The sequence below is a fragment of the Corylus avellana genome, chromosome ca1, assembly GCF_901000735.1.
Source record: "Corylus avellana chromosome ca1, CavTom2PMs-1.0".
Classification (NCBI taxonomy): domain Eukaryota; kingdom Viridiplantae; phylum Streptophyta; class Magnoliopsida; order Fagales; family Betulaceae; genus Corylus; species Corylus avellana.
The window spans coordinates 18521685-18573338 of NC_081541.1; the positions used below are offsets into that span (position 1 = coordinate 18521685).

Genomic DNA, 51654 nt, shown 5'->3' on the forward strand with positions numbered 1-51654 from the left:
CCCTTATCATACCCCCAAACTTACATATTGGTAATCTCTTAGCAATACTAAACTAAAAATAAAAAGAAAGTAAAACAGAAACTACTCTACCTCCACTGTCGTAGGAAACATGATTGTATTTAGTATATGCAACAAGCCTTTTAAACCCATAGGCATGCTTAGTAGGACGAGTGAAGTCCCGTGAAGGTTTAATAGAAATGTTACTGTTAAGTACTAAAATATTCATATTTTTAGCCCTTAACTTACATGTGTTAATCCTTTAGTTTTTGTTAATTCATGCTATTTTATTTCCTTTTTGTATTTTCTTTGTTTTATAGGTTTTTGGAAGAAAAGAAAGCGTTTCCGGAAAAGTTCCAAACTTAAAGGGCAAATTGGGGAGACCTAGAAGATATGGTCAATCTTAACCAATCATGGTTAAGTTTAATCAAATAAAAGAAAGGATTAAATAAGAATTTCTCAAATTGGAGTCAAAATCAGATTGGATTCAAATTTGGATTCCGCACATGTCTCAGTATTTTGACCATAACTTTCAGCTCAAATATCCTATTGAGGTGATTCAAGCAGCATTGAAAAGCCAACTCAAAATTATACAAATCGTTGTGAAATAGAATTTTCCTAATTTGGAGCACCGCCACAAGTCTCGTATAAGATAACTGCCACAAGCACCGCCAAAAGTGGCTAAGGAATCGCGTGTCGCGATCAGAAACTATGGACAATGGAAGGCCGTGGAGACGGTATACTTCTCGAAAATACAATTGCACCAAGTTCACGGCATCGGCAGTGTTTTTACACGCAATAAAATGAACCATCTTAGAGAATCGATCAACTACAACAAAGATAGAATCAATACCTTTTGGGTCCGAGGTAAACCCAACACAAAGTCCATGCTCACATTAGTCCATGGACCCTTAGGAATAGGTAGTGGCATATATAAACCGGCATTTGTAGCCGCTCCTTTTGAAACTTGGCACACCCTATAGCAGCGTACCAACTTCTCCACCTCCTTTCTCATGCTTGGCCAATAAAACTTCTCCGCCACCAACTGGAAAGTTTTGTCCCACCCCATGTGCCATTCATTACGGCGCTCTTGAATAATCCGCAACCGGAGACTACCCTCGGGGATGCATAGCTGTGTGCCCTTGAAGAGGAACCCATTATGCAGCCCAAAATCATTCCGATTTCCCAACAACACTTCATCAACAATTGGGCTAAAAAGATGGTCAGTTGATAAAGCATCCTTCAAAAGGTCAAAACCAATTACCTCATTTGGCATGGTGGTCAAGAGAGTCAACTTCCAGTTAAGGGCGTCGGCCACTTTGTTCAAAGCTCCCGACTTGTGTTTGATGGTGAAGGAGAATTGTTGTACATATGCAGTCCACTTCGCATGCCGGGAGGAGAGTTTATCTTGACTATTGAGGTGCTTCAACGCCTCATGATCCAAGTACAAGATAAAATCATTGTAGGCAAGGTAGGAACTCCAATGCCTCAATGATTGCACTAGCGCATAAAATTCTACGTCATATGTGCTATAGTTGAGTCTTGAACCACTCAACTTTTTACTAAAGAATGCCACCGGTCTCCCACCTTGACTCAAAATTGCTCCAATGCCGACTTTGGAAGTGTCACAATGCAATTCAAATGGTAATTCAAAATCCCGAAGGACAAGTAGTGGGGCCATCGTCAACTTGAGCTTAATCAACTCAAATGCTTTGGTAGCCGCCTCACTCTAAGAGAATTTTCCCGCCTTCATGCACTCCGTGATAGGTGCCATGATGGTGCTAAAATTATGAATGAAACGCCTATAAAAGGACACTAATCTATGGAAACTTCTTACCTCGTGTAATGTCGTAGGAATGGGCCAATCCCAAACAGCCGCCACTTTTGCTTCGTCCACCGCCAACCCGTCTTTAGACACCACATAGCCAAGAAAAGCACCGAATCTGTCATGAATGAGCACTTGGCCAGTGATGCGTAGAACTTCTCTTGTAGGAGTACTTGAAGTACTTCCCTCATATGTTGAAAGTGTGTTTCTCTATTGGGGCTGTAAATGAGTATGTCATCAAAGTATACTACGACAAACCTCCCTATAAAAGGCCGAAAAGCTTGGTTCATCACTCTTATGAATGTGCTAGGTGCATTAGATAATCCGAACAGCATCACCAACCATTCAAAGAGTCCTTCCCGCGTCTTAAACATTGTTTTCCACTCATCACTTGGTCGCACCCAAATTTGATGATACCCACTCCCTAGGTCCAACTTGGTGAGTATCGTTGCCCCACTCAATTGATCTAACAAGTCATCCAACCGGGGAATAGGGAACCGACATCTCACGGTGATCTTGTTGATGGCCCTACTACCCACGCACATCCTCCATGAACCATCCTTCTTAAGGGTGAGTAAAGCTGGTACCGCACATGGGCTCAAGCTCTCTCGAATGTGTCCTTTGGCTAATAATCCCTCCACTTGTCGCCTCAACTCTTCATGCTCATTGGGGCTCATGCGGTAATGTGGTCGGTTAGGTAGACTCGATCCCGGTGCCAAATCAATTTGGTGTTGTATGTCCCAAACAGGGGGTAACTCATCGGGTAAGTCAACCGGAAATACGTCTGCAAATTCTTCGACTAACCCCTTGGCTTCTTCCGGTGCCTCTTCTATCTTCTTGCCTTCTTTACCCACTAGTAAGTACCCACAATTCGCTTTTAGCTAGGGGTGTCAATGCGGGCGGTTAAAAACTGTTCGCTAACCGCTAATCGCTTAACTGTATTAACCGCTAACCGCCTAGCGGTTATTGGGTTTACTAACCGTAACCGCTAACCGCTAACCGCCTTTTTATATAATATATTTTTATAATTATAATTATAAAAATATTTATACATATAACATAATCACTTTATCATTAAATCACAATTTTTTTTAAAAAATAATTAAATCACAATTTGAGTATTAATATATTATCACTATAATTTATATGATTATATCATATAATCACTTGATCATTAAATCACAATTTTTTTTTAAAAAATAATTAAATCACAATTTGAGTATTAATATATTATCACTATAATTTATATGATTATATCACATGATCAATTGATCATTAAATCATTTGATTATATAATAACAAATTATACATATATAATATGACATAACTCATAAGTATACCAATTCATATTAATACAATAATTAAATATCTAGAGACTTATTTCCAATGTATGTTATAAACTTATAAGTCTATATAAGTCTACATATGCATATGAATAATATAAATGTATAATATCAATACTTAATCATATGATTGAATGACAATTCAAATACTTTATTCAAGACTTCAAATGAATCATATTATTAATGTACAATGATGATATGATTCGTATAATATCAAATTAAGTAATTGATATTGGATTAAACAATTACCAATGTGTTACTTATAAACACAATTTAAGTATTAATGTATTATCATTATAATTTTAGTAATTTATATATTATCACTATGATTGATATGATTATATCACATGATGACTTGATCATTAAATCATATGATTATATAATAATAAATAATACATATATAATATGACATAACTCATAAGTCATAAGTCTACAAGTTAATCTTATGATTCATGTACAATGAGAGTCACAATTGATTCAATTGAATTAAACAATATATTACTTATAACTACAATTTAATTAAAGCATTATTAGATACTTTAGGAATTTAGGATTTAGGAGTTTGAACATTACCATTTACCATTAGATATTAAGTTCAATTCAAAGAAAAAATATTATACGTAAATATGATAATAATTTAAATAATTAATCATATGATATAATTTAATGAGATTATGTGATTATATAATATCAAATTAAGTAATTGACATTAAATATTCAACAATGTGTTACTTATAATCACAATTGAATTTTTTTTTTTTTTTTTATGTTGTTTTAAAAAAAAAAAAAAAGTTAACCGGTTATGATTTAATATTTAAGGAAATTTTTTTAAAGTACAAGTAAATGTAAATTTTGGGTCAAATATTTTTGATTTTTCAATATGGGCTCTTTTTATAGCAATTGGGCCCAAGAAGACACTAAAAATACAAAAAAAAAAAAAAAGGTAAAAAAAAAGCCCAAAAAGGCCTAGAAAGCCCAAAAAAGGAAGCCAAAAAACGCCAAAAAGCCCTAAAGAAAGCGAAAAAAAGGCCCAATTTTGAAAAAGCGGTTAGCGAGCGGTTATCTATTTCACTAACCGCTAAGCGGTTAGCGGTTGCGGTTAGTGAAATCTACTAACTGCTAAGGTGGTTACGGTTAGCGGTTATTGCCAATAACCGCTAACCGTAACCGCCTTGACACCCCTACTTCTAGCATCTCCTTAATGAACTCATGTCTGGCCAACAATGTTTGACCCGTTCCAGTTGAAGGCTTGAGCCCTTCTCCCGGATCAGGTAGGAGAGTGAGCTTCACATTGTCCACCAAGAAACTGTATGTGTTCTTCCTTCCGTCATAATGCGCATTCCTATCATATTGCCATGGCCTCCCGAGTAGTATATGGCATGCATCCATCGCCACCACGTCACACCACACCGTATCCTTATATCTTTTCCCAATTGAAAAATTCACAAGACAACGTTTAGATACAATTACCTCATCCCCTTCTTGAGCCACTCCAAGCGATATGGCATAGGGTGCTTCTCCGTTGCCAGGCCCAACTTCCGAACCGCTTCTTCAGCCACGACGTTCTCACAGCTCCCCCCATCAATAACAAGTTTGCACCCCTTGCCTCCAACCGTGCAAATTGTGTGGAAAAGATTATGTCGCTGCCTGTCGTCTCCCTCCACCTTCCGAGGTGTATAACATATCCTTCTCACCATCACTAAAGGAGTGTCATCCCAAGTGGCAAATTCTTCATCAGCCCCATCGAAGTCGTCAAAATTTGCTTCTTACTCTTCTCCATCGCCTTACTCATCGAAGGTTTCTCTCGAATCGACGAGTATGACCTTCCCATACTTCTCTCCCTTGCGACAATCCGCCATCCGGTGGCCCATCTCTCCACAACAAAAACACCTGGGCCAGTTGCAACCCGGGGTCAGCTTGGCTGCCCCATGGGTGTGGGGTTTTTACTTGGGCCTGTCAATTGGGGAGGGGTCTCCCGAGCTGTGAACGAAACCCTTGACCGGTTGTAGCCTCCATCGCCGCCACACCCAAATGAGTTTAAGGAACCTCGTGCCGACACCTTCTCAATTAGCAACGCCCTTTGGTGAGCCTCCAACACCTTGGCGGGGTCAAAGAGGTTCAATGTGTCTTGAATTTGTGGCTACAAACCCCCAATATACCGGGACACTAATTGTTCCTCCGATTCAGACAAATCAACTCGTGTCAACAATTTGTAAAACTTCTCCGTGTATTCATCCTCAAAGTTCAAACCTTGACTCCAATTTTGCAGTCGTTGCTACATGGTTCGTAGGTAATTGTGGGGCAAAAAGGTGAGTCATATCTTTCCCGACAACCAATTGTCGAGCTTTCTCTTTCCCTTTCGTGCCCTAGTTTGCTTCAATTGCTGCCACCACGCCGCAGCCCTTCCTCGAAATTTGGTTGCAACCAAAGAAACTTGCCGATCTTCCGGTACCCCCTTGAAGTCAAGAATCTCTTCAACTACCGCCACCCAATCTAGGAATTCTTCGGGTTGAAGACCCCCGTGGAATTCTGGAATCTCAAGTTTGAACCCACTCTCCCACCGATTAGCATGAGCTTGCGTAGGGGGTCGACGGCCCTGCATTTGGCACTGCGCAAAAGGGTTTACAGATCCATACCCGTCGTCGTCTTCGTCTTCCTCCTTTGGCACACATGGTGGGGGTCGACGTAGATGCCAGCCATGGAGGCATGCGTCGGCCAGTTGGGTGGTGAGGTCTTCAATTTGATCCCTTATAGCCGCAAACTGCCCTTCCTTGCGCCTTCCCGGTGTCACCTCATGCTCTTCATGAATTGAATCATCGCGTTCATACACGTCGTGTAAGCTTGCAAAGCGGTTGCCCTTCTTCCGTCTTGTGTTTGGAGCCATGGAAAGTGACTGAGCTCTAATACCAATTGATGCAGCCTGACTAAGTGGAAGCGAGTAAAACAATACAAGAAAAATGATAAATAATTCTTAGATCTTGAGTCTATCAAAGATCTGATAATTCTTCTCAAAACTATAGAGTCTATTTAAGGTTTTAAGGGAATATGAAGAAAACTCCTCTGAGTAATTCTTATTGAAAGAAAATTGATCAAATAACATAAACTGTCTTTTCAAGATGCTATAATCATGTATTTATAGCCCCAAGACTCTCTGTACTAGTAAATAACGAAATTATGGCTCCTACAACCATAATCCTAGTAAAATAAGTAAACTAAGTCGGTTTAAAACAAATAACAGCAGAAAAATAACATAGAATTCCCCGAATGCGCTCAATCGCAGGTATAGTGCGATTGATCGCACTACCAGGGACTTGTGCGCTCATTCGTAGGCTCAGTCACAGTTCCAAGGGTTTTGTGCGCTCGATCATGCGGTCGATTGCAGAAGCAGGGAGGTATCGGTCTCAGTTCCAAGGACTACCTTCTCCAAATCAGGTGCACTGTGCTCGATCGCAGTCAAGGTGCGATCGTTTGCAGTTCCAGGGACTACCTCTTTTGCTGCGCGAGTCTGGGATTGTGTCACCATCTTTCGGGGCGTCTTCACACATTTATTCATTCAGGCCTTCCTCATATATTCCTAGGCATTGTAGTTTACATCAATAAGGCCCTTCTAGCTAAGCAAGGGTGGAGGATTATCCAAAATCCAGATAGCTTGGTGGGAAGCATTTTAAAAGCAAAATATTTCAGCCGAAGTTCTTTGTTAGAAGCAAAAATTGGTAGCAGGCTGTCCTTCCCGTGGAGGAGTTTATTGGCTGCCACTGATCTGTTGAGGGAAGGGACGGTTTAGCGGATAGGGAATGGGCAAAGTGCAAAAATCTGGGGGTCCAAATGGCTTCCTAAGCCAATGTCCTTTTCAGTTCAGTCTCCCTACTCTCTTTTAGCAAGTGATGAAACAGTAGCAGCCTTTATAGACCTACATCTAAGGGGTTGGAATGTCCCATTGATACAATCTATTTTTGAGAGAGAAGAAGCAGAACTTATTTGCAATATCCCTCTGAGCAGCTTTGACCACCCAGATAAAATGGTCTGGAAAGCAACGCCATCTGGTACATTCACAGTTAGAAGTGCCTATTTTTTGGAGCAAGAAAGAAACTAACGTGAGAAGGTGCGAGCTCAAAAGGAAAAGGTTGGGAATCTTTCTGGAAATTGATCTGGGGTCTTCAAATCCCAAATTCCACGAAAGTATTCCTCTGGAGGGCATGTAGTAACCTATTGCCGACCAGAGATAATCTTCTATGGAGGGGTATGGATCTGGAGGTGAGGTGTTTTATATGTAGCCAAGAGACTGAAACAATACATCACGTGTTGTGGGAGTGTCCAACTGCACGGGATGTATGGGGGGTATGTTATCAAAAAATTCAAAAAATGGGGGTCGTGGGCACAGATTTCAGAAAGGTTTTGGTGACGCTATCAGAAAAATGCAGTTTTGAAGAGATGGGATTAATTGTGACCATTTCTCGAAGCCTTTGGAAAAGGAGAAATACAGTCTTGCATGGAGGTCTCTTTACATGTCCAAACCGCTTGGCCCATGAAGCAAAGTAGTCCCTAGCACTTTTCCTGGAAGCAAATGAGAAATATGAGTTGGCGAATGAAATTTCAAGTGCAGCAGGTGAGGAGTCGGAAGTTTGGAGGAGACCACCACCTGGGGTCTACAAAATTAATTGGGACGTTGGCATGGTGGACCTGGTTGGGTGTGGGTGTGATTATCAGGGAGTCACTTGGAGAGGTTATAGCAGCAAGGAGTCTGACAATTCAGACCAAACAACAACTGGTTATCGAGGAAGCCATGGGAGCTATTTATGCAGCAGAGTTTGGACGTGATATAGGTGTTCAAGATGTAATCTTGGAAGGGGATTCTCTGATTGTGATTAAAGCATTTCAGGCCGTGACAGAGAATTTTAGTCGTTACGGACACTTATCGATGATACTAGAATGCTCCTACGACATTTTCAAACGGCCCAGGTCAGACATGTGAAAAGAAATTCTAATAAAGCCGCCTATGGTTTGGCTAGAGAAGCCGTTAAAAATTGTATTTATAATATATGGATGGAGGAGACACCCCCATGTATTTCTGGTACAATTGCTTTAGAGCGTGTAGCTCTTGTAATTTAGAGTTTTGTAACTCTGGATTTTCTCATTAATGATAAATTTCAACTTAAAAAAAAAAAAAAAAAAAAAAAACCTTTTTTTGACTGAAGCATTTTTGTTGAAACAAAATGGAATAATGGAATTTAACTATTTATTTTTATTGGTTGCTTTTATTATTTTTATTTTTTTGGTGATAGTGTTTTGGCGAGCATTATTTCCTTCTATAGAAAACCCTTTGTGCTATCAAAAAAACCCAGTTCCTTGTTCGATTGAGTTTTGCCATGACAATAAATAAAGCCCAAGGACAAACTTTAGATTATGTGGGAATATATTTACTCCAACCAGTATTCTCTCATGGACAACTCTATATGACTCTATCTAGAGCAAAAATTGAAAATTCTGTTAGCGTAGTTATTAGGCCAACTACAATTGGTAATTGCCATAATAATTGCACAAAAAATATTGTCTATAGAGAACTATTAGCACTAGCAAACATCTTCTGACAGTGATAACATTCCAAACATAGAGCAATATTCTTTTTATTGTCCTTTTTATATGAATCAATTCAATATAGTTTATATATAAATAATTCTTTCTAATGTTTCTTTTTCTTTCATGATTATTTACAATGTTTACATAAAATACTAAGCATCCCTATTATAGATTCCAATAAGAACTAAAACTCATTGTTCATGTTTTTATCTATGTTCAGGAAAAGAGGATGCTGACACTTTATAATTCTCTAAACGAAATTACTCCTAAAACAAAAGAATGGAGGCTTAAGCTAGTTGTTGCTGAAAAAATGATGACACGCACCACCATTTATAGCCCAAGCAAATATCAAAGACTTATATTGGCTTATACTAAGGTAAAATCAAAGAATAACATATAGTTTCTAGTTTATATGGTTATCTTTTTGTTTATAAATAAGTGATTCTATTTGAAATAAACTTATGCACAATTCATTACTTTCAGCACAAAATTATATATAACAATACTTCCAATGCATTCTTAATCTATTTCATCCACTGCAATACTTTTTATTATAGGGAAATCGAGCCAAGCAACTATTTTTGGACACGATATTCAGTTGTTCGAAGATACATTAAAGATATCCAGCACATATTACATTACCAATGCTCTTGTTAGACCCATCAAACTAGAGCATCACATAATGGAGAATGAGTACCAATGGACAATCAATTCAAGAACTCTAATTGAAGATGCATCAGAAGATCAAATACAGTTAGCCACACTTAGACTCAGCTTTGTTCCTTTTACATAATTTTACAAATATATCGATTCTCAATCCCAAATTGGTAAGAATTACTGGTTTCAATTTAATTTTTTTTTCTTCATAGTTTAACATTTTACTAATAAAGTTGTTGCATCTAATCTTATAAATGTTGCTCTTGCCATTGACATGCAACCAGCTCGACAACTTCGAACTAAAAATGGTGAAGCAAAGCTCCAAGAACTAATTCTCATTTACCAAAAGTAATATCTAATAATTGATTTCTTGGTTTATATCTCTTTATATTATTCATTATAGGTTAAATTCAATTTTCAAGTAGCTTTTGTTTAGTAACAATCCAACTTACAAAAGAAAAACAAAACACATTCTCATTTTATGCATTTCTCCTATGTAATATACAAAAACAATTAAAAAAAAAAAAAAAAGGCTTAGATCTAACTACTATAGATAGGTTTATATGTTACAACCTCCAACCTATATCTTTAACAATGTGGGATCATTTTGTGGATAATGAATCGGCGGTCATTTCAAATATCATAAAGAGCAACCACATCATTGTTGGGGCAAGATTGAAAGTTGTATCCCATAATGGTATGATTTATTATAAAATAATATGATTTTCATCATGATCAATCTATCTAATAGAACATCTCTATTTATCATAGGCATGTCTCTTTCAACAAGAACATCTAGCTCATTCATGATCAACCTCAACATCTTAGAAGCAGCTACACTACGAGACTGGTAAAAATATATCACTTTATGATTTAACATCTCCTTACTTTTCAACTCTACTTTTCAACATACTTTATATCTTTATGACTAACAAATCATTTTTTTGCTTTACATAGGGCTCTTGCAAATCAAAACATGTTGGAAGAAATAGTTAATGATAAATTCTATCTCAAACCTTCATCAAGCTTAATGACACAGCCCACAAAAACCGTTAAACAAATTGTTGCAGTACTAGAATTAGCTAAAACAGTAAGACATGTTTTAGTTTATCAATTACTCCTATCATAATACAAAATAAGTAAAAAAATTATTGTACAAACTCATATATGATTAGCTTACTACATTTACATTCTCAACAAACAAAATTCATCAAGATTATAAACTCTTACAAATAATTTGTGCAGCAATACAGCTTTTGGGTCAAAGCAAAAATCGTTATTCGTGACTTACGACAAGCTTTCTGGTATATGGCTTGTAACAAGTGTACAAAAGGTACAGGTATGGAGTACAATGAGGCATTGTTTTGTCTAAACTACAAAGAACCAGATTCTCTTGCACAACCTCGGTACGTGCATTCTAATTTTATGTCACATTTTTCCAACTTAAAGTATGAAATATCAAGTTTAATACTTTTTCAAATTAGCTTGTCTAAACTTCTCTTATATTTCATTCATTCATTGTTTTATTTTAGATCTCAAGTGGGCATAGAATTACAGGATACAACTGGATCATTGGTGGCATCTTTATTTGGAGATGTTGCAGAAAAGTTCATGGCATGCTCAGCAACAAAACTAATGTTGGAAACCACTCAGGTATATATATATTTCTTACTCAATTCCATTAGTATAAGTAATTTGTATGCCTTATTGTAGTAAGAAGAAAACTAATACAAATGCTTTAAAAAACAAACCAAATCCTATCAGAAACAATTTTAAGGATATTCCAAAATAAAATATGCATATGTTAACTTATTTTATTTGCAATGTTGATGCCTATATGCTTTCCTTTTATATTTTCCTTTATTCAGCTTCATTGCCTTGTACTTCCTCCTGATTGAACTATAATATAAACAAAATAATATTTGGACAAGCATCACTTTTTTCGTAACAAATAGAAAGTTTAGTTTTATTCTTCTTTCTGTTATTAGTCTGGATAATATAGCTAGCAGCTTCAACCATCTGTTTCTTCATAGTTAATTTCCTTGAGTTTGATTACTTTGCTACCTCAACTATACTACATCATTTTTCAATTAGACAACTTTAAATCCATCTATGTGCAAGTATAGCTAAACCATTTTTCTCCTATTTACATGTTGTTACTTATTCTATAAGTTAAAAAGAATAAAACCATATTCTCATTTCTTTGTTTTCCTTTATTTTTTATTTTTTAATTCATTGATCTATTTTCTCTCTCTCTCTCTCTCTTTTGTTTTTTTTTTTTTTTTCAAAAATAGGATGGCATCACAAATATAGAAAGCATTGCAATGCTTTCTTTCGAGAAGCAATTTATGGTCCTACTTCGACCTTCAATACTTGATGCACGTGGAGGACCACACTATAGGTTCAATATCACTACTATTCAATAACCACCAAATGAAGATGAATCAGCTTCCACAATCTAACAAATTGTGGCTTAATGTCTCTTTTGTCTTTATTGAAACAACTTTTGCTATTAACTAATGGCACAAAAAGAAAACAAACAATTACACTATTATTCTAGAGTGTTTTTGTTTGTATTCTTGTAGTAGAAAGTCTAAACCAAAAACTATGCTCTCTTTTTGTGTGAGAACCTATCTATAATTTCCTTGTTTTGCACATGTATCTACTCATTTACCTAATATTATCATCTTAGTTAACTTGATTGTATCAAGAGCTATTTGCTTATTGAATAATCTGCATGACACCAAGAATTAAGGCACGTGCACTCCCACTAGTAATATATAAAGAGAACAAAAAAAATTATTTTGTCATTATATTTTATTTACGCTCCTGTGAGAATGAATTCCTGGATCTGCCACTATGCCCAAACTCGTCTCCCCAAGCTAAAAAATGAGGAATATGGCATATTAATTGCTATTATCTACTATTTCCCGTCATTGTTCGCTCTTTACTTCCGCGGCATATTAAGCCATGCAAGCATACATATATACATGCATCCATTCATGCATGCATTCACTCATGCATGCATCCATACATATACCAATGCACTCATGTTTTAACCTCGTACTACTCAAATAGTGCACAGATATGCCTACCTACCAAATCACCATCTTTGGATTGTGTACGAGGTATCTTCTTGGGCCTTCTGGCACTAAACACACAAACTCTACTCCCGACTTCACCCAAAGGTCATGCCCAAAGGCCAAAGGGCACTCTGCCTGGAGGTCCAATCTTCCAAAAGCCAAAGGGCCTTGTGAAAAAGCTATCCAGACTTAATTCCCATTGGGCTACTATCGTGACCCAAGGGAATGACGGACTACTGGAATGGGCCTCAGACAACATAATTCCCAAAGGGAATGACAGACTACTGAAGTGAGCTTTAGACATCAATTAATTTACATTGGGCCACTACCATGACCCAAAGGAATGGCGAACTATGAAGAATCCTAAAGCACAAGGCCCACAAATGAAAGATCTATTAACACTCCATGGCTCCGGTCCAACAACATGTGAAATCTGACAGTTGCTCAACAAAAACAGCATAAACGTAACTAACACTTTAGTTCAACAAATGAAAGAGTTTTGAGAGTTTTACCATGATTCTTCTGCTAAACAAACTCAATCTAAAAGATACAGTCAACCTTTATAATAGCATCTTCAAAAGGTGGTTACAGTGAAGATTGACATCAAAACAGACCCCATATTTACCACAACACCGAAGACATAGTGAAATCTCTATTACTCTCAACTTGTTATTATCATTACTCAATTATTCAATCTCATCTCTCTACAATTTCAAACTTAAGCTCGGAGGTGGAATGGTCGTCACACCCTTCACTTCACAGCCTTCCATCATGGATCCCTCCTCTATTCTTAGCAGGGAATATATATATATATATATCTTGATAAGTCAATTGAGACCCCATCACATATATATATATATATATATATGATAGGCTGGAGCCCATCTAAGACCCAACCTTTGGCTCTACATGTTTTCGATTTTGTCTCTCTTCCTAAATTTCACTTCAACTCGACACAACTCTTATGCTAATTTCATGCCATGTAAGTAAAATGGCCTTTGCATAAAACTCAATTAAACCCCTCTATCTCTCTCTCTCTCTCTCTCTCTCTCTCTCTCTCTCTCTATATATATATATATATATATATATGAGATTCTATTTATGGTTTTTTAAGTAATGTATTAATACATATAATTCTTGATTCTATGTATGAGTTTTTACTTAATATACTAAAGGTTTCCGATTTTAACTTTCTTAAAAAAAATAATAATATAAAAAAAATAAAAACCACCTTATATGGTTTTTTCTATATATTTTTTGATAAGTAACGATGTATTAAAGAGCGCAGGGGTTTCTATATATATATATATATATATAGCTTTGTAAGTAATGTATTAATACATATAACTCTTGATTCTATTTATGAGTTTTTAACTAAACGTATTAATATATATTAAAGGACCAGTTCAATTTAAAGGTTAAATTCACTTTACCTCCTGAAGTTTAAGAGGTTTTTCAATTTGAACCACAATGTTTCAAAAATTTTCAATTTAGACCCTCCATTACTAATTTCCATCTAATTGGACGGAAATCATCCCACGTGCATCTCACGTGGGATTTTGATGCTCTCTATTCCAATTTTGTCCTCATTAAAATCTATGAAATTACATAATTACTCTTAACTTCATAGGTTTTAATGAGGGTAATTATGTAATTTCATAGGTTTTAATGAGGGTAAAATTGAAATAGAAGGCATCAAAATCCCACGTGGAATGATTTTCATCCAATTAGAAGAAAATTAGTAACGGTGAGTCTAAATTGAAAATTTTTGAAACATTAAGATAGTATATTGCCAATTTTTAAACATTGAGGTTCAAATTGAAAACTCCTAAAACTTCATGGAAGTAAAGTGAATTTTCCCCTCAATTTAATTTAAGACCGGTTCACCGTTCACTTACTAAAAAATATGAGTACACGCCACATATTGCAATTTTAAAACTTTTAATAAGGGGTTTCGGCTATAATAATAATAATAATAATTCAGGGTGTTTATAACTTTAAACTTGATATCAATTCTTTTCTCGTAAAACTCAAAACAATATAATTGAATCATGTTATTGGCAAGTCAACCATATGGGAGGGTGAATTTATGGCGTACTATATAAACAAAAAGGATGCCCAATAGATGAAACACAAAACTCACTCTAACAAAAATGTGGGCATGTTGCTGGTGTGGGCTTCAACCACACAGCTGACATAGAAAAAGCACTGAATTTCAATATCATATCAACAGTATACATGTTACAATTGGTTTAGATTCTATAAATCCAAGTCATATATTTGATCCAGTACAACCCAAACTCACCTCTTCAACAAATTGGACTATGATATAATCAGCAAAAGAAGGGGGGAAAAATTAAAAGAAAGAAAGAGTAAGAGGAATTCTATCTAAATTTTCAAAATACCTATGCCCTATATGATCACAGATATGAATCACTTAAAAAGGTTGAAGGAATTCATCTTCTACCCTTAAATATGCCCTCAAACCCAGCCATTCTTCTTCCTACTTGCTACACCCACAAAAAAAAAAAAAAAAAAAGACAATAATATTACAATGTACAGCCTTTATAAACAATGATACGAAATCAGGGCAGCTCCATCATCACTTGCATTTTACAAGACGCAAAAGGTCATGTTGGTTTTCTGTCATTGTTTCTTCCTATTGCTGCACCCAAAGAAAATAAATAGATTATTTTCAACTTTTTCTTCGTTTTATTTTTTTCTACTGATACTATTAAATTTTATATTGGTAGAGGATATTGAAAACTTACAGCTAAAGCTAATCTTAAGAAACTTTCACTCTAACGTATCAAACTATGGCAATTGCATACATATCAAATGGAAAAATGAAATGGACCAACAACTCATCCTTCCAATCATGGACAGAAGCAAAAATGACAACTACACATCCCCCCCCCCTCAACGTTAAGCTACTATTCACAGAAAGCTGGACTGTATTATGACTTGCTCTCAATGCCAACCTGGCCAATGTTTTGAACAACTCAATTCACAGGCCAACCAGATGACAACAGAAGCAATAAAAGAATGATATATACTGATTCGATTTTTTTTTCCTGCACAAAACAAAATAAGAAAACATATTGAAAGATCCAATTAATAGTCTAGCATGCATCTAGCAAATAGTCATTCTAAACAATGTATAATTTGAGTCTAACTTAATTATTCAACCCATCACTAAAAGCGTAAGGTACCCTTAAATACAGGAAATATGTAAGAGGAAACCCCCTAACTAGAAAGAGCAAAAAGAACAAGAATGTATACTATTTTAAGATTCCACTGTGTAACTATGTCGATGGTGCCCTCTCGCACTGGACCATATGAATGACCATAGAAGAGGCTACCTCTCACTCATTGAAAGAAATAAATGTTGAATTAGAAAGGGTTACCCGTGTAAAACAAAAAATCTCTGCTAGAAATGACTTCCACATAAACAGAGCAAAAGTTCAAAATGAAGTTTTTCTTTTTCTTTTTTGACGAGTAAGAATCCCATCTTATTAAAAAAGTTCAAAATGAAGTTGACTTCCACATATAGAGAACACAAGTATGAAAAGAAATGCGAGTACAATTTGAAGGTAAAGTGAAGAAGTACTTACGCTAAGTGCCAAGGCTATCTATGGGGCAGAAGCTCCTTCTCTATTGGCTCAAATTCTTTAAGATTGTCAACTACATTTTGAACTTTCTTGGATAGCTGCTCACTATGCTCTTCAACCATTTTCATAAATGCATTTAGCTGTTCTTGATACGTTGCACATAACCGTTTCTTATTCCGCAGTTCTGTAGTTAATTCCTGGATTTTTTTATCCTTTTCATCCTACAATAGTAATGCAAAAATCAATTGATTAATATCATAATTGATAATCAATACCATCACTATTTTAGGTAAAGCACCCACGCAATAGGATCATTTCATTGTCCAACTAAGGTGATATTCTACAAGATCGTCACTGACTGAACTTGAACCAGTATCTAGATAACCCATACGTACATGTGTGCATACAAGTGATATGTATTTTTTGAAATAGATAATACTAAAACAGAGAAAAGCACAATAATGCTTGTACACATATGTAAACATGTAAGAAATGCCAAATGGTAAAAAGAAAACCTAAACAAGGGATAACAAGCAGCTTGTCCATGATGCCAAAAAAGAAATTCATGGGAAATAAAGGGATGATAGAACATGTTAACACGTCCCAAACGTAGAAGTTCCTGCCATCTAGTCAAACAGTTTAAATATCGAATCAAGAAGCTAGGTATATTTAAAACAAAATGTTAGTTGAAATAATTACAAAAGATGTGCATAAGTTTGAGAGATATCAAATATCCTTTATACTACAATTATGTTAAAGATACAAATGAGCTGTTTATACACAACATTTTTCCCAATTTTTATATGTGAAACCAGGGTATCACTATCAATTGAAGTATCAAAACCAGGGTATCAGTATCAAACCAGGGTGTGTTGCTGGTCCAACACTATGACACCATGAAATGTGTAAAGCAGTGAAGTAGATTTTCTTAGAATTAGAAGCATCCTAAACTCAGTTTGGCATGATTCTCTGCTTTGACACTTCTTTTGGTTCTTGAGAATTACAGTACTGGCCAAGTCTCGGGAAGATGTCTACAGTTGCAACAATGCCTCCGAAAAGCAAAGGCTTCCCTTTTCGCCATCTTTATTTGATCATTTCAATGGAGGACAGCCTAAAGCTTCTTTCAGAAAGAGCTATATTGGACAGACAGCTCTGACACCTAATCTCAGATGGACAGATTCTCAGATGCTAGAACATGATGCAAGATCTTATTCTTTCAGCACTAAGATGGGTTTGCTCATAGAATTTGATGTTTTGATAGCAGCTTAAAACAGAGAAAACATGTAAAAAAATTTAAAATAAAAAGTTAACAGCTTTAAGGAAGAGGAGTAACCAAATAAACTTCCACCATATCTTAAAAAGTAGGTGCGAATATGAGCTCCAATCCAAGAATCACAACCCCACTTATACAGTGCAACTATTGCCAAAGGCCCCAAGACAATTTGGAGCAAATGTTTCAGAACTACATAATTTTATATTTATTTTTTGATAAGTAATGAAACTACATAATTTAATAAAGTTCAACTGAAATATTTAAGAGATTCTAATACTTGAACTACCAGAAGGTCCAGAACCCTCAAATACAGCACTTTAGCTCTTGCAAGGATCCTTGAACACCCTAGTCTTAGATAAGAAGATTAATACTTCTAATTTGATTTCTATTGAAATGGCCAAGCCCAATGAGCTGAATTACCTTAAAAACGACCATCAGCATTAGTTTGATGTAGTTCCTGAAGGAAAATTTCCAAGGCAACCATTGATCCTATGAGCAAAAAAGCAATTCATCACATACCTAACAACTAAAGTTTCTCTTCTACTCTTCAAATATTATTGTAGACATTTTAGCCAAACGACACAATGGAATTGCACTTGTTCCAGAAACCCAATTTGATGATCCTCTGTGACCTTAATGAACTACCCAAGTGCTTGATTAATAAAAAAACCCAGCAAAATATAACCCATACTAATAGTTACAGGATATCAAAAGGCTTCATAAAAGACAGAGGTAGTCTCACAGATAGCTAGTTGGGTTGCCTGAACATAATATCATTGTCAATGCCCCTTGAGGAAGCACGACCTTAAAAATCACTATGGCTCCCAACCAACCAATATCTCCCGGAAACTTCCTGAACCAGTATTCTAACTGTGTTCAAAGACTAACATATCTAGCACTGCAATACTTACTCTGCTTGCAATGAATCACTCTATTCATGCATAAGGCTCATAACAGAACAGGCAGTCTGAGGATAAATAGTGTGTGGATGAAATTTCAAATTAATCTTAAAGTCAAAACCTTTAGAAACACTTTTTTTAATAAGTAATTCAATTCTATTAAAAACGCAAAGGGACTAAGGAAAATTAGAAATGGGCAAGCTATTGAATGTTGCTATCCATGTGTAGAGGGATTGGAACATGTTTTTCAGCTCTAGCATTGCAGTCTCTCAATCTTCAAAAAAATTATGTCCTACGAGTTTAATTTTTCTAATATTTCAAAAACAAAACTCATTAAAATAACTGAAGGGACAAAACCCAGTTTGGTTTGTCAAATTACACACTTAAAGAGGCCAATCCAGTGGACTCTTCCAAAGAAGTAGGTTAACATCCTTTAAGGTTTAGTTTCTACCAGAAAAATTCTTAATAGTCCATGGATAATTCCTTTAGTTTCATTCACTTTTCCCTTATCTACAAAACCTGCAAGCCTAAAAAAGGAAAAAAAAGGAACTTAAAACATTAAGCAAAACAACTGCCCAAAATGGACAGCTTCCAATAACTCCCACTAGAAGTTCTGTAAAGCTAGTGAATTTTGGTATGGAAAACACCAGTTAAAAAACCACAATTTCTATATCTACAATCATTAGAAGTTTTGATGTTCAAGACTGGTTAAGGGATTATTCAAGCTTCCATTCGCCAGGCTTGGGCAGATAGTTTTTAGTAATTCATGGGTACTCAAAAGTACTAAAGTAATTGCCAGAAGCAAACTCTACTTGATAGAATTTCTTCTCTCTTTGTAGCCTATTTAAGCGATGGTGTCCATTTACAGAAAAGATTTATCTATGTTTTGTTTCAATACTTCATAAATTGAAACATTTGTTAGCGATTTATGCAACAAACACGTTATGCGCAACATACTATCTGTAAAATAGAAAGCCAGTTATTTTGGGTTTTAATTCCTGGCGCTACATATTTAGGCCAGAGCTTATAATTACTTTTGTCTATTTTTATTGGGTTAGAGGGTAATGGCAATTGGCAGAGTAGGTAATACATTTACAAAGCTACAGAAAGGACCATCTATCTTGTTTTGGTGAAAATCCAAGTTATACTAAATGAGCCCCACTTTATTTGGCACTTCTTCAATTATTTAATGTTCCAAATAAACTCCACAAAAAAAATCCATATCTTTTCCATTTGAATAGACTCTTTGCCTTCTATATGTATGTAAGACCCCTTTCTATATCCAAGGCCTAATCTACTGCACTGCTATTTAATGTTCTCAATTCTTCTTTAAAAAGTATAACATAATAGATATATTGTGTAGTTAACAATTGTATCAGCCAAATAAAGAATATGAACTAGAGAATTAAGGTAACAAAACATAGATACTTATTTATTATGTAGATGGATAAGTAAATAAACCCAACAGGAACAGATACAGATTTATGAGCAGGTAATGTAGTGAAAAGAAAAGAAAATATTGCAGCAGATAATTGTATAAGAATAAGAAAACTCACCATCGTTTGACGGGCTTCACGTGGGGACACCACAAGTGGATGATTATGATCCTTTACAAATTTAGTTATCACCCATTTTCCAGACTTATCATATTTTACATGAATCATTGCCTTACAACCTTCCCTAGTGCTTGCCCGTGGCTTCCTAACTGGCCCAAACTTACCGCGAATGCTAACACAGTGCCCCTCCTTATTACATCCAAGCCGGCGGGCAAGAATCTTCCCATCTCTTTCAGAGCGACGGCAAGACATCACACGCATGACAAATCCTACCTGTCGTGCATACTCATCATAGAATATCTTGGCAGCATCTTCAGATTCAAATTCCATGCCCTCATACGGTTCTACAACCATTTCAGTTTCACATACAACCAACTCCGCTCCAGCAGAACTCTCCACTGCTCTGGCCCCCTCATCTGAATCCACTGCCACACAACATTATTTGCCATTATCTTCCAAACCCATACAAGAATTTCATCATCTTATAAAATAAGCTAAGTCATTCAAGGTCATAATAAAAGCAATAGCATTCTAGTTCCTCGCCAAGGGAATGAAGGAGACTAAGAATGGCAACAGCTGAGGTTTTGAATTGTATGCTTTTGTTTATTGGGTGCCAAAAAAGAAAAAAAGAACTCAACTTCATTCTAAACCAAGTAGCCGTATAAGGAGTAATTGGTGTTTTCTTTCCTTCAGAGCAACCAACCAGAGCATATAAAAGATTTAATTCCATCTATCTTTTTTCCTTTTCCAGCATAGGAATCGATGTTTACCTCTTAGTTAGTTTATCAAACATTTGGCGAGTACAAACAAAAATACATACAAACAAATTTCAAAGATCAAGGCAAACAAGTATTATAGCCAATTAACCAATCTTGGTAGACTTTACACATCAAATGCCACATAAAAGTAATATTCAAGCAACAAGTACAACTGCGATTTAGCACATTTGGCACTCCATAACCAGTAGCCAGCTAACACTAGAAAATGGGCATAAAGTATCAAACCAATTACTACTGCAACACATCCCAACAGCCCAAACAAGCGAAACCCATTAAATTTAAAGCTTTTCATGATCTAAATTCACAGCTTTTAGCAATGAACTCGAGTGACTTCAGAGACAGGTAGACCACGAAAACGGTAAAAGAAACTAAGGGGTTGGATACGAGGAAGAGAAAGAGGTGAAGGGTATTGTAGCAATCGTGAAGAAGAAGAGTCGCTTACTTGAATACGGGTGTGAGCGACGATGATCTTGGCGCTTGTGATGGGGGCCAGAGAGATTTGGCTCCTAAAATGCAACTTTGGAGAAGTTTCAAAACGCTGGGCGAAAGTGTTTGGGGGGACTTCGGGCTTTTGTTAGTAGGTTGCAAGGGAAATCAACTGTGGAAGCGTGGATATCCATTCCCGTGTAGCCACATGGCAAAACTATTCTTCCTTAAACCATCTTCTTTTATGTGTAGTTGAGAAAACAGATGGGCAAACAATCCTTGCATAACGATGATGTAAGAATAAGGTTGCTTAGAAAAAAAAAAAAAAAAGAATAAGGTTGTGTACTGATGAAAGTTTTATTAGATGTTTAACAAAATAATCAATTTTCTTTAACTGATGGAATATATATATATATATATATATATATTTGTGTGTGTGCGTGCCGGTGACCACCTTCATCCAGATCTGTGCTGTGGCTTTGGGTGGATTCGGTAGCACTAGCTCTTTTGTTTCATTGCATTAAGTTTGGTTTTTTTTTTTTTTTTTCATAAAATCTGTTGTTTTCATGTTTATTGTATTTAGTTGTTGTAGCTGATGTGTCACTTTCTTACAAGATGCTGTAAAATATGACTTTTACACCCCATTTTGATTAAAGTTACTCATCCTAATTGCAGTTATTCTCTCTCTCTCTCTATATTTATATTACCAATAATCAATCTCTTATAAGAACCACCTATGGCTTGGTCTAGGAGCACTTGGATTGTCTAGTTGGAACTAGATTTCAAGTTCGAATCTTGCAATGGAAAGTGTTTGAAGTTATTGACTTGTCCATTGGCTTAGGTGTCATTATAGTTATCAGTGGAGTTGGTATTAAGCATTGGCTCAATTTGTCTTGAGGGAGCATTTGCGGTTCTTACTATTTAGGCTCATTTTAAGCGAAGCCTAGCGGGCAATAGCCACTCTAATCGCTCTCTCTGCCTTTTCAAATAGAACAAAATAAAAATAATCTCTTATAAGAGAAGTGCTTAGATATATCATTCTCATGAAGAGTAAATGTAAAAACCGCTATCCCACAACTTTCCAACTATATTGATTTGGCATTATTAATTCACATTTAGATCAAGTTTTATTAAAAAAAAATAATGGTAAATTAATAATATCACATCAATATGGTAGGTTAATAGTGTTGTATGTAACATTTCTTTTTTTTGTAAAACCATTGGTTTTGGGGCAGATGATAGGCTAATTTAATTTTGTTATGAGTAATATTATTTATATATTTGACATGTCCACGAAGAGGGAGAAATTAAATTCGAATTAGTAACCACCGCTTCATGAAGAGTAGTATCTAACCGATTTAACTATCTCTTAGGGTACATTCATGTACATCACCTTCTCATTCTAATATATATATTTGACATGTCCACAAATAGGAAGAAAAAAAATTCAAATTAATGACCACCGCTTCATGAAGCGTAGTATCTAACTTATTGAAGTATCTCTTAGGGTATATTCACGTACATCACCTCCTCATTCCACTCGGCTAATTTGGCATTACTCCTTACCTTTGGATCGACCCGATTAAAAAAAAAAAAAAAGAATCCAAAAGATAGGGGTGTGTATAATTTTGGATACATGTAGCAGTACCTAGAGAAGCTCATTTCTACAGTTCTATGTTCAGCAAAGCAGAGTCTCCTCTTTCAAACCCAAGCCAAGCCCTCTGTTTACAGTAACATTCACACGAATCACACCCAAACATTAAGCAAACCAAAACCTCAAATTTATTCAGGTAATTCTAATTCTCAAATTTTCTTCTTCTACCGTGATAATATACCATTACAAACTCTTTTCTTTTGTTGTTGTTGTTTTTTTTTTTGGTGGTTTATTTTACATGTGATTTAGAACCCTAGAATTTAATGTTAACGGTTGGTCAGAACTCACTATATCGCTACACACTGATATTCACAGCTGTTCGTAAAGTTCGTTTCTTTGTGTAATTCCGATTTGTGGGGACTCAGCCAAATTGGGTTACGTTAATTTATGAATATGGATTTAATGGTTCATTTTCGTTATTTTAAATCTGGTTCGAGTTTTTTTGGTTCCTAATTTTTTCTAATTTAGCTGGAAGTTTGCTAATGCTCCATTTCCAAAAAAATTTTTTGGTGGGGGTAGGGTGTAAAAGAGCAGAAATGAATTAATGAAAGAACATTAAAAAAAAAATGGCTTGGAACCTCATTGTTGAAAAAAATTTCTCCAATAGAATTTGTTTACTAAAGGAATTATTTGGGTTTTCATTTTAGGGGGAAAAAGAAAAAAAGAAAAAGAAAAAGAGAGCATCATAACAATGACATATTCTAGACTATATTTGTTGTTTCCATTTCAAATCAGTTGAGATGTCTTGGCTTTAATCTCGAACTGGAAAGGGAGGGAAAAAATAGATGCCCAAGACAACATAAAACTCAATTTAACTGCATGTTTTACATTTTGTCGAGCAAATTCAGTTGAACTTTATTATAGGACTACATAATGAGAAATGTGAGAGACACCAAATTCCTTTTCCTTTTCTCACTTAACATATGTATCATGTATGCTACTTTCGACACAACATTCAATATCTACATTGACTGTACGTGTATGTGAAGCAAATGTTCTTTTGATCATTTTACACAAACTTACTGCTAGATTACTTGAGATTTATGAGTTCCATCATTTAATCTTGTTCATCCATATTTGAAGTTATTGTGTTCAAATTGGCTCTATACATATGTAGTAAAGTTGTTGGGTTGACCGGCATGCTTGGAGGGTGCATTATTTTTATGGTGTTAACTTGCTATATGGTGCAACAGTGACTATGGATGTGCATGACGGAAATGGAAGAATGGAAACTTCTGCTGGAGGGGAACCTAATACACGTATTGTTGTTGTTGAAACAAATCAAGAACCATGTGTTGGTATGCATTTTGAATCTGAAGAAGCTGCCAGAGCATTCTATGATGAGTATGCCAAAGGAGTAGGATTTGGAACCCGTGTATTGTCATCCCGAAAGTCTGAGCGTGATAGGTCAATCATCTCCCGCGGACTTGGATGTAGAGGGGGTTCTGTTAATCGAAAGCAAGGTGGGCAGCGGGAGGTTTGCACAGCAATGGTTCTGTTGAAGAGAGAGAAATCTGGGAGATGGCTGGTTAGGAAATTTGTGAGGGACCATAATCATCCATTGATGGTTCAATTGCGAAAGAGTCGTCGAACACTTGTAAGCTTGTCCTGCTTTGAATAATTCCTCCAGTAATTCTGTTCGTTTTCCTTTTTGGTAATTTTTAAGTTCTACTTATCGTTTTTCAGCCTATTTGAGCTTTTTAATATGATTTTGAGCCATACCAGGAAACTTTGTCATTGATTTTGTCTCTGAAGATGTTCTGGCTCTATCTTTGGTTGGCAGGCAAACCTTTTTATTTATTTTTTATTTATTTTTTTATTTTTTATATGAGAGGGAAATTTTGGGCCTTGCCTGAGGTTTGGGACTGCTCTTTGTTCGAGATTGATTTCTCAAAATGAACAGAGCTGTCATAGCTGGATTATCCAGGGGAACCTTTCTTCTACATTGATTTCTTTGTTGCCTTTTTATTTGATTGTTGTTCTTTGCCTGGTCTAAATAAGGTCCTTTTCATTCTTGTTGCTGTATCTGTTTATTTATCAATTTTTTCATTGCTTGATTTCTCCTCGAGTTGGAGATGGTTCTTCAATCTCCAGAGTTGTTCCATTGCTTGCTGTCAAGGTTGTAGAGAAGATTATCTCAAAGGCCCAAAATGCATTTGTTAGAGGTAGGAATATCCTCGACTCCACTCTTACAGCTAATGACTGCATTGATGGTAGGATTTGATTTGGTGAGCTAGGTGTGCTTTGCAAATTGGATATTGAGAAGGTTATGATCATGTCAATAAAAATTTCTTGTTATATTTGCCAAGGAGATGCAGTTTTGGGAAAAAAAATGACGTACTTGGATAGCGCGTTGTATTTCTTCAGTGCATTTTTTCTGTTTTGGTGAATGAAATTTCGTCTAAATTCTTTGGTAGCTCCCATGATTTGAGACAGGGAGATCCATTGTCTCTTTTGTTGTTTGTCATCGTCATAGAGTCTTTAAGTAAAAGGCTATCTGCTATTGTAAATGGGGGCTTTCTTTTAAGCTTTTTTGTGGGGTCTTGGAACATTGGTGCACTAAACATCCCCCACCTTTGGTTTGCAGATGACACCTTGATATTTTACGGGGCAATCCCAGTTCACCTCCTTTATCTGCATGCCTTGTTCTTAAGCTTTGAAACTGTATCTGATTTGAAAATTAATATGGCTGAGTCTGAATTGGTTCCTGTGGGTAATGTCAATAATGTTGATGGACTGGCTAGTATTCTCAAATGCGAGTTTTCTTCTTTGCCTTTGAAGTATGTTGGTCTTACGTTGGGAGCTTCTTTTAAGGCCAAATCTATTTGGAATAGTGTTATTGAGAAGATCAAGTGCCATTTGGCTAGCTAGAAAATGATGTACTTGTCTAAGGTGGAAGGATTACATTGATTAGAGCACCCTATCCAATTTGTCTTCTTATCTCTTTTTCCCTTCCCTGCTAGTGTTGCCAATTGCATAGAGAAGTTACAGTAGGCTTTCTTATGAGATGGGCTGCATGAAAGTTTTAAATTTGACCTAGTAGATCTCTGAGGGAGAGTTTGAAGGTTCAAAAGTTTATTTTATTCAATTGTCCTCTTTTGGGGAAGTGGGTATGCTATTATTGGCATGAGAGAGGGGCCTTGTGGAGAGTTGTATTGAATTCTAAACATAGCAACTCATGGGGTGGGTGTTGTTCAAATGAGGTTCATGGGTCATATGGGTGAGGTTATGAAAAAATGTCAAGAGGGGCTAAGTGAGTTTTCTACTCATACTAGATTTGAGGTGGGCGACAACTCCAAGATTAGATTCTGGCATGGCATGTGGTGTGGGGATTAAGCCCTTAAGGAAGATTTCCTAGATTTGTATAGTACTGCATTCATTATGGATGCTTCGTGGTGGATAAATTAATGAGTTATCTATTGCTCATAAGTGGAATGTAAGCTTTATCAAAACGGCTCATGATTGGGAGGTGGATGTCTTTGCTTCATTTTTTAAATTTGTCGTACTACTTCAGATTGAGTCAGGGAGGTGTAGATAAACTTTGCTGGGCTCCTTCCCAGAGAGGGTTGTTTGACGTTAGATCTTTCTACTTTTTTGTTTCTCATGATAGTACCACTTTCCCTTGGAAGAGTATTTGGCGGAATAAGGTCCTCATGAGAGATTTTTTGGCTTGGTCAGCTGCCCTAGGGAAGATCCTCACCATGGATAACATAAGGAAGTGGCATGCCATTGTACTTGATTAGTATTGTATGTGTAAGAGGAGTGGGGAGTCATTGTGAGATTGCTGGTGCCTTATGGAGTGTCATCAGTTGTGTTGGGTTAGCTTGAGTTATGCTTAGACGAGTGGTAGACCTTTTCACTTTTTGGGGAGGGCTGTGTGGTAGTACTTAAGAGTGCAATAGCGTGGAAGATGGACCTAGACCCGGGAGTGTTGTCTTCATTTGGAGGCCCGGTTCCGCCCCCGATTGTCAAGCTCCTTCCTTTGGTTGCCTCTATAGGTGGCTCTATCCCTGGGTCAGCGGCAGGGTTCTTAGACCTAAGGGTGTCGACATTAGACACAGGTTCTAGAATGGGTTTTGGTGCAGGTCGTGGCTATCAAGCCCCTTCCACAAGTTGATGGCTCTTCGGAGGCCTCACCGGCGGTTATGTTAGCTTGGTGAGCTTCTCTGAACTTGGCAGTTCAGCACCCTTCGTCTTCAGGACCGGACTTGGCAATCAACATGGTGGTAGGTGGCTTGACTTCTGGTGTCCTCCAATTACGTGGCGGGTTTGCTCCGTCTAGGTTGAAACTATTGATGTTGGAAGTAGATGTCGCTAGTGGGTAGAGGCCGGTGTTTGTTGGGGATTCCTCCATGTTCTTGCCGGTAGTTCTAGCCTCCCAAAGCTTGCTGGTTGCCCAACCCAGGCCTCGTTGTTTGCTTAAGCCCATGAAGGTTTTTTTTTAAAAAAAATTTTTAAATTTTTAATTTTTTAAATAATATTCGCAAGCCCAAGGCCAAGAGAGTTTCGAAGGACTCGGCCTTGGGTCCTGCGAGTGACTCGGGTATTGTTTCAGGTCGCGATCCGGGTCTCATGACATCGCCTCCTGTCTTGGGGGTGGCTATCGCGATGCTCTATTCGTTTGTTTCCAACCCTGCGAGAGAGATTCGGCCTTTGGTTGATGGCTAGTCTAGAAGCACGCTGGCTGTTGGTGACGATATTGTTGGGTCTTCTACGTGGGCTTCTCCTCCCTCTTAAGGTGGAACAACAAGTGGGGGTGGGGAAGTATATTGTTTTGTGTTCTCTGGTTTTGGGTGAGGTTGGTGAGGCCTTGTATCCCTCTCTGTGTATCGATCCCCCTGTTTTGCCGGGAGATTTCGGCTACTCAGATTGGGCTTTGCATTGTGTGAAGGACATTTGTCATATTGTGGGGATCTCTTATTCGGGCACGGGGGTTCGTGAGGAGTAGGCTTTGGCTCTTTTGACAACCATTGAAAAGGAACATCGGCGTGAGGAATCATCTTCTCTCTCTCGAATCATGGTATAAAAGGCTGCAGGGAGCCCAAGAATTTGGAGAGCTCCATAAACTACAATGTCAGAGGCAATTCAAGCCGTGGAAAAGGCAAGGCTCATTAGAGTTTGTGAGCAGATTATGGGGATGTCGTTAGGTGGGGACGAAGTTAGGCGAGTGGGTGGGGTTTTACCTTGGCTGTAATTCTGATAGGGTTAGAAAGTTTCTTTGGGTTGAGGTGGCTGGTTTGTTCAGCTGGTGGAACCTGCCTTGGGGTTTTGGGGGTGTTTTTTACTTTTTCTAGTTAGGTATTTCCTTTCGTATACTCCGTGTGTACTTAGAGGCGCTTTATGCTTTTAATAAATTTTGTCGATTACTACTTATCAAAAAGAAACTAAAAATTTTGTCGATTACTTATAACAAAAAAAAAAAAGTTTTGAAAACCGCGAAAGGATGGTGGTAGAATTAACGTCTTTCTTTTTCAATACTCTTTACCACTTGACAATTGTTTTAGGCTATCTTAATTTGCTTAATTTTCATGATTTTCTTGATCGTTTTTCTCTTTCTAGTTAGCCGTGTCTCTTGTATAGTTTCTTTGTACTTGGGTTGTGCCTCTTGCGCATATTAATTATATTTTGATTACTTATAAAATTAAATTGTTGTAGGATTTACCCCGTGCAAACAAGATAAATTTTCAAACTATGAGACAATTGTTTCATATCTTCTTTTTCAATGCAAATAGGATTTGTAAACTGATCTCCCGTTATCGGAAGAACTGTTGCTGATTTGATTTATAGGGCTTAGTGTTAAACTACCATTCATCCCAAAAGCTTAAACTGGTAGGAAGAGGTAAATTTAATCACTTAATCATTAGTTTAACATTCTCCCTCATGTGTGGGCTTAAACCCCCTTTTAATAGATGAGGCCCGACACGTGGAATATTTAATTAAATGGGGGATAATTTGACAGAGTCAAGGTTCGATCCCAAGACCTTTGACTCTGATACTATGTTAAACTACCATTAGGAAGAGGTAAATTTAATCACTTAATCATTTGTTTAACACTTAGGATGCATTTAGAAGTTGACCAAGTACATGGGGTTTCTTAAAGGAATTACTTTAAGGTCATAAGACTCCAAGGAAGTTGCCTGCTGGTCCCACTTTTTGGCCCAAGGTAATGCAATGCAAATAAATGTTTTATCTTGTTAGTAAACACCAAGTATCCTACTAAATTTTGAGGAACAAGTTATTCTATTTCAAAATCACCAATCTATCTATCATCCAAGATTGAGAGCTTTCATATTCTTTCAAGTATCTTTAGTGAAATTATTTTTATCGAGACCAATTGCTAAATTTCAATAGAGAATAGCTGGAGTTGATGTTATATTTAGTGGATGATATTGTGAATAGTTTATAAAATTAATAGCAGTGTTAGTTACAGCAGATCAAGTCTAAGGCTTTATGAAAAAGTGCATCTTTGACTGTTTTCATTATCAGTTGTAAGCCCTGAATTTATGAAAAGCAAGGCCCTTTATATGTCTAAAAGTAGTGCATTAGAGCAAACCTTGTAGTCCATTGGTACTTCTCCCATATTCAGTATGGCTTTGTTATGGGTGTTAAGGATTGTCTTTTTGTTTAAACCCCCCTCTCCCCCTTCAGTGATACATACAGGCAAACGGTGCCATCTCTATGTAAGCCTAATATGAAGTGTTAGTATTTAAATTTTATGTTGGTCTATATTTCCTAAAGTTCTATTGTGTGGGAGACTGTCAATAGCTCTGCATGATCTTGGACAGTTCCACAATGATGTCTGATTCTTGCAAAAGGCATGGCTCTTAGCTTTCTTCTTATCTTTGCATTTTTTTCTTCCCAATAAAGGTTCAAGTATCTATGCTGTTTTCAATAAACTTCAACTTTCAGCCTGCTCAAACTAATAATTGTTTTGGGATTTTCCAAGTCCATTGGGTTAGAAAATGATCTTCTACTTGTGTGGTTAATATGATTTGCTCCATACCATTGTACTTCCATCTCCTTAATATGTATCTTTTTTCTTTTTAATCTATTTTCAAGGATGAGAAGGATAGGAAAATTCTGGAATTATCGGCGGAACTGCGGGCAAAGAAGAGGTTAAGTGCAGCATATAGAGAGCAGCTACTTATATTTATGAAAGATGTTGAAGACCATAATGAGCACCTATCGACAAAAGTTCAATTAGTTTTTGACAATCTAAGGGAGTTTGAAGCCAAAAGGAAAAAGGTCTCAGACCATAGATAACTTCTACATATGGAGTGAGTACCCTACCCTGTCTTCAGATTGTTAGTCGTGCATGTTTGTTCATTTTTATTTATTTGGCCTCAGTTTGGTTTGCTTGAAGATCTTTTTTCCAAATTATAGAACTGGGTGCATGTATTTATGACAGATCCATTCTTGGAAAGTGACTAAAATTTGACACATGCGGAATTTGGCCCTCTATGCTCTATGACCCTAAATGTTGGACCGTTAAGAAATAAGATGTTCATGAAGAATGAAGTCATCCGTTCAAAGGTAGGAATGACTCTTATTGAAGAGAAGAAAATGGGAGTTGCTCAAGATGGTTTTGGTGCATAGAGACATTAATACACTACTGAAAAAAAAAGAGGTTATTTAATTCAAGTTGACAGAGTGAAAAGAAGTAGGGGGAGGCTTTTAATAAAATGGATAGAAGTCTTGAAGATGGATATGTTAGGTAAGCACCAAAGAATACAATTTTGGATAGAATGTAAACAAAAAAAAACCTGTGGCCAGCCTTACTAGTTGACGAGGATCCATAGAGTCTACCCATTTCAGTTGGGTTGAGTACAAAACTGAGCGTATGCAGATATCACATGGAAATTCAATGATTATATTTGTATTTTATACAGAATTGAAAATACAAATAAAAAATTGAAACAGAGAATTTGAAAAATTGGATCCATTGCCAAATTGATGGTTTTGGACTGATCTAACATATGTGGTATTTGCAGTTTAACCATATTTTCCTTTTCCATTTATGTTCTGTGCTTGCTATTTTTGGTGGACTTCTCTCAGAGAATTGGAAATAAGTTGTCTTCATCTGTTTTGGTAGGTAATAAGAAGAAGCAAATGATTGCCTTTATTGGTTCGCTTCACTTTTTTTTTTTTTTTGGGCTTTCTTGCAGGAATAATTACTTTTACCAACACAAATGGAAATAGACTTATTTTGTTTTATTCACCTTTTTATCTGATTATGCTTTTGAGGGCTGAACACGTTAGTTGCAACAAAAATTGCTTTTTGTAAACTGGGATTAGTAGACCATCTCGGCCATAATTTTATGGAAGTAACCTTGAGTCAATCTTCATGTCTCAATCTGATCAAATTTCTAGTCACATGGATGAGCAGGAGGAAGCACCAATAGAGAGCTCCATAGCTTCTTATATTTATGTACTAAGCAAGCATCTACAGATCTGCCATAGAGATGGTGGCAGTAGTTTTTGTTGGCATAAGAGCTCACAGCAGCCAATGTGTCCTTAGATTTACTTAATGTTGAAGTAGCAAAAGAAGGTTATGCATTTAAATAGAAAAATGTTTATATACGCCTTTGTAATTATGCATAAGGCTTATTTTCAAAGAGACCTATATGGTCAAAATTGCTCATTGTTCTTGACCTTTATGATTGTAACTTGTAGAATGGAACTAGCATCTTAGTGATGACATATAATACACATCAGAGAATTCAACTTGCATAGGACTCATTTACTTTTTTTTTTTTGAAAAGCAAATTTATTCGAGTTTTTCTTTAGTACAAATTTTGCTATAATTTTTGTATGTCAATTTAAGTTCTCGTTAAGGAATTCATTATCATCAAAATGTTGATCAACATTATGACCATCGCGAAATATCTGAATTCTAATTTGGAATTAATATTTGTTTTTTAAAATTCTTTCATCTCATCCAGTCTTTAGTGCTCTTAACCAGATATTTTCTTTTTGTGCTTTATTCTTGAATATGATCCAATTATGAACTTAGAAAATCAATCATTTGGTTCGATATCCAATTATGAACTTGGAAAATCAATCATTTGGTTTGAACAAACAGAACTAGTTTTGCAATTTGAAACATGCTGGAATACTTTTCCGTTTGTGGAGAAGTACCTTATCATTATTTTATTCCAGCATTCAACATAAGATGTAATACCCTAACCTATGCTAAACTATGTTAAGGTAGACAAACCAATTTCCCTTAGTTTTGAACTCAAATCATCTGTGGTCTGATGGGAAAAACCTAGTCATGCCTATTTTCAAATTTTGAATGCCTATGGGATATAGTTTGCAATTTGGATATGGGTTATGAAGTGCAATATTTGGGGGTCCCTATTGCAATTTGGAAACGGGGTCAGCTGTAGAACCCCATCTTATGCTACATGTGCTGGAATTGGAATTGAGAACCAGCTTGGATGCCAACTCATACTTAACACATTTTGACTTTATTTAGACCATTCTCTGAGGATCTGAAAGTGGGGACAAAGTGAAAGAGTTCTGCTGCAGTCTTTATGTTTAGGCCAAGACAAGAAGGGAAAGAAGATAAGGGAATGGATTTCTACTGGGCTTGCAGGATTGAGGCTGGTAGAGAAGGATTAAGAGGCTTAATTAGAACATTCTTTAAGCATCTAAAATCAGGGAATGAAGTGAGAGTTCTTCCTACTTTATGTTTAGGCCTAGAGGCGGAAGGAAATAGAAAAGGGAATGGATTTCTATTTGGATTGCATGAGTGAGGCTAGAATAGAGAAGGATTAAGAGTGCTGGAATGATTTCAGTTCTTGGAAGTGACTTCTTCCACGGTTCTCTCTTCTTCCAGTCCTTACTCCTAAACTTGAATATTTGTCCATGGATTGATCAGTAAAGTTAGTTTTGTTGCAAATCATAAACTGAGTTTGCACCTTTGCTGAAGCTTCGGAATTCCCATTGGTGAAGTTTCTAATTTTAGATATGAGAATTCAATTTTGTACGCTTGATACTTTGATATTAGGTTGTTCTCTCTTTGTTTTCTCTTCAAAGCTGGTTTATATCCTCTTCAATAGTAATCATGTAACCAGCTCCTGCTATGTAAATTTTGATTCTTTGACAAGTTTCTGTTTTTTCTGATCAATTTAGGTATACTTGACTTCTACAGTGGTATATAGTTTATGAGCTGATACCATTTCAGTCTAGTTTGATGTTTCAGATTTGAATTCAACTAGCTTCTGTGACACTCTTGAATCTGTCATCTTAGATTTATCACTTGAGTCGTTCCTATTTAGAATATCTCTGACCATTTAGTTGCAACCTGGTGATTTTAGTTGTTTCCTTTGGTTTTGTTTCTGATCTTAATCTAATTTGAACGCTTTCCAATTGTGTTTCTAAATTCTGTTTTAGAATTCAGCTTGAAATGAAAACTAGTCACTTTTTGATCTCCTGAATCAGATTGAGCATTTTAGTTAATTTATATCCAAGTTAATAGCTTGGGTGAGCTTCTTCTCATAGCTGCAACTTCCTCTTATTCAAGATTTGAACCCCAATTCAAGGTGAATGTATTCAATTCACCTCAGCTTCAAACCCTTATTCTCTTGGAATATTTATTTTGCTTATGTGCCTTCGGCTAAAACTTGAACCCAATGAAATCACAAGGTTCTTATACACCATTATATTCAATAATTTGAGCCTTTAAAACTATTATTATTACCTATGCACTTTTGCTTTGGATGTCTGAAGCTGGGCATCTCAAAATCTGTTTGGCGCCATTTAGAAAACTGATGGTATGTTTGCATCATTTGAAGTAGCGGTGGTGATTTTTGCCTCATCTTTAGATTGGAGGATTTCGCCTAGTAGTAGGATATTGGACTTTTGGCCAGTTGGAATTGATCCTTGTCTAAAATATTGGTGACAATGTGTGAACTTTTCTAGAATTTGATATTTGAAAAAGGCTTTAAGTTGGAACTAGTTTGTTTTTTGAGCCATACAATATAATCTGTTATGATAACTTCGAATCATATGGATATTGTGACTCAATAAGCTTTTCTAATTTGAACGATTCTGAAAGTCCTTGCTTATATCAGATTGGTACTTGTATTATTTGCGAATCTGTGTTATTAAGTTATGAACTTGTATTTGATATTATAAACTCATATCTAGGGTTTATTTTTTATGAAATCTCTGATCTCCCTTTTATGGACTATGGATTAGCTACTTACTGAGTGCTGGTAGCTGGCTGATACTACTTCTTATTGTATTCAGATTTGAAGTCACAAAGTGGAGAGTATTTTGAAGGTTGAGGCTATGCTATTTGCACATTGAGTCTAGTTTGGTACATTTAAAATCAAAATTATGAGATGTAACATGTTGCATTATAATTCTGAAACCCTGAGGTTTGTAAATATTTCGGTTAAGCTTGATTTGTAATGCAAAATGTTATTGATATTGATTTTAGTTATGCTCTGAATGATCATGTGTTATTGTTTCCTTGTAACACTTGGTTATGTCTAATGCTTTCTCTTCAAAACTGTATTGGTAGAATCTGAAATGCTTTGTTGCAGTCGCTGTAAATCATTCCAACTAATCCATATGTATGGTCTTCGTGAGGAACCTTTTTCTTTGTTTGATTGTTTTTTTGTTTGTTTTTTCTTACAAGTCTCGATAAGCATATGAGACTCAAACCATGGACTGACTTCACTCACCATCCTATGCTTAAAGAAGTGTGTTTTGATCCAAAGAACACTAATTGGTTACTTAAGGTTCATTAATGTTTTATTTAATACCGCAAATTCTATAGGTTTTATTTAAGGTGAAAATTGAATAAAAGTGTCATCCGCTTCACATTCGTATGCACGACTCTCTTAGAAGTGAAAGTCTATGCTATATAAGTGATCGTGAGTTTCACATTGTTCTTTTGACAGTGTTGTAAAAGAATGACAACTCACGTAGTTTGTTCAGTGTATTGTATCCGCACCAACACATAACCTAAAGTTCACACTTCACATGATCAAGATAGATAATTATAGTTGATGTGTTATAGTCTTATCAAATGGAATACCCAATTCTATTACTGACTATGATTTAAGTCATATTCAATGTACAAAGTTTATGATTTAGATATTTTGTGCCATATTCATTGTAGCTTATGGATCTTACATGCATATGATGGGTAATAATTATTAAAGCATACATGTAAACAGTTATATGCTCAGTGTTTATTAAATGAAATCAATGAATAAACCACTCTTTTCAATTAAAACTAAAATATTATTCAAAGTCATTGGACTTTAGAGCATAAATCCTAACATCCTTGAACCTATTTACCTAGTAAATAAGTTTCAAGAGATCTTAGACCCTCTGACCAGATGGCTAACAGCAGAAGACCAAGTCACTTATATTACAAGATAATTGTTTCTTGGCCACATCATATAATAACCAGAGCAAAAACTAAAGTATCATAACATAACTTAACATAGAGAAATCATCTAGCATCCCAATCAAAGACCGGTCACCAAGTCAAATATTAAAATATCACAACCCAAGTCTAATAGTCATGGAACATCAAAATGCAAAAGGATAATTAAGTCCTCAATGGACGATGCGACATAACACTGTGTCACACCTATAAACATGAAACACCCAATGAAACACACAATCGGGATATTCAAACCATGAGTAACTTGACAACCCAAGATCCCAACCTCTCAAAGACTAGCCTAACGAGGTCATTAACTTCCTACTCGGCTCCCCTAGTTCCATCCTCTAAGGGAAAGTTGCATGTGAAAATAGAATAAAGTGTAAGTCCATGACTTAGTGAGTAAAGGACACAATAAAAATGTCATTAGATGGTGAACTCAACAGTAATAAAAAGATTTAGAAAATACATGCAACATTATGCCATATAGTCCTTATCAAAGTAATAAGGCAGAAAATCATGCTGATGGATAATAATAATAATAATATGATATCAATGTGAACAAGTCATAACAATTCTCATATGGTTCGTCTATCTGTACATTTAACCCTCTTATAAGAAGTTTGCGCATCCTATAAGACTTCTGGTACAACACAGGTGCCCTATTGAGGTGCATTGCTAGCCACTGCTAGTGGCTCGTCCAGGTCTAGCCCCAACCCCAAGTAATTCACACCTCTAGTGATGCCGCAAGTTAAAACCGCCATCCGGACATGGCTACACTGGTCAATTGACCAATGGATCCAAAGCATCCTAGATCTATGATCTCTAGGTGACGTGATCAAGGTTATATAACAAGATGCCCATGCTCTAGATACTTCACCAATTTTTCCCATGGTAGTCATGTCATAGAATGCAATTAATCATTTCATTTTATATGCGTACACTTATAAAATTCACACAATGCATCATCCCTTTTTCAAATACTCGTTTACACAAAAATGGAGTTCATGTCATTATACAAACATTTTATGAGAGTATTAAACATGCATGTTTGATAATGAAATAGACATGCTTCATAGCCTTGATAAAAAGTTTCCACGTGAATTTCACTCGTAATAATCCTAAAATCCTCTAATACGTCTCCTGCTAAAGATTCTACTGTTAATTATGCCTTAGGCTAAATCACCCTAAAACCCCTAAAATTGAACTTTTAGAAATTCTACCAACTGACCGATAGATTGTTGCTAAGGAAGGTTTGATTGTTCTTGGCAACAGTTAATCATTGGCCACGATTGACCGTTGTTTGGGACGTTCGGTCGTTCACTGGGCAGAAACTTTGAAATCCCAAAAAGGTCATGTTTGATAATAAAATAGACATGCTATAAAGCTTTGATAAAAGTTTCCACGTGAATTTCACTCATAACTATCGTAAAATCCTTTAATATCGTCTCCTGTGAAAGATTCTATTATTAATTATACATTATGCTAAATAACTGCGCCTTTAAAGAAAAAAATGCAAAGTTTGGAAGAAATCTGGAAAAAGAGCCATTCGAGGAAGTGGGATCAAGCGCACAACCCTGCGCTCGAGCGCACGCGCCCATTGAGAAACCATCAGCGCGTGAGCGTTGCATCGCAGGAGGAAGATTGCATACACGAGTGCGATTGAGCACACTGGCCATGCGATCAAGCGCACTCGTCTGACAGCTAAGCACCAACACTATTTTTAGGGTATAAAACCCTAGAAACCCCTATAAATAGACTGCTAAGTCTCAAGAAAAAGAAGCTGGAGACCTAGTCCGAAATTTCACACATTTTCCCCCTTTTAGCTTATTTTTTCTTTAGGTTTAGGATTTAATTTTAATCATGTGTAGCTAATTTCTCAACTAAGGTTGAGGATGAAACCTTACCGATGAAGAACAACAATATTTTCATGCAAGTTGATATTATCCGATTATATGGGTTTTAATATTTCAATTGTTCTACTTCAATTCAATTATTGAGATGATTTTTGGATATCTATTGTGATTTACGGATACATGTGATGATTTGGGATAGTTTCATTTAATTAATTACTTGGATTTTCTTTTATCAAAATGATATTTATTGTGTTTTGTTCTACAGATACATTTGATGATTTTGTTTTAAACTGAATATCTTTTGTGATTTGTGCAAAGAACGGATTCATTAAATGATTTAATTAATTTTGTTGTAAAATTTTAATATACTCATAAGTGCACGAATCGTTTGCAAACAAGGGTTGCAAGTGTGAGGTTGAACCCATAGGAAATTGTGTTTATGAAAACAAAATTTATATCTAAACTAATTAAATCTTAACCTCATTGCGAAAAAGATTTGATTTTTTGTTTTGAAAATAAAACATAAACTAAACAAAGTAAAATTAACCAAAAGAAAAGGTACTAGGTTTTGGACTCCGCACTTAACAAATCATAGCAACATATTCTCATGTTAATCAATATATATCCGAAGTTCTCACAATAAAATCTTATGTATGTTCTACTATGCTTCAAAAATGAATTAAATCATTCAATGAATCTGTTCTTTGCACAAATCACAAAAGATATCCAGTTTAAAACCAAATCATCAATTGTATCCGTAGAACGAAACACAATGAATATCCAATATTTTGATAAAAGAAAATTCATGCAATTAATTAAATGAAACTATCTCAAATCATCACATGTATTCGTAAATCATAATAGATACCCAAGAATCATCTCAATAATTGAATTGAAGTAGAACAATTGAAATATTAAAACCCATAAAATCGGATAATATCAACTTACATGAAAATATTGTTGCTCTTCATCGGTGAGGCTTCACCTTCAACCTTAGTTAAGAAATTAGCTACACATGATTATGAAAAATAAAGCTTAAACCTAAAGAAAAACTAAACTAAAAGGGAGAAAATAGTGAAATTTCGGACTAGGTCTCTAACCTACTTTTCTTGAGGCTTAGCAATCTATTTATAGGAGTTTCTAGTGTTTTTAACCCTAAAAGGGCACTGGTGCTTAGTTGTCAGACGAGTGCGCTCGATCACATGGCCAGTGTGCTCGATCGCACTCGTGCATGTAATCTTCCTTATGCGGCACAGTGCTCGTGCGTTGATGCTTTGTCAATGGATATGGGTGAGCTCGATCCCACTTCCTTGGATGGCTCTTTTTCCAACTTTCTTCTAAACTTAGCATTTTTTCCTTTAACAACCTACAAAACACTAAAAACACATAACTAACACAAAACATTAGATTAGGCCACAGCTAAAGGATTAACAAATGCAAATTAAGGGACTCAAATATGCAATATTTAGCACTCATCAGTTCATCTCCCAGCCCTATCACTCGCGGGACAGAACTCAGGAATCTTAACTTCTCCTATACGAGAGAATTCAGCGGAAGAATTTATTACTCTAGGGAAAGGGAAAGTAGTAACTAAAACAACGACAAATTCATACACCTCATAATATAACTAAGTCACCAAATGTATCAGTTAACAGACCATCATCAGGATAAAAATATTACAAAACCATAATATAATTGTCTTGCAACAAGATAAAAGATCAAATCCTAAGTTTGAGTATTGTCAGCGAGATGACAATCTCTATCACGTCTGCCTGTGCGGTTCCTCCATCATCCCACATCGATTTTAGCCATACCGGGTCCAGGTCTTCAAATACAACCCTAATCAAATCCTGCGCCACTACCCAAGTCCTGTCCGTAGGCATCCTCCTCTAGACTAGCTAGACTGCGCAATTTGTATATAATGAAAGGGGAAGACATAAAAATAAAGGGGGTAAGTCCAAAGACTTAGTGAAAGTTAATGCACATAATACCCATGCTATTTTAGTGATGACCTTTGTTTAGTAAAGAATGTAACAATTTAGTCATGACAGTTATGCAAGGATGATATAGATATAATATATGCTTATAATCATAAGTAATAGTGATAGTTCAATAGTATGGTCTACCCGAGATATTACCCTTTCTCAGCAGAGTTGGTACTGTCCCGAGAGACCTGTAATACAACACTGGTGCCCTGGATATTGTACGCTACCGTCCACAACACTAGCAGCCTGACCAAGTCAGACCTTGGGTGGCCCACGCTACTAATGATGTACGTCCTGTAGTGACCGTCCGTTAAGGCTGTGCTAGTCATGAAACAACTATTAGATCTAAGACTCGTATATCACACACACATTTGACCATAAAGTTAGCATGTATAGTGTTGTAAAATTTTATTGTACTCGCAAGTGTACGAATCGTTTGTAGAAAAAAGGGTTTACAAGTGCGAGGTCGATCTCACAGGAAATTGTGTTATTGAAAGCAAATTTAAATCTAAATCAATTCAACCCTAACCTAGTTCCAAAATTTAAGAGATTGATTGTGTGAATGAAAAATTAAAAGCATGAACGAATTAAGGTGAAAATAATCTATTGACGAAGCACTAGGGTTTCGGAATCTGCACTCACAAATTCATATCAACATAGTTCCATAATCTATAATATTTCCCGAAGTTCTTATAAAGAAATCTTAGGTATGTTCTACTTTTGCTTCAAAGAATTAATCAAAACATCTCATGTATCCATTCATTACCCAAATCACAAAAGAAATCCAATTTCAATTAAATCATCAACTGTATCCGTAAATCACAAGAAGATATCCAATATTCATCAAAACATCAATTGTATCCAGAGAATAAATCACAAAGGAAATCCAATTTAACAAAGAAAACCAAGCAATCAATTGTATTGAATTATCTCAAATCATTAAGTGTATCCTTGAATCAAAAAAAGATATCCAAGAATCGTTCAACACAATTGATTTGAAGTAAAACAATAGGGAAATTAAATAATTAAATTGAAAATACTACATACATGAAACAAAGTTGTTAATCATAAGTGAGGCTTCATCCTCAACCTTAATTTAGCCTCTCATGGTATTGGAAGACAAAACAAGATTAAGGGAATTCATAATAAAAATTGAGTACTTACAAGTATGAAACCACAAACTTGAGATCCAAAAACTAGGAAACCCTAAAACTCTCTTCTTTCTCCTCTAAAGTTTCGTAATTTGTAGCCTCCCTCAACTAATATGATATTCTTCTATTTATAGGCTTAAAAACAAGGGTTTACAATTAGAATTAGAGTTAAGAACGTTGCCAGATCGGACAAGTGTGCTCGATCGCATACTTTCTACGCTCGAGCACACTTGAGCACATAACTTCCCCCTACCACGCTAGCATGCCTGTGCGCTGGAACTTGTCTTGGGCATGGCTGCAATTGATCGCGCCTATGCTGAGCTCGAGCATAGATGCGCTCGAGCTTATAGACTTGCGCTCGATCATAGGTCCGCTGGCAGCATTTCTCCAAAGTGTGCAACTTTCACACAAAACCCGCAGTTTTCCCATAGCAACTTACAAAACACTAAAGACACAAAATTAACCTAGAACATCAGATTATAATACACCTAAAGGATTAACAAGTGTAAATTAAGGAATCCAAATATGCAATATTTGGCACACATCAAACACCCCCAAACTTACCTTTTGCTAGTCCCTTAGCAAATCAAAACAAAAAATAAAATGACAGCAAAAATAAAGGCAATAAACATAAATCCTCTGTCGTGGAAGAAACGATTGCATTTAGCATATGCAACAAGCCTTTTAAACCCCTAGGCAACCCTAATGGACGAGTGAAGTCTCGTGAGGGTTTAACAAGAATGATACCCACAAACACTGAGGCACTATGTTGTTAACAAGAATGACATTTCACACAAACTATGGTTCTTGTTCATGAGCAAACTTAAAAAGACAAACACCATCATCAAAATCAAAAAGGAAATCCAGAATCAAATCACTCATAAATGGACAATTAAGACATTATATGTTTTGAAAAATGTACAATTAAATTAGCATATAATCATGATGTTTTCAATTTAAACTTAAAACAAGTTTCACAAAATTTGTAACAATCCCTAACAGATGAAACAACCAAGGCAAGATATGCAATTTTTTTTTTCTCTTTTTTTTTTTTTTTTTTTTTTTTTGGGTAAGCTATGCAGTATTTAACTCCCTTAAGCTTTTTAATTAACCCATGTAACAAGTGTTAGGCCAGTGACTCCCAAGCCAAATGATTTTAGGATAGTAGATGTAGAACATCCCTAAGGGCTTATTAACTTAAGTCAAAAAGGCTACGAAGCCAAACTAGCCATACCATCAATCAATGTTAACTTCACATTTTTTGACGCGAACACTCAATGCTTAATGAGACAAGAGGTCCGGTTACTCAGCGAAAAACTCAACATGATCTTTTTTATTTTTTATTTTTTTATTTTTATCTTGCAAGCCAAATCATCCAACAAATTTCAAAAGGAACAAGCTTAAGCTCAAACATCATACCTCTTAGAAAACATGCTAATGTGCTCATTAAAATTCAACTTAAAACAAGTGAAATCTCTTTTACCCAAAAATAAGTCAAAGGACTCAGACTCCTAATGACATGATGATGTGTTCAACCCTTTAAGCAAGCCAACGAAATACAAACTACAGTTATAGTTTAGCTCAAACTTGACAACAACATAGCATTTTATTTAAACACAAAAAAAAAAAAAAAAACAAAAACAAGAAACACATAGAAAGAAAACAACTAAAAGAAAAATGGACAGTGGTTTTTCATACCCCCAAACTTGAATCACACAATGTCCTCAATGTGGGCAGAAATACAATACCGAGAGTTGAAGAGAACCGGAGTGAGTAGAGAAACGTCCCCCAAACTTACTCGTGAAAACACCTGTCCTAGAAAACACAACAACGAAAACAATCACAATCAAAACAAAAACAAATAACAAAAAATAAAAGGAAAGAGGGGTGCTTCCCATAAGCGCTAAGTTTACAATTTTCAGCCAGACTTTCCACAGCATATGATCATTTAGACGAAGTAGGGTCCTCCAAGGGCAATTCTTCAATCTCCGGAATCTCCAGTTCTAGGAAGGGCTTTAACCTCTGACCATTGACCTTGAGAGTATTTCCATTCTTGAGATCCTCGATCTCGATGGCTCCAAGAGTAGACACTGCACGCAACGTGAATGGTCCAATCCATCGAGATTTGAGCTTACTTGGAAATAGATGCAGACGTGAGTTGTAAAGGAGGACTTTCTGACCAACTTCAAAAGATCTTCTCAAAGTGTTTTGGTCATGAGTCTTCTTCATCTGAGCTTTGTATAGCTTGGCACAGTCGTAGGCATCATTCCTCAATTCTTCTAATTTATTGAGTTGGAGCTTCCTTTGATCGCTAGCCTTGGTGAAATTGAAATTCAGCTGCTTAATAGCCCAATATGCTCGGTGCTCCAATTCCACTGGAAGGTGACACGTCTTGCCATACACAAGTGGGTAGGGAGACATTCCAATTGGAGTCTTGAATGCTATCCGGTATGCTTACAAAGCATCATTGAGTCGCAGAGACCAATCCTTCCTTGTTGGGTTCACCGTTTTCTCTAATATCCTCTTGATTTCTCTATTGGATATCTCAACTTGCCCACTTGTCTGAGGATGGTAGGGAGTTACAACTTTATGAGTGATGCCATTCTTTTTCATGAGCTGCTCAAAAAATCGGTTGCAGAAATGCCTCCCCCATCACTGATGATGGCACGTGGTGTCCCAAAACGTGCAAACACATTTTCCTTTAGAAATTGCAGCACGACACTATGATCATTAGTCTTGCAAGCAATGGCTTCTACTTACTTGAAAACATAATCAACCGCCACAATGATGGAGAAGTACCCATAAGAGTTAAGGAAGGGTCCCATGAAGTCGATACCCCAAATATCAAAAAGCTCCACAATAAGGATCAGGTTCAATGACATCATATTCCTTCTTCTAATACTTCCCAACTTTTGGCATCTCTCATAGGCTGAACAGCAGGCATGGGCATCACAAAAAATGGAGGATCCACTTTGAAGAATCTTCACTGCTGTCTTTCAGAACTGAAGTGGCCTCCACATGCAAGATCATGACAAAAGGAGAGGACAGTTTGGTGGTTACTTTCAGGAATGCATCTCCTTATGATCTGATCTGGGTAGTATTTGAACAGGAAGGATCATCCCAGTGACCGATAATAATCAAGAGAGTGTGGGCTCTTACTTAGCTCTTCAAATCTCAAACCTTTGTTTTTCATGAGTTAACACAAGAACTATTAATTTTCAAAGAGTTTTTGAATAATTAATTATCAAGGGAACTTAATGAGTGGTTTGAAAGCTTAGGCTCTTCTCTATTTATAAGCTTAGCATGTTTGCAGAGGTTCAGAAATAAACCATATGGGACAAATTAGCATTAGAAGAACTAGTCCAACAAGGACTACTTAAGGGGAGTGGACAGTTAGGCCAGGAAAACCCTAGCCTCCACTCCTTTAGTTAACGCATGTGGCCAAGGATTATTTCCCTGGCACATGCGTCTTCTTCTTGTCATTGGGCTTGGTTTTTAATTCCAAGCCCAAATGCCTTATATCCAACTTTAGAGCAATGCATAGGCCTATGGAATTTTTCCTTAGCCTAATGCATTCTAGTCTTTGTCCATTGTGCTTTTAGGTTTTATCTCACGCCCAATTCTCCATACATGCATCCTTGCACTATATCTTTCTAGCCGGTGTTTTAAATAAATAAAATAAGCAGCCCAATAAATAAAAAAACCTAACTTTGGTTAAATTATATTAGCTTAGTGAGGGACCTAAAGGGAAAAATAATTATTGGCTTAAATATGTCCGTAATTATATCTCCCTGACATTCCTTATGCAATAATATTTTAATCACAATTGATTCCACTAAATAATTGTGACTGCAATCTAATAAATATTTTTATTAAACAATTAATCCCTTTGACTTACTTAATGTTGAATTATAATCCCTCCATGAAATCTTCCGTAGTAGAATTAAGGCTAAGGATAGTACTACTTAATTTTCTACCTCTTTATCCTTGAGTCACTGATTTTATGATACTTGTGAAAACACATGTATATATTTTGGTATGCCAACCAAAATGCATTGGCTGAAGACTCTGAGAATAATATCCATAAAATCTATCTTAAGGAAAAAAAATTGTCTCTAGGGAAAATTTCTCGTCTCTTTGTTCTCCGACAAAGCATTTGGATACCTTCTTGGAAAAGGCTTTCCTGTAATGTTACATACGATTACCCAACGTATCAAGGTTACTCTCACTCCTTGATACATCAAAGTAACATACATGCAACATATGAGTCCACAATCCCCTCAAGATTTAGAATCAAAGTCGTAAGTAATCTTTGAGGAGTTATAGATATCATCTTTGTGGAAAGATAACTCTTTGGTCCGTTTAGTGCCTTAGAGTCTTAGCACCTACACATTAATCAGAAGTCTCTGCTTCACTTGATCAAGGTAGATCACCGAGATTCGATGTTTAACTGTCTTACTCAAAATGGAATGCCCAGTTCCATTTACCGATTACAAACTTTTTATATTTAAAGATACAAGGATTATGGACTAAGACCTTGTGTGTCAACCACGTTACTCACAGCCATAGCCATATTCAATGTTATCCTAGGATCTTTCAGATGCATAATACATATGCTCAAATCATTTAATCAATGAATAAAACATATATTCATTATAAACATTTGATGTCAACAAAGATATAAAATCATTGGGATTTAGGGCACAATTCCCAACACGTTCATCCTCTGGCAGAAACTACCAATTTAACCTAAATACCTATGTACATGCATTAAACTCATCTCATCAAGGTACATAAGTTTGAATATAAGTAAAACAAAGGTTCTAAACGTCACATGGGTTGATTCTTACATATTTTACTAAAAACACTTAAAGGTGATATTTTTAACTATTTTTATTTCAAAACTAACTCATTTGTTAAACCATTATTAAAATAGTTTAGATATGTACTTAATGAAGATGTTACTACCATTATGTACAATATTTACTTACATATCCATGTTTTCCTGCAAAAATTCCTTTAAGTCAAAACTAATTTTTAAGAGAATCATAAGTTTTATTGAACTGTTAACTAAGCATGTAGTAGTAAAATGCATTATGAAAACAAGGGATGGAAGCTAGATTACCTTGGGACAGAAGTCCCCCAAGCTTTAGGGAGACCAAATCTCCAAGAGTAACCCTTCCTCCCTCTCTTTCTCTTTCACTCTAGGCTTAAGGTGGGCTAGAAATCAAATGAGGGAGGTCTAAGGTTCATCTTAGGCATATTTATAGAGGTATTCGATGCATAAAAGGCCAAGAAAATATCTCTTTCTTATCCAAAAATTATTCTACGTACGAACGATCTTTCGAATACCTTCGAACTTTCATACTCGATCGTTTAATGGAAACCTCAAACATTCTTCCTTGATCATTCCAAGGGAACTTCGAACATTCGTGTTGACATGTTTTCATTAAATAATAATACAAAAATTTTTATTTATATTTTGAAAACAGTTATGCTTATAGAAATATTTGAAATTTATATAAAATGCATATTCTATTCTATTCATTAAAAAATGATTAATTATTTAGTGTATTACACTTTAAATGTCCATTGATTGCAAAAACTAGCTCCAACTCTTAGACTTCTTTCTTTTTATGGTTGCACTTGTTCTTCAAGTACTTCTATAATTTCTTGGCTCTACTCTTTTGTCAATTTGTTTTGCCATTGACTCAAATTTCTTCTGATCCCAATTTCGGTTTCTTCTTAGAACTTCTTCTTCTTGCAACTGTGCCAAACCAAATGCTGCTTGTAGTGATGTTGGCTTTAACATAGTGACCTTTATTCTAATATCTTCCTTGAGTCCACTTACAAATGTACTCACCCAAAACTCCTATGTCAAATTTCTAAGGATCCTGATGAATAGTACCTCAAACTATGATCGATACTTCTCAACTGTTGATGTTATTTTAAGATTGATGATAGCTCTAATAAGGTTATCAAAGGCACTCTCTTCTCTGAGCGTAGCCATTGCTTTAGCTTATTGGAAAATCCATATACCTTTTGGTATTGTCGCAAGAACCTAACTCTGATACCCCTTGTTATGAGCTTGTATATTTGGTGGTCATAATTTGTAAAGAAAGAATAATAAAAAGAACTTTACCACTTCAAGGGGCCAATCCTTCCTGTAGCTCACGACTTTTCTCATACAAATATTTGATACCTCACTTTATTTACAATGGTGAATTTAAATACAAAAGACAATTGAAATAACTACTGCCCACTAATGTGATGTAACAAAATTTCAAACCCGAAAAGAAACACAACTATTTGAAAACACAATCGTTCTTATTAAAAACTTCCATAAAATGCATGCATTTGTTTTAAAACCCTCTTTATTTCAGAAACAACCAAAAATCCAACCTTTAGCTTTTTACTGAACGTTTGATGGGGGATCACTGAACGTTCGACCTTAACCCCTAGCACGAACGTTCGAGGCTTAACCATACCGAATGTTCAACCCGGAACCTTAGAACCATTGGGTAATAGTACACTAAACGTTCGAGCATAGTACCGAACATTCAATGACAGTCTGAAAAGCAATTTTAACATATTATCTACTTTCTCAACCTTTGGCACGCCTCACCCCTTATAAATACCACTCGTCCTCACCCTCAAACTTCATCCCTCACCCCAGTAATCCTAATCCTTGAGAGAGAAAGAGATTTTAGAGAGAGAATGAGGAGATTTTGAAGTTGTTTGCCATCTTGAAGGTAAATCCCTCTTAACTAAGTTTGCTTTCATATTATTCATGTGATTTTCATGCTTCTTATAAAGTTTTAGAGTGCCACAATAAGTTTATGCTAGTATTCTCCTTAAAAAGCAAAAATGTTTTCAAATGTTTTAAAACATCTCTTGTGCTCTTAGGCTTGCATGTTGTTATGGTTTACTGTGTTTTTATGAACTTATTGAGCCTAGGATGAGATTTGTTACGTGATGATTTGAATATAGGAGCCTTGCATGCATTTTGGCTTCGGACTGAACATTCTTTGCACTCTGACCGAATGTTCTCTGTACTATGACCGAACATTCAACCTCGAGCCTGAACATTTGATCATAAGCTATCCAAAAAGGGTGAAATTAGGGTTTTGTGATCTTCTAGATAGTTTGCTTCTTGGTTAGGACAGTATGTGTTTGCAATAGGATCCTGTAGTGACCCAAATAATTACTTAGGCTCAGGACAACTTAATTAGAGGATTAATTGGACTTTGGGTCACTAGGAACATCTGGAGGGACATTTTTGGCATTTTGGAATTTTGGAGCTACAGTAGACAAACGCTCGAGTGGGGGACCACACGAGCGCTCATCTGACAACCGTACACGAGCGCTCATGTGGGGACCAAGTCGAGCGCTCATTGACTTTTTGTTGACCGATGTTTTTACCTGCGCATGCCCCCTGCAACTCTGAACCCTCTAAGCTACAGTACATGAGTGCTCGACTCTATAGTACATGAGAGCTTGCACCTTTTCAGAAATTTTTCATTTTGCCCTCAACCTCTTTCCCCTATAAATACCCCACTCCCCATTCGAGTATTTGAACGTTTTCAGCTCGTGGAGCCCTGCAGAAACTCTGTTGAACTAGTCCTTTGCCTTTGTCTCTAACCGCGACGTCCCCGCCTGGGTCCGTCATTGTGTGCCTCTATCTGCGGAGGTTGATTATCCCGAGGGTCTCTTTCCCTCTCTCTTTCTCCATCTAAAAATCTCACCAACCTTCCATTCTTGATGAAATTTTCTATTTCCAATTGCAAGAATATGCAATCCTCGGTTGTGTGACAGTGGTTGTTGTGGTAGTCGCAAAACTTTTGGTTATTGCGCTTATGAGGTGGAGCCCTCATTCTTGCTAGCCATCGAAACTTTGGATCTCTCTTGATCTCCATGAATACCTCGGTTACACTTGTATTCAATGGAATTAATTTGTGTTCCCATTGATAAAACGGGTTCGCTACTTTCTTCGCAGGTCTCTTCGGGCTTCTGTTGCCAATTTCCCCAAACTCCCTTTTCTTTCAAGATTCCTCAGCTACCTTCCTACTGCTAAGGGCCTCACCTTGACCTCCTTGTTCCTTTGACTTCATTACGGCATTGATGGTTTCCTCTTGGTTTATGAACTCTTCGGCTTTGCTCATAAATTGGCAAAGAGTTGTCAACGTAGGTCTCCGAGCTAACTCGGCCATCAACTTTCTCCCGATTCTTATTCCATTCATTAAGATAGCCATCACCATTTCTTCCTTCGGGCTCTCCATACTCAACTTCTCTCGGTTGAACCTGATCATGTAGTCCTTCAAGGATTCATTCTTTCCTTGAGTGGGAGACAACAAGTAAGTAGGGGACTTCTTCCTTTTTCGGACCGCCAGGAATTGTGTTACGAATTGGCATCTAAGAAACTTGAAGTTGTCTACGGACTTGGGAAGCAGCTTCCCAAACCATTATCTAGCATCTCCCTTCACGGTTAAAGGGAAAGCTCGGCTTGCGATCTGGTCGGGAGTGTCATCGACGATGAGATGAGCTCAGAAGCTCTCCATATGATCCGTCGAATCTCCACTCCCATCATATCTGTCGACATATGGGACTCTAAACTTCTCGGGTAAAGGAAACCTCATCACCCGATCAATAAATGGAAAATTTGTGTTTTGTCTTCCATGATCGGTCAGTCTTCTCCTCCTTGAGCCATCTATAGAGCCATCTCTGCATACTTCAGCTTCAAATCCCTCACTTCATCATCAACATCAGGGATCTCATGGTGTCTCTCATGATGAGAACCACCTTCAATGGTTATATCACGTTTATCCCGAGCAGAACTATGTTGATCATCTTCTGCACGCTTCTCCCTACGTCTTTCTTCATGTTCCCGGTTTCCTCTAATGGGGAGTCGAGAAGCGAGGTCATCATTTTGCTTCTGAATGGTATCCATATTTTTTGACATGCGCTTCACAAGATCTTCCAACATGGCTATCTGAGCATTCGGATTAGCGGAAGTTCCAGCTTGAACATTTGGATCGGGAAGCTCCCACGAACGTGTAGTCACCATGTCGGATTTTGTATATAGGAACTGATAATAATCAAGTATCCCACAGATGGCGCCAAATTGTTGATGATAGTTTTCGAGAGGTGATGTGGCAATGAGTCCGAGGAATGCCTAGCTTGAAATCAAAGAAAAATAGGATAAGAGCTGCCAGGGTGTGCTGGGGAGGGATATCTCAGATGCCTAAGTCACTACGTGGTTTGAGAGAAAGAGAGGCAGTGAGCAAGAATAGCTTAAGAGTGATTAACCAAATACCTGGTGGGAGCTTCCCTTTTATAGGCATCGAATGGCGGTTATGCTCGAGAAGTGTCCCCTGAATTCTCAGCCCAACATTCCCGAGGATCCACTGTGTGAAATGTTGAAGAAGTGGATCGTGGGTTGTGGGTTACTCCACGATGAGATCGTGGAGTGTGTTAGTGGCTCGGCCACGTTTGGGCAGAACGCGGGCTCTCGCCGCTTTATTCTCGGGAACGTCTATACATGGCTCGTTTTGGCGCTACAAGTTGGACCACTCTATCTCACAAACGTGGCTTCTCTCCCTGTAACGGTATTTTCACAATCTACCCTCGGTGAGCCGGCTAGGCTTTGGCCCAGGCCTTCCACTAGTGGGCTTTATGGGATGTTAACGATCGTGAAAGCCCATTGGGTATTTATTGCCAATCCATTACCCAACAAGGACTATCAATGATGTTGTTTGACTGTTTGTCTCATTTTATGGTGGCTACAATTAAAGTATTAACTGTTTCATATACTTTTTCATGCATATTGTAAGTTTGAGAGAAACGATTTTGGTTAAATTAAAAGAAAACAGTAAGAGTATCATGTATTTATAGTCAAATGAGCTAAGAGCTCTTGTTACATAGAGATTTACAAGGAGAACCGAAAAAGAAAAATGTTAAGGAAAATTTACAGTAACGTAAAACAAGGAAAACTAATTAAGGAAATTGGAGAAGACTCCTAACTAAGGCTGTCAAGTAGGATGGCTATGCAGAGTAGTCATTGAACCTTAAAAGCTAGAAAAGGGAAGCTGTATGGAGAGGCTACTGTTCATAGAAAACATGGAGACATGTTTTCTATGAACAGTTGAGTAGTCAATGCAGTCAATCTCCTTGAATCATAGGATCAGATTGGGTCATGAGATTTGTGTTGTTAACTTGTATCTGAGAAGGTAGCAGATGTGTAACGCTCCGAAAATTAATTAACTCCATGGTTCGTCTCCCAACCTTATTCTGTGAGGAACAAGACTCAGTGATCCATACTCCTCAAAAGGGAGGATACTAAACAACGAAAACATTAATCATTAAAATCAGAGCATCTATCACGGGTCATCAAAGTAGCTAAAATCACACTATACAAATCATCTTTACAAGGGATTCATACTATACCTTAACATGCAAGCATGTATAAAAACTCTTAACTCTACAACATAACCCAAAAGTACTAGTTACCATAAGCATCCGCCTAATCTCACAATAAGTTTTCAAGTGTCACCCGAATCAAGCCTTCCAAAATAACCAGATGTTTTGTGGTATCCATCTTCTGCTAAACTATCTATAACAATATAGTTTGTACATATGGAGAAAAAAAGGGGAAAGAATACAATAGTAAGTCTCACGACTTAGTGAGTATGAATACACATGATGTACCTGTCATTAAATGGTGAACTCATTAGTGAGTATAAATGCATAAAATATTATATATTTTTTAAAAATAAGGGGAAAGTCCACATAACCCCCTCAAACTACCACTCAATTGACAATGTCCCCCCCAAACTACCAAAAATTGTCAATGTTCCCCCCAATGACGAAATTACCCTTAGTAAAATATAAACAAAAATACTAAAACTTCTAGAAAAAATCTAAAACTAACAAAAAAAAAAATCCGAACTTGGCCAAATTTTTCTTTTTTAAAATCAATTTTATAAGTAAAAAATTAAAAAAAATTTGATTTTTTTTTTTTTATAAAAATTGAAAATTTTCATTTTTTTATTTTATTTTTGTTTTATAATTTTATTTAAATAAAAATTTACGTTTTAAAAAATAAAATTTTCGCTTAATAAAATGAAATTTTTTGTTTTTTTAAAACTAAATAAAAAAAAGTTTTTTAAAAAAATAAAAATTTCCGTTTTTTTTTTTAAATAAAAATTTTTGTTTAAAAAAATTGTTTTTTTTAAATATTATTTTTAAATTCAAAATTTTCATTTTTTAAAAAAAATCAATTTTTTTTTATTTATTTATAGGGATATTTTTGTCTTTTTGAGAAATCTATAGGGGCATTTTTGTCTTATTGCTAGCCTTGTGGGGGACATTGACAATGTTTTGGTAGTTTGGGGAGGACATTGTCACAATTGAAAGTTTTGGGGGGACATTATCAATTGAATAGTAGTTTGAGGGGGGTATGTGGACTTTACCAAAAAAAAAAAAAAATTTTAAAAAATAATAAAAAATTAAGGAGTGGCCAGCTGGGGCTGGGGGTGGCTTCGGCCACCCCAGACTGCCGATATGGTGTGGTCGGA

General features: G+C 36.2%; 2 protein-coding genes across 4 annotated transcripts; one reads left to right on the forward strand and one right to left on the reverse strand.

Annotated features, from left to right (window-relative positions):
* Window positions 1–14640: 14640 nt before the first annotated feature.
* LOC132162728 (protein FAR1-RELATED SEQUENCE 5) lies at window positions 14641–21219 on the reverse strand. 2 transcript variants are annotated; one of them, XM_059572953.1, is made up of 5 exons: window positions 21043–21219; window positions 19822–20246; window positions 17787–17855; window positions 16097–16314; window positions 14641–15147 (listed from the first exon to the last, which is right to left on the reverse strand). In XM_059572953.1, coding segments are annotated over exons 1-4 (699 nt in total). In that variant the 5' UTR covers window positions 21044–21219; the 3' UTR covers window positions 14641–15147; window positions 16097–16110. The 2 variants fall into 2 exon arrangements, with proteins under 2 accessions (XP_059428936.1, XP_059428945.1); XM_059572962.1 differs by lacking the exon at window positions 17787–17855 and having other exon boundaries at window positions 21043–21214.
* A 1409-nt stretch (window positions 21220–22628) lies between these two features.
* LOC132167937 (protein FAR1-RELATED SEQUENCE 5-like) lies at window positions 22629–34286 on the forward strand. 2 transcript variants are annotated; one of them, XR_009438732.1, is made up of 5 exons: window positions 22629–22816; window positions 23874–24277; window positions 29740–29957; window positions 30089–30213; window positions 33937–34286. XR_009438732.1 is itself a non-coding variant. In XM_059578985.1 (4 exons), the coding sequence occupies exons 2-3, from the start codon at window positions 23879–23881 to the stop codon at window positions 29941–29943; spliced, it is 603 nt and encodes a 200-aa protein (XP_059434968.1). In that variant the 5' UTR covers window positions 22629–22816; window positions 23874–23878; the 3' UTR covers window positions 29944–29957; window positions 33937–34286. The 2 variants fall into 2 exon arrangements, 1 of the variants encoding a protein (XP_059434968.1); XM_059578985.1 differs by lacking the exon at window positions 30089–30213.
* The last annotated feature ends 17368 nt before the right edge of the window (window positions 34287–51654 follow it).

What these genes read in the sequence shown, in the direction of transcription:
- LOC132162728 (XM_059572953.1), bottom strand. An exon ending in GTGAAGCCCGTCAAACGATG is followed by an intron (nt 17,856 to 19,821) that starts GTGAGTTTTCTT and finishes TTTTGCTCATAG; the next exon opens with GATCAATGGTTGCCTTGGAA. An exon ending in TGCTGATGGTCGTTTTTAAG is followed by an intron (nt 16,315 to 17,786) that starts GTAATTCAGCTC and finishes TTACTATTGTAG; the next exon opens with GATGAAAAGGATAAAAAAAT.
- LOC132167937 (XM_059578985.1), top strand. Translation starts at nt 23,879, where the DNA reads ATGGATGTGCATGACGGAAATGGAAGAATGGAAACTTCTGCTGGAGGG. An exon ending in GAAAGAGTCGTCGAACACTT is followed by an intron (nt 24,278 to 29,739) that starts GTAAGCTTGTCC and finishes TCTATTTTCAAG; the next exon opens with GATGAGAAGGATAGGAAAAT.